General features: G+C 40.4%; 1 protein-coding gene across 1 annotated transcript; it reads left to right on the forward strand.

The window, feature by feature from the left end:
* The first annotated feature begins 866 nt into the window (after positions 1-866).
* TBX19 (T-box transcription factor 19) lies at positions 867-37,756 on the forward strand. The gene is made up of 8 exons (XM_036755486.1): positions 867-1,063; positions 21,293-21,557; positions 24,867-25,001; positions 28,400-28,461; positions 30,611-30,672; positions 32,715-32,903; positions 35,072-35,207; positions 37,531-37,756. The coding sequence occupies exons 1-8, from the start codon at positions 867-869 to the stop codon at positions 37,754-37,756; spliced, it is 1,272 nt and encodes a 423-aa protein (XP_036611381.1).
* The last annotated feature ends 34,333 nt before the right edge of the window (positions 37,757-72,089 follow it).

Raw genomic sequence — 72,089 nt, forward strand, 5'->3', positions numbered from 1 at the left:
ATAAAGAGATAGTTTTAGGAAGGAGAAAGCAGCAATAACTATAGAGATCAGGAAAGACTTGCGGTAGGAGGTGGCAACTGCCCTGAGCCTGGAAAAAAGCTAAGAAATGAACATGCCGAGGGTGGGAGGGTCTGCAGACATACATGGTAGAAATATATGAGGCACGAAGGTAGGAGATGGAATGTGAAGTATGGGGGATTGCAAGGATGCCAGTTTATCTGGCACATGAAAGACTAATGTAAAATAAATCTGGAAAGGCAGGCTGGCATCAGACAGTGAGGAGCTGGTATTTTTATCTTAGGAGCAATAGGGAGTAATTGAAGATTTTTAAGGAGGAGAGTGACACCATCAATTCTATGCTTTAGGAGGATTATTTTGGCATCAATTCCTCCAAAGGCCTGACTTCTTTAAACTTTGTTGCACATAGGTGCCACATGCCAGTAGGCTTACACAAACATAATTTTCCTATATTGTTTCAATCTGGGCCGGGAACAATTTTCATTAATGGAAAAATGGTCCTCAAACATACCGATTAGCCCTCTTCAGGTACAAGAAGATAAAAGCCTGATAATTTGAATGGAGTACTCTTCTTAAATGTCTACTCTATCTGTGGCAGCCAATGGGAACGTCAGGCTCTCTCCCACCTGATCCAATGAGTAATTAAGAGAGTTAAAAAAACCCCGAACCCTTAACATGCTAGTGGTGTATTCTGCGGACTTTGAGGGGCATCAGACAAGGAGATCAAGACAAGAGCAAGGGGCACAACCTGACCAGCTGCTTCAGCTTGGGCTTGATTAGCAGGGGAAGGTGAGCAAGGAGTGGAGGTGTTAGGCAGCCCAAAGAAGTTGGTGAAGAGCAAAGCCACCATGAGCGACCAGGGTTGTAAGGATGCCAGTGACTGCACAGTTTCCCGCCTGCTCAATGTGGTGGAAAGTGAGCTCCAGGCAGGGAGGGAGAAAGGGGACCCCACAGAAAAGCAGCTTCAGATAATCCTGGAGGATGCAGCCCTTTGGCAGAGATTCAAGGAAGTCACTAATGAAATGATCGTGACCAAGAATGGCAGGTGAGTTGATCCTCTGCCTTGTCCCGGCTGAGCTGGGAATTAAAATATACCTTGAATATTGAACAGGATGCATGCAGCCTTTCAAATAGAAACAGCGTGTGAGCTGATTAAACACGGTCATGAGAACTGTATCAAAGTGTCCCCCTTCACCCTTGCGTCCCCCCCTCCAGCCCCAGGCTAACATAATTAATTTCTCAGGAAGCATTATAGAAACCTGGGAGAAGACAGTAGTCTGAGTAGTCACCTGTTTGAGCTGGGTTGGGTAGGTTTGGGGAAATTGGACAGGATCGTTTATGTTTGAAAGAATATTATTCACAGCCCTGGGCAAATTGCTGGGAATCTTAGGAAAAAACCCAACAACTATTCATTTACAATACATTCTCAGCAGCCAGTAATGTTCTCTGGTTGAGAGAGTTGACTTGGCGTAAGTTGGAAGTCAACTTGGTTTTGAATCTGAAATGTTATTGTCTGAGCAAGGAGAGCTTGTTAGAATTTTCTGACTTCCTAAGAATGGAAAGCAAAGAATAAGAGGAGTTACCCCTATATCTACTTCTCCTGTGTGTTTGAGGTAAGTGTTCATTGGAGTTACTTTGGAGGGTGTGTGGTCTTCGAGAGGGCATGGTTCTTGTAACATTTGGCCAAATTCTAAAAAGGTAACAAAATTGGAAATGATCTTTATTGGGGGGGGTCCAAGAAAGACCGGTCCTTATAGGGGATTTCAAGTGAGAATAAGAAGCTTTCACCCCCTGGAGATGAAAACATTATGAAGGGAAATAACTAGCTTGTTCAAATAGCAAAATTGACATCCATTATTTTAGCTGATGACCCATGGGTGTACCTATGGACTGAAGAGCCTCAGACATTAGGAAGCATCTGGATCTGTGGTCAGAACTTGAGAGAGACAGAGAGAGAGAGACAGAGAGAGAGACAGAGAGACAGAGAGAGACAGAGACAAAAAGAGACAGAGGCAGAGAGACAAAGAGAGACAGAGAGACAGAGAGGTAGTGTTGGCTAACAGAGAAAAATTAAAAATAAAATGAAAAATAACTAAATACCCGATAGGCTGCTTTTCCTTGAGTGAGACACCTACATTTTTGGCTTTTGCTTTATATCATATGTATATGTATGTATGTATGTATGTATGTATGTATGTTTATTTATGTAGGTACTTGTGTATATGTACACATGGAAGAAAATGGTTTCTTGTGCCCTAGTGGAATTTTGGAACTCAAATATTATATATGACATGAAGGTATTTCCTAAGGGAAAGGAATGAGCCACCTTTGCCATTGGGGATAATGTAATCAGGGCAGAAGGAACAACAGTCAGGTGTTTCATGTTGTATTTTTGCTCTCTGTACATGGTTAGAAACTTTCCTGACCTTCTTCTCTCACATAACTATGGGATTATTTTAAACATTTGCATTGATTTTAATAGGCTCTTTGCCTCTTTGTTGATCTGTGTTCATACACTGTGTTCGCTGCCTCAGACATTTACTAGCTGTGTGTTTCTGGGTAAATCTCTTGATATTTTTCAAGCCTCAGTTTCCTGATCTGTAAAATACAAGGTTATGAGGATCAAGTAAGATTAATAAATGTAACTTTTTGTTTTCCCTTATTGGAAAGAAATGGAAGTCTCTTTTTTAACCTGGGAGGTTCTTATTCTAATGGTGTAGACCCCTGCCCTTCCCCTCCCCCAGGTATTATATATAGAGTGTGATAAAAATTACGAATATTATCTTTTGACCTTCACACCATCCCTGTGAGGTTGTCATTCAAATAATGATGATTATGACGATGATGGCAACTAGCGTTTATGTAGCGCTTTAAGGTTCGCAAAATGCTTTACAAATATTTTTTATCCTTATTTATCAGTCTAGTTTTACATACGAGGAAACTGAGACTCAGAGACATTTGAATGATGACCAAAGTTCCACAGGCGATCCAAGATTTCAAATCCTAGTCTTTTAATTCTGAATATTTCTGGGGCACCTACACTGCCTGGGTCTCACAGAGAGAAAGAAGTGTTAGTTCATACGTTTCAGTAGAGAATGAATAAAGACATTTCATAAACTACTTAAAATAATTTAGATGTTAAATTCTGTACTGGCATAACCTTTTCTATTGGTCTATATGTCAGCAGGTCTCTGGCCGGTCTGTTTTCTTGTGGCCTCTGATCTTTTTTTCTCCCTCCTATCACTCTCTGTCTCTCTCTCTGTCTCTGTGTCTCTGTCTCTGTATCTCTCTCTCTCTCTCTCTCTCTCTCTCTCTCTCTCTCTCTCTCTCACTCTCTCTCTCTCTCTCTTTCCTTTCAGGTCAGGGTTTTGGTAGCCAGGACCTGGATTAGATGGGTTCCTGTGGCCTTTTCTATCAATGACGATTTATATGGTTCCTTACACATAGCTAGCATTTATATAGCACTTCGAGGTTTGTTGTTGTCGAGTTGTCTCGGTCATGTTTGCCTCTTCGTGACCTCATTTGTGTTTTTCTTGGCAAAGATACTGGAGCGTTTTGCCATTTCCTTCTCTAGCTCATTTTACAGATGAGGAAACTGAGGCAAACAGGGTGAAGTGACTTGCCCGGGGTCACCCAGCTAGGAAGTATCTGAGGCCGGATTTCAACTCAGGAAGACAAATCTTCCTGCTTCCCTGCCCAGCGCTTTATTCATTGTATCACCTAGCCACCCTTCAGGTTTGCAAGTCACTTTTAATCCCCATAATAAGCCTGGGAGGTAGGTGCTATTATTATCCCCAATTTTTGGATGAGGAAACTGAGGCTAAAGGCAGTTAAGTGACTTGCCCAGGATTATACAGTTCATAAGTGTTTGAAGTTGAATTTGAATTTAGAGTCTTCCTGACTCCCGAGGAAAGGGGAAAAGAATCAACTTCAGGCACCTAGGTGGCTCAGTGGATAGAGTGCCGGACCTGTGCTCAGGAAGACCAGAGTTCAGATATGGCCTTAGATACTGGCTGGGTAACTCTGGGCAAGTCACTTAATCTCTGTCTCAGTTTCCTCATGTGTAAAATGGGGGAAATGATAGGACCTCCCATGCAGGGCTGCTGTGAGGATCAAACGAGTCAATATTTATAAAATGCTTCCAAAGCCTTGAAATGCTATGTAAAGGCTACTTATTGTTGTCATTACTATTTTCTTACAGATGACCTTTTTGAGTCATGAATGGGCACAGTTTGATTCCATAGTGAAAAAAAGTAGTTTTGTTATAAGGGTCAATTTGACTCAGAGACTGAAAGAGTCAAACTTTGCTGTTCCTGGGCTATCGGTTTCTAATCCCAGATTTGAATTCCTTGGCAATTTACTTTACTCTTTCATATGTGTTTTCTCACTTGCTAAAATGTGATAATTTCAGTTTTACACTACAAGATGTAAGGAATGGAATAGGGATAGGGACTGGGCCTGTAATTGAATTAGTTTAGGTAATTCCCAAGCGGGCAAACATAACCTTCCCATGCAGACTGGCACCTTCTCTAAATTTGTAGTCTTGGAGAGTTGCTTAGAGTACTGGGAAGTTAAATGACTAGCCCGGCGTGTATTTCAGAAGCAGCACTTGAACCCAAGTCTTCCTGGCTTGGAGGCAGTCTCTTTAACCACAATGATGATTCTTTTTTCTATGAGGAATATAAACTGCTTGGCAAATGAAAGAAAACAGCTCCTTGGTATAGAGGGAAGAGCACTGGTTTCAGAGATGGAGGAGCTGGGCCAGAGTCCTGGTTTTAGTTTGTGGCCCTAAGCAAGTCACTCACCTTACCAAGTGCCATTTTCCTCACCTGTCAAATGGATGAAGTCATATTTGTACTCCCTCCTTCCTTCTAGATGTTGTTGGAATGAAGGGGCTTGTCAACCTTGAAGTATTATGTAAAGATGAATAAAGCTATGTTGCACATATTTTCTTACATGTAGGATTTAGAGTGGTTCTTCTGAATTGCAGATGTAGTCCTTCAAGCAAGTGAGAAAGGGAAACAAATAGAATAGAAATGATTCTGGTTAAAGGGAATGCTATATCCTTTGAAATACCTGATTTCTCGGCATAAAGGTACATAAAAGGGTTCAAATGGCCCAACAAAAGGTTGGGACAAATATTTTAAGATCTAAATTAGCCTCTTTATTTTAATGTTTATTTTTAATCTTTATTTTTGGAAAATTTTGAGTTCCAAATTTCTTTCCACTCCTCCCCCACCCATTGATAAGCAATATATCAGTAACACATATGAAGTCATGCAAAATATATTTCCATTTTAGCCATGTTGCCAATAAAATAAAAAAACAAGAAACATAAAGAAAGTGAAAAAAAAATCGTTTTCAACCTGCACTTGGAGTTTGTCAGTTGGCTCTGGGGGTGAATAACATTATTCATCATGGGTCCTTTGGAATTATCTTGGGTCACTGTCTTGTGTCCAACTCTCTGTGACCCCATCTGCGGTGTTCTTGGTTAAGATACTGGAATGGTTTGCCAGTTCCTTCTCCAGCCCATTTTACAGATGAAGCAAACAGTGACTTGCCCAGGGTCACACAGTTAGTAAGTGTCTGAGGCCAGATTTGAACTCATCTTCCTGACTCCAGGCCCAGTATTCTATCCAGTGTGCCACCTCACTGCTTGATCATAGTAGCTAAGTCTTTCACAATTGATCATTGTCACAATATTGCTTTTACTGAAAATTAGACATTTTATAACAGGGTTCCACCATTCCATGGGCTGCCCAAGGCAAATTGTTAATTGAATTCGATCCAATTCAAAAAACATTTATTAAACTTCTACTCTGTGAGAGGGAGCTGTGACCTGTTGGAGAGAGAGTAAGTCTCCCAGTTCTCATGGACAGTTTGAAAAAAAGAATATTGTGGCTTTTCCTTTAAGTGTGGTGCAGTTTGATTGGCTCCAGAGAAAATTCATAAATGGAACTGCAAGAATAGAAGGTAGGATAACAAGTATTTATATAGCTCTTTAAAGTTTGCAAAGCACTTTACAAATATTATCTCATTTGATTCTCACTATGACCTTGTGAGGTAGTTGCTATTATGATCATCTCTATTTTACAGATGAGGATACAGACAGAGGCCAAGTGATTTTCTCAGGTAATAGACAATAAATGTCTGAGGATGGATTTGAGCTCAGTCTTTCCAGTTCCAGCCCAGCACTTTCTCTACTTTGCCACCTAGTGGTCTTAGGTTGTTACTTAACCTAAGGTTACGTGGAGTAAGAAATAATACTCCAGCCCAAATCTTTTTTGAATTCGAAGTCCAGTGCTCTTCACTATCAATATTCTTTTTTATTTCAATTTTATTTCATTTTCTATTTCAAATTCTTTCCTTCCCCTATCCCCCACTTCCTGAGAAGGCAAGAAAAATGAAATCCATTACCAACATGTATATAGATGTGAAACAAATTTCTACACTAGTCTTTTTTTTTTAAGAAAAGCAAGAAAAAAAGAAATAGAAGAAAATATGCTTCCATCTGTACTCTGAGTCCATTAGTTCTCTTTCTGAAGGTGGATGGCAAGTTTCATCACGAGTTTTTTGGAATTGTGGTTGATCATCATGTTAATCAGAGTTACCAATTCTCCCAAAGTTGTTTATTTTTACAATATTGCCTTTACATTGTTCTCCTGATTCTGCTTATTTCATTTTGCCTCAGCTAATACAAGTCTTCTAGTTTTTTCGAAAACCATCCCCTTCATCATTTTTTAGAGCACAGCTTTTCAGAGTATTCGATCATACTCATATACTATAACTTGTTCAGTCATTCTCCAGTTGATGGACATCTCAGTTTCCAAATCTTTGCTACCATATGCTATATTAGTTGTGTGACCTTGTACAATTCACTTAACTTTTCTCAGCCCTGGTTTCCTCAATAGCAAAGTGAAGATAAGAATAGCACCTACCTTGCAGGGCTGTTGTGAGGATCAAATGAAAATATTTGTAAAAAGCACTTTGCACAGTGCCTGATACATAGTAGGCACTAGAAATGCTTATTGTCTTCTTCCCCCCACCCCCCTTGCCCCCACCATGGGAACTGAGGGTTTAAATGATTTGCCTAGAGCAACACAGCCACTCAGAGACTTGTCTTGAACCTAGATCTTCCTGATACCAAGGCCTCCTTTCTATAGTTTTCTAGTTTCTTCTCACATAGTAGGTACTTTATAAATGCTTCTCATTAAACCCATCTCATAGTAATGAATAAAAACACTCTATAAATATTTTTGTACATATGGGCCCTTTCTGTCTTTAATCTCTTCGGGTTGTAGACTTAGTAGTGATATTGTTGGGTCAAGTGGTATTTAAAGTTTAATAACTTTTGGGGCATAGTTCTAAATTGTTGCCCTTGGTTCCACCGACAATGTATTGGTGTGCCTATTTCTCACATCCTGCTCAGCATTTGTCATTTTAATTTTTTGTAGTCTTAGCCAATCTGATGGGTGTGAGGTGGCACCCCAGAGTTGTTTTAATTTGCATTTCCTCTAATCATTAGTGATTTAGAGCATTTTTTTCATATAGCTATTGATTGTTCTGATTTCCTCCTCTGAAAATTGCCTATTCATATCCTTTGACCAATTTTTGATCAATTGGGGAATGGCTCGTAGTCTTATAAATTTGACTCAGTTCTCTATATGTTTTAGGAATGAGACCTTTATTAGAAAAAAAAACCAAATAACTTATTGCAAGGATATTTTCCTATTTCTTGCTTTTCTTCTAATTGTATCTGTATTAGTTTTGTTTGTGCAAAAACTTTTTAATTTTATGTAATCAAAATTATCCATTTTACCTACTGTGAACCTCTCTATTGTTTGGTCATGAGCTCTTCCCCTATCCATAGATTTGATGTGCAATTTCTCCCAGACTCCACTAGTTACTCTTTATGTCTTTTTTTTTTTTTACTCTTTATGCCTTAATAATGTAACCATTTTAAAGCTTATCTTGGTATATGGTGCGAGATGCTGTATGTCTGGTTTCTACTTTGCATTTTCCCAACAGTTTTTGACAAATAGTGAGTTCTTATACCAATAGCTGGGATCTTTGGGTTTATCAAACACTATGTTACTGTGTTCATTGCTTCTGTACAATGTGTACCTAATCTGTTCCACTGATCAACCTCTCTGTTTCTTACCCAATCCCAAATTGTTTTGGTAATTACAGCTTTGTAGTATATAGTTTGAGGTCTGGTACTACTGAGCCTTCTTCCTTCCCATTTTTTTAATTGATTCTCTTGATATTCTTGACCTTTTGTTCTTCCAGATAAATTTTGTTATTATTTTTTCTAGCTGTATAAAGTAATTCTTTTGTAATTTTGTTTGGTATGGGACTCAATAAATAAATTAATTTAGGTAGTATTGTCATTTTTTATATTGTTTTGGGTCACCCATTAGTAATGAATAGTATCCATTAATAAAGAATATTTCTTCAATTATTTAGATCTGCACTTGTATGAAGAATATTTTGTAATTGTGTCCACATAGTTCCTATGTGTGTCTTGGCAGTTAGACACCCAAATATTTTATATTATCTGTAGTTATTTTAAATAGAATTTCTGCTTCTATCTCTTCTTGCTGGGTTTTGTTAGTAACATGCAGAAATTTTGACTACTTGTATGAGTTTATTTTATATCCTCAAATGTTGCTGAAGTTGTTTCAATTACCTTCTTAGCTGATTCTCTAAGGTTCTCTAAGTAAATCATCATATCATCTGCAAAAGAGTGATAGTTTTGTTTCCTTATTGTCTATGCTTATTTCTTCAGTATCTTTTTCTTATCTTATTGCTATAGCTAGCATTTCTAGCACAATATTGAATAATAATAATAGATGTACATTTCAAACACTTGACTCTGTTAGCATCTGGTAAAATTGCCATCTTCCCTGATCTTCCTTCATTGGACCCTCAGGGAAGCTTTACTGCTCTTCATGTGTCTGCCAGTAAAGAGAGTGTCAAGGGTTTTGGCACCTTCCCAACCAACCTACCACAAGTGTAGGCCAGGCATCATCCTCTTCAAGGTACAAACCTCATTGAGGAAGCAGCGTAGGATTTTAGTACTTGAGTTGGAGGTTAGCCAGCGTATTGAGATGAATTCTCAGAAATGATGCCAGGGAAGGTGAAGTTCAGTAACCTCAAACATTTTGGGAGCTCCGTTTCATACTAAGCCTGAGAGTTGGTCCCTTAAAGGCACCAGGCCAGCACAGAAAAGCCTACAACCTTTGCAAATACTAAACCCCAGTATTCTTTAGAGGTCCTGTGTATAAGTTGGGACTAAAGTAGCTCATTATCCAACATTTGGAGACAGGAAGAATAAAATATGGTATATTAAATGGAAGGTAACCTGATAGTGTTGTAGAAATATGGCACATAGAAGGAAATAGAAGACTATACAGTGTGATCGAAGTACAATTAAAAAAGATGTGTGTATTATATATGTGTATAAATATAATAATGTATATACTTATGACAACTCTGTATAGGCACATACTTGAATATGTACATATGCATGAATATATGTGTATATTTATATGTGTATATTCCTGTCTATCTATCTATCTATCTATCTGTCTGTCTGTCTGTCTGTCTGTCTATCTATCTATCTATCTATCTATCTATCTATCTATCTATCTATCTATCTAGCTATCTAGCTATCTATCTATCTATCTATCTATCTATCTATCTATCTATCTATCTATCTATCTATCTACTTATGTAACCCTTGGCTTAAAGTGACTCTCATGCATGGAACTCTCCTCATTGGTATTCATCTACTGATCACTCAGTGCTCTGTGCCTGAATGAGGGATAGAATTGGTGAAAGTGTGAGAGAAGAAAGATATTAGTCCTCTGGCTTCCAGCTTTGAGAGAGAAGTCATGCTGTTCTAGACTCTCTTCAGGTCCCTTCGGAGAAGGACTCTGGGAAGAAACTGAGATGATCGAGGTGCTGGCTCTTCTGCCATTGTGTACCAGGCATTGTGCTAAATATTGGGGATACAAAGAAAGACAAAAATGGTCCCTGCCCTTGAGAAACTTACAATCTAATGGGGGAGACAACAGATAAACAGCTATGTACTGACAAGATATCTGCAGGAAAACTTAAGATAGATCTAGAAGGGGAAATATAACAAAAGCTTTTTTTTTTTAAAGAAAAACTTGTTTTTTAACTTATTTGGATCTATCTTGTTAAAGGTAAAGGATTTTATATACTGCTTTGCTCCTTATTTTGTATAGTTATTTGATTATTTTGTTAATATTAGTGGCTATTAAGTTTATAATAAAAAGGTAGTTCGTTGTAGACCTGGGCCATGTGAGTTCCTTGGCCATAAAACACACTGGTGCCTGGAGAGAATTTGAATATAGGATTTTATTCCCAATTTGTGTTCTCTTTGTGTGAATTAGAAACAATGAGGTTTGCCCTATTTTTCCCCTGCTGCTGTGAGCCTCTGGATTTCATGAAGAATTTTAGGATAGTGTTGACAATGAGTCCACCAAGGAAGAAAATGCCTTTTGATTTGATTTTGAAAATATTCTCTTTTTCTTCTACCATTGAGGAGGTACACTTGTCCTCCTACCCTTCTGCTACAACTGGGTGGATGAGATTAATGGGAGGAAGGGAGGCTTTTCGATAGCTCTGATCTTGGGACAGATTTTAGATGAAATTTCTATTTCTCACAGGTTGCCTTTCTCAGGCATCAATCTGAGTGCTCTGGGTAAGAAGAAAAAGAATACATGTAGAAGAGTTCAAGTTCTGTTATGTGAAGAGTTACTTAATCTTTCCTTTTCTCATTTAATTAGGGTGGTTTGAAGCTCAGAGATGATGTATCCCTAGCACCTTTCAATTTGCTATATTTCATCTTTGTCCATTCATTCAGTCTTTACTGAGCAGCTAGAACAGTGTTCAGCAGTACCATATTAGGGATTGGGGGAGTTCTAGGAAAAAAATGTAACTAGGATGGAGTGAGGGAGGCTTTGCCCAGGGTGCCAAATTTTGAGGGTTCTGACAGCTCTTGAAATCCTTCAGCAACATAGAAGTAGGAGAGTTTAGGACCTAATTATCATGAAGAATTATCTAAAACAGGAAGATATTAAATGACCTGCTTCTTCTCCCAGTGGCTTCCATGCTGGCCTAATCTGAACATGCTTCCCCAAGGGTCTCCCATATAGAAGCATCATGTTGTCCCAGTTTAAACATATGATTTGTAGCATACTTCATACTACTTGCCTGGGTGTGACTTGTGTTCCCCTGGTCACAAAAATTGCATGTTAAAGTCTCTGGGAGGCAGTGGGGTATAGTGCAAATAATGTTGACTAGGTTCGAAAGACCTGGATTTAAAATCCATCTCTATTACTTATTACCTGTGTGACCTTGGGCAAGTAACTTAAGCTCCCTGGGCCTCAGTCTCTTCAGCTGGGTTGGATTAGATGCAATCTGATTTCCCCTCAGATCTCTCTGAGATCCCTTATAGCTCTCTATATATGCCGTTATCAACTATTTACAAGTCAACAAGCATTTATTAAGTATTTCTTACAAGAGAAGTCATTTCAGAAGTCTTTTCTTTCAAGAAACTTCCTGTCCATTTGGAAAAAGAGTTGTACACACTCCCATCCTCTATTCCTCCGATTTCACACCTATATCATTCTTCTTCTTTTTTTTTTTTTGGTTTGTTGAGGCAATCAGGGTTAAGTGACTTGTCCAGGGTCACACAGCTAGTAAATGTCTGAGGCAGGATTTGAACTCAGGTCCTCCTGACTCTAAAGCTGTTATTCCATCCACTGCACCACCAACCTTCCCCCTATATCATTCTTAATCAATCTACAAGATCTTGTTCAAATGATAGCTTCTCTATGAAGCCTTTTCTGGGTCTCTTAGTCAGAAATGATCTGTCCCTCCTCTGAACTTGTTAAAAGCTAGTACTGATGAAGCCCAGACAAGGGCTGGCTTAGGTCCAAGGGAATGATGTAAAAATACTATTCGATGATATTTGCAATTAGCTCGTTAACTTTATCTTTAGAAATGCATAGCCTTAGTTTAAGAATGCAATATTAGAAGCATGTTATTTCAAGGATACAGCATGGATGGAAGTAATGGGGTCCTAGGTACCTGGCATTCACCAGACATGAGTAGGAGGAAACAAAAAGACCCCAGGAATGCAGAACCAGAGGAGAAGACCAGGCCAAGATATTCAGAGGATGGACTGGATCACTGATGTTCAGGTGTACGAAGACAGTTACGAGGACAACACAGGATAAACCCCTCCCTTACCTCTTCCCTCCCAATGGAGCTTGGACTATTTGTGAAAGGTTATGCAAATCATAGTAAAAAAAAAACAGAGATATAACAGGATGGAGGTGACATTTGGGAGAAGTGAAGGAGGAACGACCCTAGAATGCATCAGGGGAGTTGGCATAGTCAGGAAGTCCTGAATTCAAATCTTGAAGCAGACACTTATTAGGTGTGTAACTCTGGGCAAGTCTCTTAACTTCTTAACCTCAGCCTCAGTTTCTTCATCTGTACAATGGGGAATAATAAATAGTATATATCTCATAGGATTTCTATGAGGAACAAATGAGATAATATTTGTGACTATGAATATTGGCTATTATAATTATTAATGATGATTATGAGGTTCTGTGTCCAAAGGGGAAGTTAGATTTAACTTTTTAATGCTTATAAAGCCTTCAGCCACAGTTATGGAGATTTAATAAAGTATGTGGGCAATTCCAGATTTTTTTCTGAATTATTCTCTGATCCTGCCACCTGCCCATGGAGTAATCAGAATTACTGTAGCACCATGCATCTTTACCACACTTTCACAATCTACTGTAGCTAGGTGATGCAGTGGGTGGAGCTCTAGACATAGAGTCAGGATGATGTGAATTCAAATCCACCCTCACATGCTTACTAGATGTGTGACCCTAAGCAAGTCACTTAACCTCTGTTTCCTCAACTGTGAAATGGGGATAATAAGAGCACCTAACTCCCAGGGTTTATTTAAAGATAAAAAAAGATATTTGTAAAGCACTTTGCAAATCTTAAAGTATTATATCTGCCAGCCAATAAACATTTAAGTGCAGTGTGCTAATCATTGGGGATGCAAAAAGAATCAAAAGACAGTCTCTGACCTCGAGGAGCTCATGATCTATGGGGGAGATAACAAATAAATGAGTATGTACAAAGAAGCTATATGAGGGATTAATAGGAAATAATTAAGAGAGAGAAAGTGCTAGAATTAAAAGAGGTTTGGGAAAGGCCCCTTGTAGAAGATGGGATTTTATTTGGGACTTAAAGGAAGCCAGGGAAGCCAGGAGGCAGAGATGAGGAAGGAGGGCATTCCAGGCATGCGACAACCAGAGAAAATGCCCAGAGCCAAGAGATGGAATGCCTTGTTCATGGAATAATTATACAAATACTGGGTGTTATTATGAATACTATCCATTAGTTATTCATGATTGTGGTTTTAATTTATATAGTACTTCACAATTTAAAGATTTTAAAAAACATGTATGACATGAAACTAAGTATAAGTTGCAAAAATGGTGCTAAACTGTTTTGGTAAGGGAAGTTCCTGACTGGGAGCTCTCTACACCCATGAACTCACAAGTCCAGTAAGTAAAAAAAAATACATATATAAATATATGTGTATACATATGGATATATACACATATATGTATATGTTGGTTATTTCAGTTGTGTCCAACTCTTTGTGACCCCATTTGGGATTTTCTTGGCAAAGATACTGGAGTGGTTTACCATTTCCTTCTCCAGCTCATTTTACAGATGAGGAAACTGAGGCAAACAGGGTTAGGTGACTTGCCCAGGGTCATATAGCTAGTAAGTATCTGAGGCCAGATTTGAACTCAGGAAATTGAGTCTTCCTGATTTCAAGCCCAGTGCTCTATCCACTGTGCCATCTATTTTCTCTCTTTCCTGCCTCCTCCCCTTCCTCTCTCCCTCCCTCCCTCCCTCCTTCTCCCTCTCTCTACACACATACATACACACATGATGTGTATATATGTATATATGATGTATGCATGCATATACATGAATAAAATTCCCATTATCATTATAGGTAATTTTATATATGTTCGTATACATTTTTATATATGTATATTTATTACATATGTATGTTTATATAATTTAATGTGTATTTATACATACATATATATATATATATATATATACACATTTCCTCATTATCATTGTAGATATTTTTCTGATGATTGAATCAAGTTCTATATCCATAGCCTTTCAAAAAGAGATTGGTCTGATATGTCACTCAGGATAAAAGAGGCAAATAAAGTATGGTCATTGTTCTAATTATCACATACAACTGAATGGGCTTCCCATTGAATTATTCCTTGAAGCAGAATTGAGAGCTAACTCAACTGAATTTTGGAAGCTATACAGGACTTTCCCTGATCCTAGCTTCTTCAGTGTTGTTAAAGGTGACCCCTAAAACCTCAGTATTCTCCCAGTGAAGCTATCATGGAACATTAGGATTTTATAGCAGTCCTATTTGCAGGAGGCTAAAAAGGTCACGGAAAGATACGTGGTGAGCATGTGTAGACTGTAGTGTGTTGCCAACTAAGACTTGTGAAGGAGAAGGAGCGTGATTAGGAAAAAGAGGTGGCCTGGTCATGCTGCAAGAGTGGGCCACTGGTAATAGTGAAATAGCCGGAGATTCAGAGCAAAATTTCCAGCATATTGGGCGCATCCTCTTTAGAGGACTAATGAAGGGACAGAGACAAGGATTTCACAGGATGAGAAGGTGTGGATGGGCTGCCATTTGTGCCAGTGGACTCCTTATTGGACTTACCATTTTACAGGTGAGGAAACTGAGGCTCACAGAGATTGGGACTTAAAAAGTTACCCATTTTAATAAATATCAGAGTGTGCTCTACAGTCCCTGGTACAAAGTAGATGCTTAAAAAAAGTTTGCCTTGAATTGACTTCTGACTTCATCTAGAAGTCATCCCCTTACTCCATGCTCTCTCTACACATACACACATGTATATATGTACATGTGTATGTATATAGCATGTCTTTTAAAAATGGATTTTTTTATTGGTATTTTAAATTTTTTACTTTGCCTTTATTTACCCTGTGCCTTTCGCCTTCTTCTGCCTAGAGATCCATCCCTTATAACAAAGACTTTGGGAAAGAAAAAAATGTGAAAAATATTTAGCAAAATAATTTGATATATTGAACAAAATCTGACATTATATATATTGTTCCACACCTGTGGACTTCTCATCTCCACACAGGAGTTGGGGGGAGCATAAGATGCTGCGTATTCTCCCCTACTAGGCTATTGTCTCTGCGAGGGTAGGATCTGTGTTGTCTTCTTCTTTGGCGACAAGGATCCACATTGAGCAATATGGTGATAGAATCTTAGAGTTTGGGAGGGACCTTAGAAATCACATAGTTCAATTGTGCGCAGTAACAGCAATATCGTAAGATGATCAGCTATGAATGACTTAGCCATTCTCAGCAGTACGATGATCTGAGACATTTCTGAAGGACTTGTGATGAAAAATGTTGTCCATCTCCAGAGAAAGAACTGATGGAGTCTGAATGCAGATGGAAGAATCCTTTTTTAAAACTTTCTTTATTTTTCTTGTTTTTTCCTCTGTGTTTTCTTTCACAACATGACTAATATGGAAATATGTTTTGCATGACTGTGCATGTATAAACTATATCAAATTGCTTGCCTTCTCAGTGAGGGGAGAAGGGAGGGAGGGAATAAATTGGAACTCAAAGTTTTTTAAAAAAGAATGTAAAATTATTTCTACATGTAATTGGGGAAAATAAAATATTATCATACTGGAAATAAAACAAAATTTTAAAAGAATATACAAACATGTCTATACATCTCTCTTGCTATATCATATAGTTCAGACTCCTATCCAATGTAAGAATCCCTTCTATAACATTCCTGAAAAAATGATCATTTAGTCTTTACCACACATGGGGTATAGGGCCATCAGCAGTCATCTTGATTTATGTCTCTGGAGGAGAGACAGCTGATAACTTTGCACAGCCTCATTTAAATCCAGTTCACTTGCAAGTCAAGACATCACCTTCCTGATGTCGCTGGTACTCTCCAAGAGCGAAAGGTGAACAACAACAAAACCAACAACCACAACAATGTGGGGCCCACTACCTACAGTGGCAACCCACCTCTCTGTTGGACAACTCCATTTGTTGGAAAATTCCTCTTTATATTGAGCAAAAATCTGTCTTCATTTTCTGTCCAGTCATCCTAATTTCGTCCTCTAGATGAGTAGGGTCAAACTCAAATACAAATGGACCCTCTATGGGCTGCATGTTGACTTAGTATTGACCGCAACCTTACCTATGTTGCATTTTTCTTTATTTTGTTAAACCTTTCCCGATTATATTTTAATCTGGTGTGGGCCACATTCAGGAAGTGGCCTGCTGGCCATGAGTTTGACACTTCTGCTCTAGAGCTAAATAGAGTAAGTCAAAACCATCTTTCACTGGATAGTCATTCAACTACTTAAAGATAGTGATTATGTTCCTCCTTAGTCTTTTCTTTTCTGGAATAATTAGTTGTGAGGACGTTGAAGGACATATCTGAAGGAGGGATAGATTGAAAAGGTGTGGGAAAAGATCTTGGGCCTCATTAGTGTTGAATTAAGGCAATCAAGTCCATTTCATCGACTTATTTGCTTGCTTTCCCATCTATATATATCTCTTGTGAGAATATTCTATAAACTCAGGTAGGGTATCTTTGCTAAGGGAACAGGCATGATTTTGAAAATGGTATTTTCCAGTAGATCACATCTTTACCATTACACAATCGATAGAAAGATTTGGAGCATACAATGTCCTTACTGTCCTTATTATTTGTTGAACATTTAAAAAAAAGTATTTGATTTGGTAAGGCAAAATGCTGCCTAAAAAAGTCTCCTCCAGAAAGGTGTCTCCCTTGTATCCGTGAACGTTATTCAAGATTCTTTGAAGGAAATAGTAACAGTGATAACCCTGCTTAACTCTGGAGGCATCATCTTGAGGTAGATATGTCTTTCCTGGGTCTCCTCCAAGTGCTGCCCGTTCTGCATATGTGTGAGGTCAGTCCTGCTCACCTGAGTGCATCCCTGTTGATTCATTTGTGTCTTCACAGAGAAAAATTTTCTAAACACAAAGTTGTTTTTATAATCATAATGAGAAGTGGGAATAGGAGAGGAAACTTTCAGGTTCTTATGTTAAACCTTCCCTATAGATTACTAATGTTGGATTTCTCTTTCAAGTTCAATATAGATCTCAGGTTTCTAAATGAGATCCTTCTCTGGGACTTCTCCTCTTCCTCCATTGGGTATGTATACAGTGATCCAAATGGCTTAGGCTGTTCCTCTCTATTTCCACAATATCATACACCATAGACCAGCTTTTACTTGTCTCAGTTTGGACCACTATATAATTGTGAGGTGGCATTATAACAATTTAGAAAATTGTGACAAGAACGTGAAGTCATCGGCTCTAATAAGCCTTTAGCTTTAAACAAATATAACCGACCCTTGTGTCAGAGGCTCCTTTCTGACATGAGTACACTTTGGGGATCTCTAATTTCTCTGGCTTATTTCCCTGCCCAGGGGGATGTCAGTGTCTGCCCCTCGTCTATGTGTAGTCAAAAACTCCCCTTACAAGCACTCAGGTTCATAAAACTCAAAGCAAGGAAAAATCTTATTTACTATTAAAAAGGACTCAAGTCTGAACCATAAAGAGTTGATACCTTCCCACTGGAATATTTTTGCATCCAGATATGTGTGTGTGTGTATATATATATATATATATATATTGTAACCTACTGAACTACTCTGGGTGAAACTTTAACAAGGGGAGAAGATGCAGATTGCTCCTTCACATTGGTCCTACCCTCCAAGACTCATTCGTCTATGCCAGGTTGCTTCCTGGAAGGTCACTCCGGGCATTACTGGTGGCATTCCATTCTCTTCCTCTGAAAGCTTCTCTCACAGTCTGGCTCCAATGTCTCTTTCTAGCCTCATTGTACAATACTTCCCTTCACATATTTTATAAAAAGTCCAAAGTGTTTTTCTTGCTGCTTCTCACTCAGGGCACTCCACCGTTCATATTTGTTCCTTTCCTGTTCCTTCATGCCTAGAACATGCCAGTGAGTAATATGCTGGATGGGAATTTGGAATATTCAGCCTCTTAGGTCCTTTCCAATTGAATACCCAATCACTTTGATTCTAAGAGAGAGAACAGAAATTTGACAAAGTCCACCTCAAGGAACTTCGGATAGTGAGTCAAAGATTGAGAGTCATCTCTGTGGATGTTGCCAGTGCTGTTGGGGACTCACTCTTAAGTATGGTCTTATGTACATTTCAGTAGAGTAGGCTTCCACAATTGGCACTGCAATTCAGTTTAATGAACACTGAGTACTAGTCACTGAGGGTGAAGGTGAAGTTGTTTTTCATTCATATCTGACTCTTCTTGACCCCTTTTGGGGGCAAAGATACTAGAGTGGCTTACCATTTCCTTTTCCAGCTCATTTTACAGATGAGGAAACTGAGGCAATTGGAGTTAAGTGACTTGCCCAGGGTCACACAGCTAGTAAATGTCTGAGGCTGGATTTGAACTCAGAAAGTTGAGTTTTCCTGACTTCAGGCCCAGTGACCTATAGTAAGGGACGTAAGACCAATTTAGTTCCTTTCAACAAACATGCCAAGCATCATGCGTGCAATATGGGTGAGAAGTTATCAAAATGAGTAGGATAGTCCTTTTAGGATACAAGTACTAAAATCCATAGCTATGCCAGTAGGCCCCATACCCTAGTATCTCCTCACTGGGTGAAAATCTAGAGGCAGGAGAAGGAATACTGAATTTGGCATGAAAGATCTGGGTCTGAATTCCAACTCCATCAATTACTTCCTTGGACAAGTTACTTTACCTGTCTAGGACTCAAATTTCCTCATCTGTAAAAAACTGAGAGGTTTAGTCAGAGGACATCTAAGGGTTTTCCCAACCTACGATCCAAAGTATATGCTCCCTACCCCTCTTTTCCATCTTGGTAAGCTTTTTTGTGATCAAGACTCACTTCATGGCATTTTTTCAATGACACTTGGCAACATTTTTGGCACCTCCTCAGGACTGATTTAGACCATGTAATATCTGAGGACTTAGATATTTATCTCTTGGGCACTCTGCTATTGCAAAGGATTCAAAAGACAACAAGAGAAACTTCTCTAGCATTTAAAAAGCTCCATTTTTTTCCCCACGTAAATTTCAAACTACTGCATATAGCTAAGTATCAGATCTAAATGATTTCATCCTTAAGGGGCAGCTAGGTGGTGCCATAGTGCATAGAACACTGGGTCTGGTGTCAGAAAGGCTTGATATCAAATCTGGTCTCAGATGCTTCCTAGATATGTGACCTGGCCAAGTCACTTAACCCCTGTCTGCCTCAGTCTCCTCTTCTGTAAAGTGGGGATAATAATAGCACCTTCCCTGCAGGGTTGTTGTGAAGATCAAATGAAATGATGATTGTAAAACACTAAGCATAGTGCCTGGCACCTAGTGAATGCTATGCATAATTACTATTATGGCCAGTAAATGTAGCCAAGAGTGGTAGCTAGGCAGAAGGTTTGGCCTTAAAGTCATGAAGACTGGGGCCATTTGCATTTGGCTGTGTGACACCAGGCAAGTGACAACTTCTCCTTGCCCTAGGCAGCTGTCCAAGTTTCAGACAAATTGCCATTCTGCATTAGTGGAAGGAATTTGCACACTGGAAGTTTTCTGCAATGAGAAAAATCACAAGTTGAGTCTAAAAAAAAAAAGAGAAAATTGGTCAAGTGCATCGTGACTTTATGTATACTATTTGTTAGAGCTGCATAAGAAGTTACTTTACATGCTATATTTCTCTTTTCTTTCTTACTTTCCTCCTCTTTGTTTATGTTGTTATAGTTATTCTGTGAGCCCATCATTCTCATGTTATTTAGGGAAATTACTTTTTTTGCAAGATTTTTTATTTGACCTGATATTGTTCATTTTTTGGGTCAAATTCACTTTCTTTGCTGCTGTATTTGCTTTCTCAGCTTATAGCCAATATGCCTTTTATATTTCCTGAATTCAGTTCTTAGTTTGTAATGTTACATCTTCTTGTTATTTTCTAAATGCAAAATAAGTTGTTGGTGTTGGTGGTTGTTGAGTTGTGTCCGACTCTCTTGGAGTGGTTTGCCATTTCCTTTTCTAGCTCATTTTACAGATGAGGAAACTGAGACAAAGAGGGTTATGTGATTTTCCCAGAGTGAGTTACAAAGCTACAAAGTGTCTGAGGTCAGATTTGAGCTCTGGTCTTTCTGATTCCAGGCTCTCATTCTATCTGCTATACCACCTAGTTACCTTAAAAACAAATAGTATAAATGACTTATTTTTATATCTTAAAATATTATTAAAATTTTAATAGACCAGCAAGTAAAATAACAGAACAAGAAGCTCATTTTTTCATTGAAAAAACACCATTAGCAGTTTAAAAGAAATATATTTTTTAGCTTGATTCCACGGTTTTAAAAACAAAAAAAAATGTGTAGACCCTCCCCAAAGACATGATACCAGAGTATATCATGTTGCTAGAACTTCTGACTTAAGGCAGTATGATGTGGGAATGAGCATGGTTTAAGAAATCACAGCTCTGGGTTCTAGTCCCAGCTTTGCCCTTGGTTAGTGGTGTGACTATGAGCAAGTTCCCAACCTTTCCATTTCCCCATCTTTAAAATGAGTGGGTTGAGTTAGGTCAGAGATCTGATCAGGACAATCGATAGCTATATGAAAAAATGCTCTAAATCACTGATGATTAGAGGAAGTACAGATTAAAACAACTCTGAGGTACCACCTCACACCCATCAGCTTGGCTAAGATTACAAAAAATGAAAATGACAACTGCTGAGCAGGATGTGGGGAATAGGTACACGAATGCATTTAGCATAGTTTTCCCAACTGTGGCCAGAGCCAGATTAAAACGTAATTGGGAAAAAGTTAACGAAAAACGTAAAAATGCAACAAAACAAAGATAATATTATTTTAAAACTAAGTAAACATGGGGTTGCAGGGATCCTTACGTAGGGTTTCGTGGTCCCTATTTCTATTTGAGTTTGATACCACTGGACTAGATTTCCTCCAACGTTCCTTCCAGCTCTAAATCTATGATCTATGAATCTATTAAGTTCCTTCTTTCTCTAACATCTTATGCTTCTCTGTTCTCTTGAAGACGCATGTTTCCTGTCTTGAAGATCAGTGTAACTGGGCTGGATCCCAATGCCATGTACTCCTTCCTGTTAGACTTCACCCCGACTGACAGTCACCGGTGGAAATACGTCAATGGCGAATGGGTGCCAGCCGGCAAACCAGAGGCCTCCAACCACAGCTGCGTCTATATCCACCCAGATTCTCCCAACTTTGGTGCCCACTGGATGAAAGCCCCCATCTCCTTCAGCAAAGTGAAGCTTACCAACAAACTCAACGGAGGTGGGCAGGTAGGACTGAAAGAGTCACCAATCAAGAAATATCAAGGGTGCATTTAGGCAATTAGAGGGACCCTCACCGGGCTCTTATTCCGCAGAAGCCAATTATTCCCTGGAGTCCAAATGTAAACAGGAATAAACAGCTCTTAATTGGTGCTTTCAGATTTTAATGGACTTTCAGATGTTAAGAGAGTGAGAGAGAGGGGTGTAGTGCAGTAGTTTACTTAATCATGGCTGCCTTTTCATAGTTTTGTCTTGTGTACCAAGGCTTTTATACAGGACTTCAGATGAGGGGGAAAACATTGTTTGTGAGTATTAGAGTTTTGTTATGCCTCTTGTTTTTTGTATAAGTGGCATGTTGGCAATACGTAAGTACCTTAATAAAAAGCCACCCTTGAATGAAATAATTACAGCCTCCACTTTGGATAATTATCAATAGAATATTCAATCAGCTTTGGTTTTTAGAAGAAGAAAAGGAAAAAAAAACCCTAAACAAAACATCCCTAAATCAGGAATGTTCTCTTTGAGGCTATCAAAGTGCTAGAAGCAGATTTGTGTGTGTCTGTGTTTGAAAAGTGACTGAACAACGTCAGGGACATGAGGACTATGTCATCTATTAGCGATAAAGAGTCCTGACCCGAGATTATAGTATCTGGGGCGAAGATACAATAAAACATAATGGGGACAAGTTGGTGGCAGTAGAAAGACCTTAGACCACTGTGCATAAAGCAGTGGGCAGGTATGCGTGCACTCACACATACACGTACTAGGGTGTATGTGCGTACGGGGGAGACATAGAGAGTCTCAGGGAGTAGGCTACCTATCCGGTGGGCAGAAACCCTGAAGTACTGCTTCGAGGCCACCATGGGAGGTTGACTGGGAGCAGGGGAGGAAGCAGAGTATAGTTATTGTGTTGGGAAGAAAAGAAGGGTACCGTCTGGTAGCCGCCTAATTTAATGGATTATTCTTATTCTCCAGGTGTTAAACTCAGTTGTTTCTACAGGCTAAAAGGAGAACAAGTTCTATCAGCACCTTCTGAATTTTGGTACCGTGGGACAGAGTCCCAGTTGTCCTATCTGAGTTATGGCTCCTTCTTTTCAGGAGGAAAGCCATCCTAGTTGTTAGCATCCTTTCTCTTTCTCTCCTCTAATTACATTTAATTGTGTCTTTTATTTTCTCACTCTCGATAGAAAGTAAGCTCTCTCCTACAGGTTAGAGACTACGATTTTTTGTCTTCATTTCCTCATCATTTTGATAGAGATCAATAACCAAGAGATTAATAATCTTTCTTTTTTTTAGTTTTCTAGCACAAAATGATTAATATGGAAATGTTTTATCTGATTGCACATATATAACCTATATCAGATTGCTTACCATCTCCAGGAGGGAGGGAGGGAGGGAAAGAATTTGGAACTCAAAACTTAAAACAACAATAAAAGAATGTCAAAAATTGTTTTTACATGTAATTTAGAAAATAATATATTATTTAAAAATTAATTAAAATTTAAAATGTTTTAAAATTTAAAAAAAATTAATAAATGTTGAATCTAGTTTGATTCAATTCACTCTAGTTGAACTCTTCCCCTCCTTTCCAAACACTTTACAAACGTGGGAAAATGAGGTTCAGGAGGGCTAATTGCTTTGCTAAAGGTTTTGAGCCAATAAGTGGCAGAGGTCAGACTTATATCTAGGTCTCCTGACTCCCATTCTAGTATACTGTTTTCCTCCAGCTCCATTATTTTCCTGACCACCAAAAATAGGTGTGTAAGTGTAAGAGTGTGTGTGTGTGTGTGTGTGTGTGGTTCTTGTGGTTCAGTAGAAAAATGATGAATTTTGAGTTTAGGGTCCAAATTCCAGATCTTTTATTTATGAGCTTTGCGACTTTAGGCAAGTCACCTCTGTTTCCTTAGCTGTAACATAAAGGGGGTTAGACTAGATGACTTTTAAGGTCCTTTCCAGCCCTGAATCTTTTTTTTTAATTAATTTATTTGGTTTTAGTTTTCAACCTTCATTTCCATTAGATTTTAAGTTCTAAATTTTCTCTCCTTCCCTTCCCTCCCCCTCCTCCCTAAGATGGAGTGCAATCTGATATAGGCTGTACATATACATTCATTTTAAACATATTTTCACATTAGCCAGCCCTGAATCTCTGCTTCTATTTTCTTAAACACTGATTTCCCAGAATGTAACAGGTAAGTATAAGGAATAGGTGTAGTGGACCAAGATTTAATAATAATGTTCAATATTAATAAAGTATGCTTCAATTCAACTCAACAAGCATCAATTAGGCAGCCACTGCATACAAGGCATTGTGCCAACAAAAGATAAAAAATGAAATTATTGCTGACCCCAAAGGGAGGGAACGAGCATTTATATAGCACCCACTGCATGCCAGGTGCTTTATAAATGTCAGTTCATTTGATCCTCACAACCACCCTGGGAGGCTGGTGCTATTATGATCTTCATTTTACCATGGAGGAAACTGAAGCAAAGAGAAGTAAATGACTTATGTAGGGTCACACAGCTAGTAGCTGAGGCCAGATGTGAAGCTAGCTCTTCCTGAACTGAGGCCATTGTACCACCTAGCTGTCTTCAGCCTCAAGGTGGTAAAAGTCTGACTCTTAGCCCCAGTGATTTTCTTCCAATCGTGCTACAAAATAAACGTGAACCTTTAACCAAGGAAACACATTTATTAATCACTTATTATGTAATGATAATAACTAGTATTTATATAGTATTACCTACTGTGTGCCAGGTACTATGCTAAGTGCTTTACAAATATGATCTATTTTGATCCTCACAACAACCCTGTGAGGTAGGTGCTCTTATGATCCCTAGTTTATGCTTGAGGAAACTGAGGCAGACAGAAGTTAATTGCTCGAGGCCAGATTTGAAATCAGGTCTTCCTCACTTTAACCCCAATGCTCTGGCCACCGTATCACTTAGCTGCCATCCAAAAACTGAAAAAATAAGAGAAATGAAGAGCCTGACTTTCTCCTTGTATGAGGAAAGCAGGCATAGTAAAAAAACAAGTGAAATCAACCTTCCTTGTACCTCTCCTTAAAATTGCCTGAAAAGACCAGTTATTTGCAAGGCTATTTTAATTATTAATTGCTGTGAGGGAAATGCAGCTGAGCACAAGTGAGACCTTCACCACTAGTGGCTTTGAATGAAAACTCCCTTCTCAACCTACTGCAATGGCCAATTGCTATTGGTGAAGGGTATGAATGATCCAAGGGAAGTTCCTTGCTTGTTTATAGCTCTTACTTTCCTGTTTATCTTTTTTGGCCCTCTTTTTCTCTCTTTCTTTTTCTCTAACAGATAATGCTGAACTCTCTGCATAAATACGAACCCCAGGTTCACGTTGTTCGAGTTGGCAGTACCCACCGGATGGTGATGAATTGCTCCTTTCCTGAAACTCAGTTCATAGCTGTGACTGCCTATCAGAATGAGGAGGTAGGTGGATTCAGTCTGGATCCCTTTTCTTTACTTGGTGGCCCCTAGTGGTGATGCTACATCATGGGGCAAAGGCACCTCTATGTTCACAAAGGCTATGGAAGCTAAAGATAAGCTGGGAAGCATTTGAGTACAGGCTGAGGACTAGCCTAGTCAAATGAGGAAAAGCTCATCATCAGAAGATTGGCCACAGATGATGACTTTTTCACCATGACTGTCTACATAAGGCTTGAGATTTGTGTCTGTGGAGGAAGTGCCCACACCTAGGAGATCACAAGTCCTTGAATCAACAGAGTAAGCAGGCTTCTAAAATGACAGTATTTCTCGATCATGCTCCAAAGCTTTTCCTTTCCTTTTGATCTGTTGATCAAAGTCAACCTCCATTAGTGATCATATTTGTAAGTCATATTGCATAGTAATTTTTTGGCCCCTGAAGCTTAGGAACTAAGTACAGAGATGAGGAATGGGGAATCTAGATGTGAGTGCTTCTCATTCCAGTTCAGTGACTATTTGATTTCAAGATAGGCCCTTGATTTCTGGGCTTCTCAAGGAACACACATGCTCTAGGTCCCTTCCAAGTCTTTAGCTTCCTAGAGGACATGGGTCTTAACTAAACCCATCCCCAGCCTGGGCATCAGCCTGGTCTCAATTAAATTCATAATACATTTGTTAGATACAGTGTAGAGGAGGGGTCTGTAATCTTTTCTTGTGTCCCAGATCCCTTTAGCAAGCAGACTGGAGAGACCTATTCATCTCTCTTCAGAATAGTGTCTTTAAGTACAAAAATAAAATATTTAGGATTACAAAGGACACCAATTGTATTGAAATGCAGATATCAAAATATTTTAATAAAACGAGTTCAGAGATTTGAGATTAAGAAACCGTGGTGTAAAGGCCCGGCCTGTGTCTGTCATCTTGCAAGATTTAAAGGCAACATGGTCCCTGTTTTCATTGTTCAATGTCCCGCTAGTGCTGATCTTTTATCCGCACAACAGTTACTGTCCTCTGGGTGTTTTTCAGTCTATTATGTAATCACTTCTCTACTCAGTCAAACCCAAGCAATTGCTGAGCTCCAAGCAGGGACAAATTAGCAGGAGGTAAAAGGAAAATGAAGAGCTACCAAAACATCTGCCCAGTGTTCACACCTCTCTGACTCTGGAGGTATTTTAAGTAGTGGTTATTATGATTGAAAATAATTTGAATAATCATATGCCTCAGTGAGTGAATAATAGAAAGAAAGTAATGATCTAGTTCCCAGAGCAGGGTTTATTAGCTCTATCTATACCATCTACCTGCCTTCTGTCACTGTCCATCCCAAACTCATATGGGAAGCAAGGCTTCCTTCCTTCCTTCCTGTCTTCCTTCCTCTTTCTTTGTTTCTTTGTTTCTTTCTTTCTCTCCTTCCTTCCTTCCCTCTCTCCCTCCCTCCTTTCCTCCTTCCTTCCTTCCTTCCTTCCTTCCTTCCTTCCTTCCTTCCTTCCTTCCTTCCTTCCTTCCTTTCTTTTTCCTGGAATTCATATGCATTCAGTAAATTAGGAAGTCAAGCATTCTCTATTCTCTGTTGTGTTTGCCAATCATATCTGCCAATACTTCCCCTCCTTGTACCATTAAGGTAACAGTTATGAGTCACTTCACAACAAAAAATCACGAGGTCAGCAGCATCACAAGTGCCTTTAGTTTACACATCATGACAAATTCTTTGTTCTGGGATGGTGAGCCAGGAGTTGCATAATGTGGTACTGCCCCCTCTCTTCTCATGCACACTCTGCAGAAGGACTTTGAAAGTAGATGTATGTATATTTCTATCTGCCTGTCCTTGGGGTTTCCTGATTTTGTGAGTCCTACTTCCTAAAAGCAGTGGCCTGGTAGTCAGGAGATGAGGTTTCCGATCTTGACTCTGTCATTAGCCATCTGTGTGAACTCCCATGGCATCACAGATTTAGAGGTAGAAGGTCTTTAGAAATTATCTAGTCTAGCAGTTCTTAAAGTGTAGTGTGGAGATGCCCTGGGGTCCCCAACACCTTTTCAGTGGGTCTATGAGGTCAAAACTCTTTTCAAAATAATATATTTTCATTTCTAATGTGGTAAACATCAACAGATATAAACTTCTTGGGGGAGGATCCTCAATAAATTTTAAGGGTGGAACGGGGTCCAGAGACCAAAAAAATATAGAGCTGCTGGTCTGGTCTGACCTTCTGCTTTTACAGATGAGGAAATGGAAGCCCGGAAAAGGGAATTGAATTGCCCAAGGTCATACAGATATTAAGGGGCAGAGGCAGGATAAGAAGCCCGGTTCTCTGACTCTTAAATCCTGAGCTTTTTGCCCCACACTATGCTGCTTTTGGGTGCGTCGCTTTACTAACAGATGGCTTCACCATCTGTAAAATGAGGAAGTTAGACTGGTCTGTCTCTAAAGGTCCACCCAGAACTAAAATCTCTGGTTCTGAGTGTAAGTTGTGAACATCTGAACACAAGACCATGATAGGGCTTCCCATGAAGATGAGTCCCTTCCCTTTCTCTTCTTTACTCTGGCAATCAGAGCTCCAGACCAGGTAGTACCTGGAGTAGTGAACACCTGCCAGTTGGATCCTTGGAAAGGCACAGGCAGGGCACTAGCCTGGCCACAGACCTTCAGTTGGTGAGACGAGTTAATGGAGGAGCTATATCTTTTGCCCAGTTGTTTAGCATAGACCTAGAAATCAGTACTAAAAGCTTTATTTCTCCAAGTTTTCAAAACAAGCCTGTTGCCCTCCAGTATAAAATGAAGGAAGTTGGCATTATCTTGGCTTTGTTGGGTATCAGTTGCCTAAATAAGTGGGTAAGTGGCTTTTTACAGGACAGTCTTCATCTATTTGTGTTTCTAAGCTTTAGGAGCCCAGGCTTTCTTCCCTCCTTGTACCTCATCCTTTAATATTTAACCCTCAGGTAAAGTTGTAATTGTCAGCTTGTCATCCTTTAAGATGTCCTTACCAAACATCGTGGATATGGTGGGGATCCTATGCAGGCTAGAGAGAAGGTATTGGGTAAGGGGGGAAGTTGAAAGTTAGTTTCGAAGTAGTTCAGAAGAGTGAATACAGTCCCTAGTTTGTGCCTTAGCCTGGCATAGGCAGCTGGTGAATACAGTGAGGGTTGTGGAGTTAGGAAGACCTGAGTTGAAATTTAACTTCAGACACTTACTAGCTGTGTGACCTTGGGCAAGTCACTTAATTTCTAAAACCTTCTCAACTGTTAAATGGGGAAAATAGTAGCTCCTACCTTCCAGAGTTGTTGTGAGGATCAAATAAGATAATTATAAAGCATATAAAGCCATATAACTTGTGCTATATAATACATTATTATTATTATTAATTATAATCATTATTGTTTCCACTAATGCTGGTTGTTTTTGCAAACCCAAGATAACGGCGCTCAAAATCAAGTATAATCCATTTGCCAAAGCCTTCTTGGATGCCAAGGAACGGTGAGTAGATGTCTGTGATTACAAGGAAATCTCATGTTTAAATTCTGCAAATATAGAATCTGTGGCTATTTTGACAGGGGGCATCTTGAAGCTTACTTTTGTACCATCTATGAAGAAAGGGCTTGCTAAACTAGTTAGATGTCAGTGTGGTTTGAGAAGTACTTTAAAGCCCTCATTTGCATATAAATTACTGATGTGGCAATTACATATTTTTTATTTTTTCTCTAATAAGAGACCATCAAGACTTCTACTTGGAAATACTTTGTTAGTCCCATTTGAGTATCCAAGTAGGTATTTGACAGTGGTAAAAATACATGAAAAATATTATATAATTCAGATTTTTGAATTTAGTTTTTACTCAATTAGTCCTAATTTGCATCAATTGCCTAGAAAACTTGGGTAATGGGAGCTAGCATAATGTAGTAGAATAAGTGAAACTCCAAATTAACTCTGAGACCCTCTTTTGCTGTATGACATTGGCCAAATGACATAACCTCTCTGGGCCTCAGTTTCTTTGTCTGTAAAATAAGGGAGTTTGTTAATTGGATTTTTCTGTTCTAAAAATGGTGTGATTCTCTGAAACCTATGTTAATTAGACAGAAGGCCCACATAAACCTCTGGGTTTGAATGCTAATTTTATCACTGTGAATATATCATTCTACCTTTGTCTTTCTTTAACATTCTGCACAAAACAATACAGGAAAATTATACTTTCCCTGAGGCTACACACACACACACACACACACACACACACACACGTGTGTGTGTGTGTGTGTGTGTGTGTGATGGAGTTGGGATTTCATGAATCAACAAATGTCCATTAAGTTCCTATTATGTGCCAGTCCCCATGTTTGGCGCTGGAGCTACAATGTCAAAAGTGAAGCAATTTCTGCCTTCAAGGACCCTACAATAGCCGAACTATGGGGGGGGGGGGAGGAGGGCAGCAAATTCCTCCATATAACCCTACTCAGTAAGTAGCTGTCCAGCCTCTGCCTGAAGACCTCCAATAAGGGGAACCCACTGCTACTCAAGATATCCCTGTTCCGCTTTTGGACAGCTCCAGCCCCCCCCTCCCCACCGCAACACCAAATCTCAGTCTATCTTTTTGCAACTTCTACTCTTCATTCCTAGTCTTACCCAGGGCACTGTGCTAGGCGCTTTGGGAAAAAAAAGGAAAATGCCATGGTGCCATGGTAGTGACATATGCTACAAGACAGCATTGATAAGGACAAAGGAGAAATAAGACAAAGAACCCTAGTAAAAATGAAAAAGAGACCATTTCTAGCTTGAAGGGATGAAGATTGCATTTACAGAGGGGATGGCACTTGAACAGCACATTGGTGAAAAGTAATGGATTTCTCTAGGAGGTGCATGGGGAATGCCTTTAGAAATGGATGGGGATAGGAGAGTATATGATGAGCTTAGGGTGCAGTAGTTAATTTTGGTTGGCTTGGGGAGTTTGGCAATGGGGAATAATGTGAAAACAGGTTGGAAAAAATTGTATTTTATCTTATAGTCAATAGGGAGCCCTTGAAAGTTTTTAAACAAGAAAGTGTGGTACTCCTCATTTTGTGGCTATCTATAGGCACTAGACAAATGCAGTGAGATCTCGAACCTTTGGGCTGGTATTTCTTACCTGTTCCCCTTCCACCTTTTAGAAACATGGTTGCAGTTTGGATAGGTCTAGGAGAGCATGGCAGTCAAGCTTCAGGGAGGTCACATGCTATTGAGTGATTTTTTTCTTGCATGTTTTTGCACTGGACTGGGCTGAAAACTGCCTAAGGTCTTGGGCACAGAAACACCAAATCATTTGATGAATTATTTTGTTACAAGGTCAGCAACAGATACATACCTGACAAAAGCTTCTGAGATCCTACCTATTCTCCTGAGAATTCTTGCAACAGAGGACTATGGAACCTTGGGATTGTAACAGTTTATATGAAAGTGTCAGTGAATAACTGAGAGTTATATGTGCTCTATTTTGGTCATAAAATCTTAAGCAAGTGATCTAGTTGGGGTAAGTGACAGAGTAGCATCTGGGAGAAGGAATGTTTGGCTTATGGGTAAAGAGTGGAGGGCAAGGACATGAGTTCTTTTAGGAAGTGTCCTGAAGAATGAGGAAATCAGACATCACTCTTTCTTCTTTCAGAAACCATCCAAAAGATGCTCCAGAAGTTATCTCAGAGGGTCAGCATGTTACATACTCTCACTGTAAGTTTCATAGAATATTTACAAATCATAGGTAAGGGCATTCTAGAGGAATTGTCTAATAAGTTGGTTTGATTGATTGGTTGGTTGGTTGTTGTCCTTCGTTCTTTAAGAGGACCAAAATGATGTCACTATGTTAGTCAAGTTTCAATGTTTCCAACTGTGGCTGATCAGACCAGTAAGAGCTTGGAATGCTCTACCACAGGTCAGGCACAAATAGTCCATGTGAACATTTGGGGTGGATACTCTAAATTTGTACATCCTGAATTTCCTTTGAGCTGTTTCAATCCTGCTTTGCCTGTAGAGCACAACACCTTCTCTGATGTGGGAATGCCATGCTGAAAGGTCCTGTGCCAGTGTCTCCCATGTCACACAATCAATTCCAAAGTTCTTTTTAAAAATTTATTTCTTATTTTTAGTTTATAACACTCAGTTCCACAAGTTTTTGAGTTCCAAATTTTCTCCCCCTCCCTCTCCTCCCCCCCCCCCCAAGATGGCATGTAATCCGATATAGGTTCAACATATACCTTCACATTAAACTTATTTACACAATAGTTAAGTTATAAAGAAGAATTCTAATAGAATGAACCACGAGAATGGTTCTGGAATGGAATGAATCATGAGAAAGAAGAAACAAAACCAGAAAAGAAGAAAAAAAGAGTAAATAGTTTACCTCAATCTGCATTCAGACTCCATAATTCTTTCTCTGGATGTGGATAGCTTTTGCCATCATGAGTCTTTTGGAGCTGTCTTAGAATTTTGTATTGCTGAGAAGAGCCAAGTCTATCAAAGTCATCACAGATACTGTGTGTCTGTAATCATGTATAATGTTACCCTGGTTCTGCTCCCTCCACTCATCATCAAATCACATAAGTCTTTCCAGGTTATTATGAAGTCTATCTGTTCCTCATTTCTTATAGCACAATAGTATTCCATTACATTCCTATACCACAACTTGTTTAGCCATTCCCCAATTGGTGGGCATCCCCTTGATTTCCAATTCTTTGCCACCACAAAAAGAGCTGCTATAAATATTTTTGAACATTTCCCACTTGTATGATCTCTTTGGGATACAGCCCTGGAAGTGGTATTGCTGGGTCCAAGGGTATGCACATTTTTCTAGCCCTTTGAGCATAATTCCAAATTGCTCTCCAGAATGGCCGGATCAATTCACAAGTCTACCAACAATGTAACAGTGTTCCTATTTTCCCATATCTTCTCCAGCATTTAGGAAGGCAGTTCGTTCTAGGAGATCACCTGGGTGAACACAGTTGTGGTTTTCCTCATTTCCTGTCCTAAAACACAGTGGCTATTTAATTATAATCATCATTATTATTATCATCAATAATCATCATTAATTATCATCCCAGAAGTGACAGCACAGTGTAAAAGGCATCTTCAGAGATGGATATATTCTAAAAAGACAATATATTAACATTTCACTCACACATACAACCTTACATATGTTGTGGCCCATGTGAAAATCCTATCCACTGTGCAGAAACATCAAAAGGTCCCCTATTATCTAACTGTGTTTCATTGATCTCAGCAAAGCATTTAACATGAGTATCTCCCAAGTTTCTTTTAGAGAGTTGAGTGTTTTATCTGGTTTTTTTTTTGGCTCAAGTCAGAGGTGGCTCAACATTTTTATTACAATGAGCTCGCTTGCACAGTGACATTGATACTTTGATTGCTGGTCCTAGGGAATCCAGATTTGGTGGGGAGAGCGGATGAAAAGCATTGGGCCATTCCCACACTGGCTGACTTTATCAGCAAATAAAGGAGGTGGTAGAACTGGGTAACTGACACAGAGAAACATATAATCGTAAATGTAACTTGTGAGCTACGTGAAGACAAGGGATCTTGTTCACCTAACCATACAATGAGAGAAATATAGCTCTCTGAATGCAGAACATACCCCACCCTCCCAGCTCTGCCATCTCTCTCTCCGCCCAATAAATATGTGCTGAACTGAATTATTACATAACTTGCAATCTACTTTGGGGGTTGAAATCTTTTTTGTCTTCTCTCTTTGTTTCTTCCAGTAGGAGGTTGGCTCATTTCTAATCCAGATGCTGTGTGCACATCAGGGAACTCCAGCTACCAGTACCCTGCTCCCCTGCCTTTGACCGCTCCCCACTCCCACCATGGCTGTGAGCACTACTCTGGTCTGCATGGACACAGGGCAGCTCCCTACCCTCCTCCCTACATGCATAGAAACCATTCTTCCACAGGTGTGTGACTCTGCTAATGATGCCCACGGGTAATGGGGGTGAAACAAGCATGTAGTATGAAGGAAGACTGAAGTTAGCAGCTTTCTCCCTCACCCCGACCCGGTACTTTTTTTCAGAAAAAAAAAATAATACGCGTATATATTTAGTCGGATATGATTATGCTGAAAAAACCCCACCTATAGTTTTGCTCACATTATTTGGAGAAATGTCTATTGTTTATTTTTTTTTTGGTTGTGAACAGCCTTGCTCCAGGCTGACTGATGTTAATGATAATAGAAGTAATAATAACAGATAATTATTTAAAACTTCTTTGAGATTTGCAAAGTACTTTATGTAAACTATTTCATTCAAACCTCACAGCAACTGTGAGGTAGGTACTACAGGCATTATTCATGTTTTGTATTTGGGGAGACTGCAGTTCAGAGAGCTTAAGTGCTTTGCTCATGGTCCCATGATGAGATTCAAACCCATCGTTTCCTAAGTCCAAGTACAGGACTATGCTTTGGATACTTTTCAGGAGGCACATGTTTCAGTCATGGAGCAATCCCGTTTAATTCATCATGTGTCTCCTCTATGGCTTCATTGAGTAGCGGGAAGCTAAAAGTTTGGGCTTCAGCATTGGTGGGCTCTTAAGATGGTCTCTGGGGGGAACTGGACCCATTGAAGTCTCAGTCTTGGTTTGATTCATGCACACCCATCCTTTGCATTTCATCCTGGACCTTACACTTTCTTGAAAGTCAGAATCTCCTTGAGTATTCTTTCCATCTGTAAGATGATGGTGTCGATATTAGTAACTCATATTTATACAGTGTTTTAGGGTTAATAAAGGGTGATTTATTTTTGTAAGCAGTGGAAATGTTATATGGTCCCCATTTCAGAGTTAAGGAAAGTGAGGTTCGGAGAGGTTATATCCTAATGTAAAATGGCCAATCATTGTTAAAACTGGGATTCACACCCAGACGTGCTGACTTCAAAAGCAGAGTTTCCATCCAACCTGAGACCATAGACTTAGAAGCTGAAGATGACTTGGAGGTCACCCAGTCCAACACTTTCATTTCACAGCTGAGCCCTGGGGAAGTGAAGTGATTTGCCCAAGGTAGCAAAATAATTGACAGAGCTAATGTTCTAACCCAAGACCTCAGGATCGAAATCCAATATTTCCCCCTACTCTACTCCATAATGCTGGAGAGTACAAGCAAGAACACCAAGATTAAGTACTTTTGTCTTGCTTTCCTTGATGTATACTGTTATACAGGATTTCCAATAGCTCTCTTCTGCTTAAAAAAAAAATCCCCATCTCTTTGGCATTGGTCCATTGCTCACTGCTTTGCTGGTTACTCCTATAGAGTGACTAGTTAAAACTAAGAAAGTGTAGCAATAGTAGCACCACAACCTAATCCAAATTGTTACATGGCTTTTCTGTTACACTGACCCTAAATTCTTCACTTCCCTCCTCCCTCTCTCCTTCCCTCCCTCCCTCCCTTGCTCCCTCTCTCCCTTTCTTCCTTCTTTCCTCTCTCCCTTCCTCTCTCCCTCCCTCCCTCTCTTTCTCCCTTTCTTCCTCCCTCCCTTCCCTCCTCCCTTCCTTCCCTCCTTCCTTCCTTCCCTTTCTCCTTCCTTCCTTCCCTCTCTCCCTCCCTTCCCTCCTTCCCTCCCTCCCTCTTTTTTTTTCTTTCTTTCTTTCTTTCTTTCTTTCTTTCTTTCTTTCTTTATTAATTTATTACTTTCTTACCTTTCTTCCTTTCTTCCTTTCTTCCTTTCTTCCTTTCTTCCTTCCTCTTTCTCCCTTTCTTTCCTTGCTCCCTCCGTTCCTCTCCTCTTCTTTTCCTTCTTTCCTCACTCTCTCCTGAGATTATTTATTGAACCCCAGTGATATGCTTAGCCCTGGAATAAGGGCAGTGGGGAGCGTATGATAATGCAATGTAGGAGAAGAACCGATGGGAAGAGAAAGAGTTTGTACACTGGAAGTTTTAGCTGAGCTCTTTATGGCACATGGGCACAGTTTAGGGGAATTCCAATGTATTTTCTTCCTAGGTGAGTCCTGAAGGGTAAAGAATCTGATGTATCTATAAAATAAGGCATGATAATATTTCATCTAGTGCTTATGTCATTGGTCTTATAAGCCCTCTGTCTGCATCCTGAGCCCGATTATTGTAATTTCCCCCAAGTGAACTTGATAGAGAGCTCAAGCAATAGCCTGCAAGTTTTTTCTGGAAACAACAGCTGGACTTCTTTATCCTCCACTCCCCATGCCAGTGTGCTCTCAGTCCCTCATACCAACGGAGCGGCCTCTCCCCGGCCCAGGTAAGGCCAAATCAAGAAGAGCATGTGCACTTGCCATTATGGGGATTTCCACAGGCACTATGGATGTGCAGCCAGATTCATTGCTTAGAAATCCAATCCCAGACCCCTGCCTGCTACCATGCTGTCTTTGCTTCCTGTCTCTGGTACCAGAAGTTGGCTTGATGTAGGCCCTTATTTTGACCATGGTGGGGGAAGGGACAAAATTGGGAGTCACTGAGGGGAAGGTGGATAGTTCCTTCTTTTTCTTCCTGGGAAGCTGAGAATTGGGAAGATGTGGACTCACTACTGCATTCTGCTTTATTCTGAGTCAGGGCTTTAAGCAGGAGGATGGGGAGAAAGTCAAGTCTGAGATCTTTCTCTTCTAGTCAATCCACTCCTCCGAGATGTCAGATCGGGACTGACTATGAAAGATTGGGAGTTAAAAGTAGAAGGGGAATTACAAATTAGGCAACCTGCCTGCTGGTTCAGACTCTGTCCTTTTCTACATTTTCAATAAGCCAACTTCTTTACCCTTGCCTCCTCCATGGACGTGCACAAAGAAAGCAGTGAGAGACCCTCACAACACAGGCAATATGTTTAAGGGGAGGACCCATGACGAAACACTAACCAGGCAAAACCACATTTCATCCCAGTCACCACGGATGTTCACTCACTCACTCATTCATTCCCTCACTCATTCACTCCAAAGTCTTTTATTAAATGACTGCTAAGTGAAGGACATTATATTAGGCATAGCTACAGCTAGGAGGTTTGGGATTCAAGGAAAGAACAAGAAATTACACCAAGAGCAAGGGCATGAAGTGTTCATATAACTCAGAGAAGATGGAAGGAAGGCCAATGAAAATGAAGTAAGAGTGGCCGATAATTTCTCCCCTATAGGGAGCAATTATGTGAATTGAGATTAGTAGATTTACTAAAAGAAGGTTAGGAGCATATGGTGGGATTTGATTTGGGAGATAAAGACTAAAGGAGAGGAAACTGGATTAGGTTATGGGAGGAAATGAGATAAAGAACAAAGATGAATTTTTTCTGGAGGGAAGGATTATGAGATGCTAGGACAGGCAATGAAAGGAAGTTAAATTGTTTTTTTTTTCCCCTAGAGATTAAGGGAAATTTCAACTTGCCTGACATGATATACAAGCCAGGAGAGCAAAAGGATGAGTTAGATCACCTCTGGAGTTTCTTTCCAGTCATGGGACTTAATAAAAAACTTTTCTGTTTTGGGATCATATAGAGTGTGTTAACGTTCCCAATATAATACCTATAATCCAATCAACCAATTAAAAATATTTATTAAGCACCTTCTATGCACCAGGTACTGTTAGATGCTGAGGATACAAAGGAAAAATGAAGTAGTCTGTACCCTCCAGGAGCTTACATTCCATTAGAGGAGACAACATGTTGATGTAAACATATGTACAAAATAAAGACAAGGTAATTTTTGCAGGGAGGACACTCCCTGCAAAGGGATCAGGAAACTGGGGATTGGAAGAAAATCCTGGTGAAGTCCTGAAGGAAACCCAATACTGAAAGAGCTGGCAGTCTATAGGCAAAGAAAAGCAAAGCCAAAGAAAACAAGTATACAACATAATGCCCATAAATTCTAGGAAAAAACTATGGGGTCCATCAATGCCATAACTCTGAAAGGTGCGGCTACAGTGAATATTTAATGGAGCCATTGGTTGGAGGTTATCTTTAGTTCTATCTTCATTATAGCTCTAAAAATAAGAAGACAAAGCAAGAAGTCTAGCTCCCTGACAGTGGTCATGGCAGGAGAGGCCGAGTTTATCATGGGAAGCAATCAAGGCAACTCGGTATATGTTCTATGGGATATCCTTCAACATAAATCCAGCTACGTAGGTAAAGCGAGTCAGTCTTCTTTTTCATTCAGGAGAGGGATGCTTATCACAAGGTACTGGCAGGCTTCTTAGAACCATAGGATATTTAGAGCTGGATTTAAGGCTCATGTAGTTCAACCCCCTCATTTTGCAGATGAGGGAATTAAAATTGGGAGAAGTTAAGAGACTTGACCAAGTTTCACATGATCGGTCAATAGCAGAACTGGTTCTATGACCCAAGTCTCCTGACTCCCAGTCCAGTGCTCTTTCCACTGGACCATACTACCCCTTTTGACTTTTCTAAAGACATAGCAAATCGATGACGAAGTTAAAGCTAGGAATAGAAGCCATTCTCTCTATTCCTAGGCCGGTGCCTTCCATTGTGCTGCTTGTGTTTCTCTTATGCTTTTGGCAGGCTTGTTGCCCTCATCTGTCTTTAGTGTGCCATTGAGACTTACTCTTCATGGTGCTGTTTTCCTCTGCAGTCACTATCCTTGCCTATGGACCATCAGTAACAGCGCTGGGAGCTCCGCTGACCCAGGCCCACCTGTGCATACCAGCTCTTCAGGCGCATTTCTCCTAGGCAACGCACCCTCTTCCTTGACCCCCATCCAAGTGCCCACTTGTGCCAGCATGGATACCATGGGAGAGTCCTCTCTCTCCAGCATTGCTGTGTCCACATGGACAGCAGTATCGTCCCATTCCTTCTGATGGGGGGAGGGGGAAGCATTTTCTCTTTCTCTCATTCGATAACCCAATAAGATCTGAAAATTAAGACCATCCATGGAGGGACCATAAATTGAAACCGTATCTGTTGGATCCAGATGGATCAGACTGCGAATGATTCCTTCTCTCTTTTCTTAAAGGAGACAAATTATCTCACTGAGCAGAGAAGGAAGAGGAGATTAGTCCTACTAATGTTGGGATGAGTTGGGGGAACTAGAATTAGTATAACATGGTTTTTGAGTCAGGTTAATATGTTCAAATGTTAGAATGAGTTTAGACTTACTTTCTCTATGCTCAAAACAGATAGGGGAGACTAAACTTCAAATATCTTTTGAAGATAAAGCAGATCTTTGTCTATGGAGGGTTGTGGGGGGTGCCACTAGATATTATTGTCAGTAAATAATGCATTTTTTGGCCAAGCTCTTCAAGAGTTGAGAGGAGTAATTATAAAGAATTGTAGTTCTGAAATGGTGGGGAAAGATGCATTTTAGGTGTAGCCTATCTTGTTGTATGCATTTCAAATGTTTTTTTTTTCTCATATCTAATCCAATAGTTAAGATAATACTGATTGTACATCACTGCCCTGCCTTTTCCTTTCACTCTTTGCTAGGTGATGGAGTGATTGGCCTGGAGTCAGGAGTTCAAACTTAGCTTAAATTCATCTTCCTGAGTTCAAATCTAGCCTCAGACACTTAATAGCTATGTGTCCTCGAGCAAGTCACTTAACCTTGTTAGCCTCATCTGGAGAAGGAAATGACAAACCACTCCAGTATCTTTGCCAAGAAAACCCCAAATGGGTCCACAGAGACTTGGACATAACTGGATTAAAATTTTTCTCTGTGACTTTTTTATTCATTCGTTTTACAAAAGTTCTTTGAGTGAGTGCTTTGCGCACCTTGAATAAGTGAACAAACAATAGACAAAGTATGCTGGGGCCAGTGGCGCTTACCTGAATTTGGCTTTGAAGATGAAGTTCCCAAGAGCAGTTATAATGAACTTACTGGGAAAAAAAAAATCCTTTATGATTGATAGCAAGTGTGCCAGGACAAGGAGGGAGAAAATGAAGTCACAACTGGCTAGCAGTGTTAGGGAGGGGAGCTCTGTCAAATGTATCCCTGAGAGAGTGTAAATTTTGGAACCTGAAAAAAATGTTGAATGATGGTCCTAGATCTCTCATTTGAGGTACAACAAATGCTTGTTATTCTTAGTATTTTAAGACAAAGTGTCCCACTCTATTGTAGCAGCTTTGGGCACTTAAGATATAAAAAAAATATTGATTCTTTTTCTTATAAACTTGCTATTCCTTCTCAATCACTTCCCCACCTTTCTTGCCACCAATAGAACCTTCCCTTGTAACAAAGAACTATATTTAAGCAAAACCAATCTACCCATTGGCCATATTGGAAAATACTTCCTTGTGACTACCACCCCCTTCCTTGGAGTTAGGAGTAGTCAGCAGTGCTAAAAGTAAGAAGTCTTTATGGGCATCTTTCAATGCACACAAAAGGGAGGTTACTGTTCTAACCTATGACACCTCAGATTGTGATATAGAAGGCAATGGAGGATGAGTATAGGTCAAAAGAGATATAGATATTTGAGTCACTGGAGAAACAAAGATATACCTGGGTGGGTTTGAGTTCCTGGAACTTGGGTACAATGATCTTTAGCCCACAACATGTGGAGGAATGGGGCCTGTGGTCTGCAAGAGGCAGGGTCATCTAGACCTGGCATAGCCATGTTTCTCTAGGCTCTTATCATGCTTCCTACTTTGGTACAAGTCCATCTGGGTTCTGTCCTTATTCTAGAATCACCTGAAGCACTCAAAATCGACCCGGAGAAGTGAGACTGAGCTATGTCATTTCAGATGATGGTTTCAACCTCCTCTCCCTCTGTATTCCTCACTAGCTCTTTGACTAAGACCAGACTGGTGAATTGGAAATTCATTTTTCTTCTTCACCTTCACCCCAACTGCTGGACATATGAATAAGAGTAAGATCCCCACATGCTCAAGGATCATAGATGCAGAGGAGGAAGGGATCTTAGAAGTCATCTTGTCCAGCTCCCTCATTTTATAGGTGAAGAAATGGAAGCCTAGAGAAGTTCATAACTTGGCCCAGCTCACACAGTTAGAGTAAGAGATTGGATTTGAACTTGTGTCTCCTGATATCAAATCCAATGTTTTTTCCATTGTTTGTACCACTTGGCTCATCCATTGCACAAGGAGGCTGATTGCTTTTCCTTTTTACCCTCAGCATTTGGCATGGTACCTGGCCCACAGGAAGCACTTCATAAATGCTTGTTGACTGACTGACTGGTTTTTGATCTGGAGAATCAGTTTTCAAACCGTCTTTATCTAATACCATTCATTGATAATTCATTTTATTTAGGATGATAAAAATTTATCATAGAATCTTGGTACTGCTAGGTTTCCAAGAGCTTCTCGAGGGTGATAAGGTCCCGTGGATCAAGATCACATGTATGCCACAGCAAACACAGATTTATTGAAGCATGTTCTATCTTCCTGCATGGTGTCCAAAATATGGCATGTCCCCTGAATAAATCTGTCCATAGTCCCTAGTCTTATATACACCTTCCTTATATAAACACATGCTAAAGAACGTCAACCTATGCCTTCATTGGTCACATGCTCAGATGCCTCAATGACAGTGGGGGTTGCTGTGTTCTTCCCCTCCACCTGAAATGGGAATCAGTGGCCCTACAATATCTTCTCTAAGCATAGACACAAGCCCTCTCCCTCACAAGCACTGGAAAATAAAACTTGAAAAGAAAGCCCATAAGCCCTTATGTCTGATGAAGTAGAGCTATGCCTGAGACAGGACAACTGGGGCTTTTGCCAGGTACTGCTGCTGCTGGTAATGTCTACATGTCTCATGTTTCACAGCTCTTTCCCTCATAAAGGGTGTGTGTGTGTGTGTGTGTGTGTGTGTGTGTGTGTATTGGGGGGAGGTGCTGAGGGGAGATGGGCCTCCTGGAAAGGGAAAGGAGTTGGGGTCACTGGTTAATGAAGGATGGGGGAAAGAATAAGTGACACTTTATTCCCACAGATGTACCTGTGGTTGGTCTATCCCAAGGCCCATTGATGTGCTCCCCCAGTCCCTGCTGTGCTGTAGACTAGCCTCTATGAGGGATGGTCTCCCTCTCTCTCAGCTGAATTTGCCCCCCAGGTGCTAGGATTCCTAGTGATGGTTCTGGGATGAATTACTAGTGCTGCATACACATCCAAGGTATACCAATAGCAGCTAACCCTGTTCCCTTTATGTTCATGAGTAGGGCCAAAATGCTCCATCCTTAAGATGGATGGGATCCATTTTGAGGGGACTAAAAAGAAACCACTTCTCAATTCAGACTTTAGTCTGTGGAGCCTTGGACCCTCTGATAGGGGTAGTGGTACCTGAGAGTCCTGCTTGGATGCCTGGAAATTTCTATCTTTTCTTATTCTTGAATTGTTTGTTGAGAACTTAACTGGTCTTGAACTAATACCATTCTTGCAAGTTTTTGCTGTTTTCATTAAGCCACATCACCCAGCCCTGAGTCCCTTGTGGAAATGTGTCCTGTTTTTCATTTCAATTCAGTTCCATTTAACTAACATTTATTAAATGCCTACTCTTTTTACAGCTTTGTTTTTGAATGCTAATGCATATCTGAATAGCTGAATACAGTGTACCCAGGCAACTTTTCTTTGGGATACAGTGTGATATGGTGGGCAGGACCGTTGGATTTTGAGGTCAGGCACCTGGGTTGGATTCCTAGTTCTGCCAATTGCTAGCTGTGTGGTTTTGGGCAAGTCACTTGACTTGTAAAATAAACGGAGTTGACCTCTCAGTCCCTTCTGGCTCTAACTCTGCAATTTAATGATTTTCTTGAGTGCCTGAAGGTAGGAGGAGTGTTCTTACCAATGTTCCTCAGTGTAACCATTAGAGACCATTAAGATATTATTAGTGCAGAGTTCATACAAGGTGGGCTTTTTATGAGAGTTATTCTGTTTGTGTATTGGCTACTTGGACTTCAGTAGCTTGTTTCCTTACGTTGGAATGGTGGGCCCATCAAGTCATTATCATCATCAAACATTTATTGGAGCTCCAACTACCATGCATTTAAGGAAGACATTGTGCTTAGCAAATACAGTTAGGTGCCTGCCAGAGTCTTTTTAGAGTCCCTCCGGCCTGGGAGGGACTGACTTCTTGGGCCCATGACACTTCACAGAAAGAAATTCACAGGGCAGCATTTTCTTAGTTTTATTGATCAAATCAGTTTGGTTTCATGCAAAACTTCAAAGTCAGTATTAGCCAAGGACAAAGCAACTTTCGTTGGTAAGATTAAAAAAAATTCCTTGTCTTATGACATTGATCTAGATGTCCTCCCTTTGCAACAGGCATCAGCCCCTCGTGGCTTTTTGGTTCTTTGTCTGGCTTGTGTTCCTGGATCCAGCCCTGCCTGGTGGGAGGATATGATGATTGAACGACTGGCCCTCTTGTTCTTTTAGCTCCTCACTCAGCTCCCCATACTCCCTGATCTTTTCTGCAGTGATTCCAAGCTTAACTTTCACCAGTTTAATACAAATTCACCACCCAATGACTTTCTAGCCACCTGGGCAGACTTTATCGATCTTCTTTCATGACTCTGGGTTAGTACGTCTTGTCTCAGATATTATCACAACTTCATCCTGTTAATAAAAGAAAAAAGATCCACTCAAGTTATTCAGGCCTAGTTTGGTTTGTTAAAAGGAAAATAATCAAAACCAGACCTGAATAGTGGTAGAAGAGGGAAGGAAACACTATGTACCAGGCCTTAACTAAGTGCTTTCTAAATATCATCTCATTTGATCTTCACTACAACCAGTGGTGGGATTCAAATGAATTAACAACAGATTCTCCACTGAACTGAGTGGAGGCGCTGCCTCCTGCCTCTGATGTGGTGGGTGCAGGCCCCATCACTGCTAACAACCGGTTTGGAACTCAACCTAAAATTAAGTACTAGTTCTAGCGAACTGGTGTGAACCAGCTCAATCCCACCATTGACTACAACCCTGAGAGATAAGTGCTATTATTATCCCATTTACTATTGAGGAGACTGAGGCAAATATAAATTAAGTGACTTGCCCAGGGTCACACACTAATGTCTGAGGTCAGTTTTGAACTCAGGTGTTCCTGACTCTGTGGGATCCTGTCCTATCCTGTACCACCTGGCTGCCTCTGGAGTAGAGAGAGTGGGATAATCTTTTTGCATGGAAGCCATACAGGAAGGGGTTGGAATTTTAGTTTCACGCCGTTCTTGGTTATGTGTGTATAAGTCTCTTCACGTTTCTTCTATACTTGGAATTTGACACTGGCCTATACTAGTTCAGTGGCCTAGTAATTAGACTCTTATGGGCTCCTCTGGGAGGTCATAAGAAGTATTGGGGACACCTGCCTGGAGTCAAGTAGGGAGGGTTGGAGAACAAGAGACAGCATGGGATGTTAGGCCAATAAATGCTAGGCGGATTGGAACAGACTTGAGGCCTGGCAAATCTAATTCCCTTATTTTTTTTTTAAGATTGGTATGAAGTAGAGCAGAGTCCAACCAGTTAAAATCAGGCAGAAATGAAGATAACACACCCTTATTTTGGGGGAAGAGTCTTCATGTGGCCATCAGCCAGTCTCATCTCCTGCCATATAATGGTCCCGTAGGAATTCACCTCCCACATCCCACCCCATCCTGGAGCTTGTTCACTTCTAGCATCTACTTTTTGCTAGGCTGTCGTTTTTCCAAAAATTGCCAATAAAGTATCAAACTTTATTGTAAATCATGATACAATGTCAATAAATCATCTTCCATCTCTCCTTAAAAAAAAATTAACTCTACTAATTGAAGAGTATCACAGAGAGCAGTAGGATTCCATCATGGTTTTTGCTTGCACAGAAATTGGGGCTAATACCCAATTTATTCATCAAAAAGAAAAGACTAAAGAAACAATCCTCTGGGGCTTAAGGTTTGAAGAGAGGTATTCTCAAACCCAATGGGATAAAGCCAATTTTTCCTGAAGCAAGAACTATTCCCAAACTAAAGATAACCTATTCTTTTGGAAGATTGAGTCCTTTGGACTGGAGGAGGTAGTTCATCTGGTTCAGGTGACTTGGAGTCATTAAGGGCAGCTAAGTGTTCTCTGGTGATTTCTTTCTTTATTCTGGGCATATCCTCGAAGACATTTCTGTTCTGTCTTCTCCAGTGCAAAGATCACTCTTCTTGGCAAAGAAGACAGAAGCAGGAACTGAGCAGCCACCCTTTCTCTATGTAGTTAGTTATCCTTGAGGTATCCTCCCCAAGCAATGGTTCTTTTCTTTCCCCAAATATCACTCAAAAAACAAAACAAAACAAACCAAACCCCAATCAACCACCACCCTTATTTTTGTCCTTTTTTTCCTTGCCAGCCTCAGCTTATTCTGAGCTTTAGTACCTCTAATATTATTGGCCATGTCTCCACCAGGTGCTGTGCCATCACACACCTACAGTAATCAAAAAGGCTGTTATGGGCTAAAGGAGGAAGAGAAAAACTAAAATAGAAACATAACCAAACCCAACCCAAACAAATGCTATAAGTTCCCTGAAGAAGTGACAATCTGGCAGAGCTCCAGGAAGGACCAAATCCCGGGTCTAGATGATCAGGTCCATGTGAAGTCAACTCTTGGTGGTTCACAGTGGGTGTATCAATGTAAAAATGTGACCGTAAGCAGGAGTTCCAGCAGGGTTATAGCCAAGATGATAACACTTTCTGTGTAGTCAACAATCCTCATTACAAATCAGGGAGAATTGCATTATACCACTATCCACTTAATGCCCATGACTCTCCGTCCCTGGGTGACTAGAGTGGGGTGGTGGTGGAAATCTTTGTCCCATGAGAGACCTCTGAGGGACTACCCCCTTCTTCTCTGGGGGCTGGTTAGATACCTTCACCTCCCCCTTATCGCCACAAAACAAGACCCCTCCTAACAATACCCTACCCTGGTCCAATGATCACTATGTGCTCTACTGGCTGCAATGTGGAGAGATCCAGTAGTTTTACATTACAGTAATCAATAGGCTGTAATGGACCTTTTCAACACTGGGCTTCCATTGCTGCTAGGAGGTTGGGTTTCTGCTTATTCATCCGTTGTCTGCTGCCTCTGAAGCCCATGTCTGTCTGCTACCCACTGTTTCTGGGGATGATGTGTTTGCCCACGATCTACTGCCTATTGCTGTTGTGCTGTCCCTGGGACCTATGTCACTGCCTGATACCCACTGCTGTCTGCTGCCCTGGGGCCTTAAATTCCAGAGTCTACATTTTGTAAATGAAGAAACTAGAGGTTAACACTTCCCCAGGGTTGTATATAGTGTGTTCGAGCTGGGATGTAAACCCAAGATGTATGGCACCAGTCAGTTAGTCAATGAACATTTATTAATCACTACTATGTGCCAGGTACTTGCTAAAGTCTTAGAATACAAAAAGAGGCAAAAGACATGCCAGATCAAACATCCTTTCTATTACACCGTGATGCTTAAATGGCATCATCTCCAGCAAATCAACCTTTCTACTTCAGTGTCTCTCAAGCAATCATACACAACCAGATTATTTCCCTAATTATTCAAGAAAAGAAGTTTGTGTTGTTATGGGGGAACCAGCCACCTGGCTCTCTGTACATAAGGTCATTCTTATAGAATTTAGATCACCCAGAAAGTATTTTCTATAGAATTCCACTGAGAAGTTCCATTCGTCCCATTCCATCCCATCTCATGTCATCCCATCCTATACTATCCCATTCTATATAATCTCATCCCATCTCATCCCTTCCCTTCCCATCCCATCTCATCCCATCTCATCCCACCCCATCCCACCCCATCCCATCCCATCCTATCCTATACTATCCCATCCCATCCCATCCCATCCTATCCCATCCTTCACCATCCCAGTTCTCTAATCATACCAAGCCTATGGATTATTTGGAGATACAGCTTTTCATTCAGTACACTAACAATTGTTATGTTCAGACAAGATAACAAACAGGATAAATTGGAGATAATTATAGAGGGAAGGCACCAGTACTAAGAGGGATGGGGAGGGACTCCTTGAAGAAGGTGGGATTTTAGCTGAGATTTGAAAGAAGCCAGTGGTGCCAAGAAGCAGAGGTGAGGAAAGAGAATTCTAGGCATGGAGAACAACCAATGAGCCTGCAGGGAGTTGGGAGAGTCTTTTGTGAGGAACAGCAAGGAGACGGTGTCACTGGATTATAGGGTATGTGGAAGGGAGCAAGGTTTGAGAATATTAAAAAGGCAGGAAGGTACCAGATTGTGAAGGGCTAGAGGTAAGGGGCTTGTCCAGGGTTACACAGCCTGTATATGTTAGTATGTGAACTCGGGTCCTCTGGACTTTGAGGACTGCTCTCAAGCCTCTTCACCATACTGCCCCTCATCCAACTTAAAGAAAATGTACAGAATAAGGAAGTAAGGAGAAATGATGGAGGATGAATACCAAAGTGTGGCACAGTCTCAAAAGAGTAGGAACTAATGCACAAAAGGAGCTGAGGTTGGCAAGGAAAGCTAAGGGTTAATCAAAGGATGATTTTCTCTGGAGAGTGGGATTTTATTATTGTAATTGAGAAAAACAGGGGTCTCAAAGAAGAGATGGATCAAGGCTCAGGGTGGGTGGGATTTGCAGCTGACTCACTTGCTGTAGGCTGCCACTACTCTGGAAATAGACCTGACACCTCCTTTTTCTTTACATCCCTACTTGCGCCCTTTCTGGAAACCTCTGTGCCCCTATTTGTAAACCTTGACTTGCCCCAGCCAGCACCTGAGTCTCCCTTCCTGTGACAGGAGAGGAAGGAAACCCACCAGATACTCCTGAATATGAACCTCTTCCCCACCCCCCCCATCATAAAATACATAACACCTGGCTATGAATTTTGTCTCTGATCTTTGTAGTTTTGTTAGCATAAAGTAGTCAACTAACTTCTCATTGCCCCAGGCAACACTCTGAACCCTGAAAGCTGCAGAACACTGGCCAATCTGCATTGGTAGAGGGGCTTTCACTATTAGGAAGCTACTTACAGCCGTGAAATTACAGGTCCCTACCCCCCAAAACCCTCTCGTGTCTACTTTACAAGTTTTTAAACATCAAGTGAGATAACGTCCCATCATAAATAAATTAGGGAAAGATAAAAAAAATTACCTATCAAATCTATAGATAGGAGGAAGGTTCATGACCAAATAGAAACACAGAAGACCACAGAAGATAAAATCGATAATTTTGACTACATAAATCATAGAGGTTTTTGCACAAACAAATCTCATAAAATTAAGATTAGAAGAGAAACAACAGGGAAAAAATAAAATTTTGCAATGTTTCTCTGATAAAGGTCTTATTTCCAAGATATGTAAAAAACTGATTAAAATTTATAAGAAAAAGAGACATTCCCAAATTGTTAAATGGTTTAAGTATAGGAATATACAGTTATCAAGGGAAGAAACTCAGGGTTCCAAGTAATTACTAATAGAGAAATGCAAATTAAGACAATTTTGAGATTTTACCTCATACCCATCAGAGTATCAAAGATGACAAAAAAGAAAATATATACATGTTGGAAAGATTATGGGAAAACAGGCATGTTGATGCATTATAGGTGGACCTGTGGATGAGTTCCATCAGGCATGTGCTGGTAATGTTTAACCAAAAAAAGTTTAAAAAAACATAGGCACAACATACTTTTGTGTTTAATCTGCATCATTAACATATTCTCCATCACTTTCTTAAGTCTAGATGATCGACAAAAGAATAAGTCAGGTCGATTTGTGGTATTTGCCAATTTCCAATATGCCAATGCTCACACTGAAAATTAAACACTTGACTCTAGAGAGATGGTTTGAGCTGGCTCCAGCACATCCCTGGTGCAGCCATCCTGGAAAACAATTTGCAATTATGCGCAAAAAGTTACTAAATAGTGCCTACTTTTTTTTTTCTCCAGCTATACCACAGCTAGTTCTATGCTCAAATGAGATTATAAAAAGAGTAAAATATCCTTTATGTACAAAATTTTTAATAGCAGCTTTTTATAGTGGCAACCTCCTCTTCCCCCTCTTGCAAAATATGGGGATGCCCCAAATTGGGATATAATGAATGTGATAGAGAGCTACTGTGCTGTAAGAAATAAGGAAATAGATGATTTCAAGAGACATGGGAAGACTTAAACGAGTGGAGGTAGAGGGAAGTGAGCAGGACCAGAAGAACAATTTATACTATACCATCAATACTATAAAAAAAATTTTAAAAACTTTTATGAATGGATGAAAAAGGAAATAAAACAAAGAAAATTATTTATACAATGACAACAGCCCTGTAAAAACAGGTGACTTTGAGAGTTTTGGGGATAAAAACGGTGATTAGTAAGATGACCATTCATGATGATTCCAGAGGACCTTTAATGAAATGTCATGCTATTCATGACAGAGAGGTGATGGATTTAGGGTGCAAAATGAAACAGATGTTTCTGTATGCAGCCATTGGGAGAATTTGTTTTGTTTGGCTATCTATATTTGTTACAAAGGGATTTGGTTTACTTTTTTCTTTTCCCCTATAGAGCTTGGGGTGGGGGGAGGGGAGGAAGAGAAAATAGATTTCTCTTAATTAAAAAAATAAAGAATTGTGTGTATATGTGTGTGTATTACAAATGTGAAATATTGCATGCACTTTAAGATCATTGTATTATTAATCCTGTTTTACAGTTGTTTTACTTTGTTACAAGAGACCTCCCACGAAGTGGTATGAATCTCTAAATGCTTGTAATGGAAAAATAAAACTCAGCAATGAAATTTAAAATAAAACTAAATAAAAAAAGGTGGGGTTGTCCTGCTATGTAGGTGATTATTCCCCATCCTCTTTACACATCAATTAGGAGGATGTCCAAGAGCTTAGTGAAGCTGGGTAAGCTAAGACCAAGAGCAAGGGCCAACCATTGCTAACTCACTTCCCCTTCCTGCAATGTTCTGAAGACCACTGCTCCTGATGTTCTCAGGGCAATCTCTGTGGCTGTATCCTTGTCTCTGTTCCCCTTATTCTTTCCCCCAGGGAGCTTCATTTTAGGCCTTCCCTTGTATGAATGAAAACATGCCATGACAAAGGCTTTATACACCGATGGAATTCCTTATTATTGTGTAAAAGCCCTAAGCCCCATAGCTGCTAGTATGGTTTAGGAGAGAGGCGTCAAACCCACTGCCTATGGCCCATCGCCCTCCTGACTGCAGCCCGAACCAGATTAAAATGTAATTGGTAGGGGCAGCTAGGTGGCGCAGTGAGTAGAGCACCGGCCCTGGAGTCAGGAGGATCTGAGTTCAAATGTGACCTCAGACACTTGACACATTTACTAGCTATGTGACCTTGGGCAAGTTACTTAACCCCAATTGCTCTGCCTTCCTATCTCCAAAAAAAAAAAAAAAAAAAAAGGATTGGTAAATGTTTAACAAAATAAATAAAAATACAATAAAGGATAGATGAGATTACATTTTAAAACTAAATCAATATGCAGCCTGCAGGGATCCTTATAGATGGATTAGTGCCCCACCCCTTCCCCGCATTGCATTTTGAATTTGACACCACCTGCCTAGGACACTCCTACAGGAAATCTTCCAGGGAAAGCTGCTGTCTTGAAAAGAGTATTCTGGTTCAAGGGTGGGTTGGGCTAGATGACATCTGAGATCTTTTCAATTCTGATTAAAATGTGGAAATTTTAAATGAAGCAAAAAAAAAAAAAAAAAAAAAGCCTTGTGTCAAAAGGCAGAGAGTGGGGCCACAAGGCTGGAGAGCCGGCTTCAAAGCCAGGAGGACCTGAGGTAAGTTACCTGGCCCAGGGCACCCAGTCACATGAGCTTGAGTCAGATTCTTCGGTCTCCTAAATCACTCTTTTTTCCTCTGTGCTCAGCTTGTTTTCTTTTGTTTGCCAAGCATTTGGTAACTGTTTTCATTAGTTATTCCTTACAGAAAGAAAGCAGCATGGTGAATACAGAGCCTGCCTCTAAGTCAGGAAGAGCTGGGTTCAAGTCTTGTCTCTCTCACATGCTGACTCTGTCACCTTAGGCAAGTCACTCTGCCTCCTAGTGATGTGGCAACTCTCTTAGACTCTAAGTTGCAGAGAAGGCACCAAGCTGCATTAGGAGAGGGAGTTCCCTACACTGAGAAAATCACAGGTCCAGTTCCTGGCCTCATCTCTATCAAAGAAAAGCTAGGTTTATTAGTTGTGTGACCCTGGGCAAGTCACTTAACCCTAACTGCCTAGCAAAAAAAGAAAAAAAGAAAAACTAGAGAAGCAAAGGGGATGGCCTGCTTGGTAGCTGGCCTTTGTATCACATATAGGTTGTTACATTTGCCATAGATTTTGGAGACAGGAATCCACTATAATGCAAGCAGGGGACATTTGGAGTTAATGTTCCTGAGGGGCAAGCAAAATCTCAAAGTTAAAGAAGAGCTTGAAAAATGCATCCAGTGTTGGAGAACAGAAAGTGAGTGACCTTATTGGGTGGTAAAGGTCAGTATGTCAGGCAATCAGTAAACATTTGTTAAATGCCTCCTCTGTGCCAGCAAAGGGGATAAGTGCTGGGCATGTAAAGAAAGTCAGAAGGTCACCCCTGATCTCAAGGAGCTTATAATCTAATGCAAGAGATGAGATGCAAACAATGTTATAGGAAAACGTTATATGGAAGATAAATGGGAAATAATCAGCAGAGGGAAGAGACCATAGGATTGTAGATGGCGAACTGGAAGGATCTCAGAAGACAAGTTTATTGTATGTTTCCTTTTTTTTCTTAAAACAATCTCCTCCTTCCTGTCCCCCATTCAGACACATGTGGACTCAGATGGAAACCTGGACCAAGTGCAGGATATTTCTGGGCTTTTCTTTGCCAAAAGCTGTTGCAAATGCTTTGATCTTGAAGGCAGAGCCCAGAGATGGTATAAATACATACATTGTATGAATATTACAAATAGTGAGTCAGTCATGCAGTAAAACATGAGAATAAAAAATACCCTTCTGTGCTGATCTCAGCCCTCCTAATGGGTGTATTGGTTTCATAGAAATAACAGCCTATTTCATCAGCTTCAGGGGCTGATCATTAGACTGTGGTAAACTGTGGAAGGAAGAACTTCGTGGGTTTATTCATGGGGCGAGAGTGGAACAAGAGGAAGATGATAACATGACACCCTTTGTACCCCTGCACGTGGGAATGGATTAAGGGTCCCCTTCTGCAATCTAAGGGTGGTAGAGAGAGTCTTATAAGTCATAGAACATCATCCTGGGGGCGAATCCATGTCAAATAAGGGCATGAGTTCTATTTTGTTTACTGAGTCTCATAGAAACAAAGTCTGGTCCTAGCAGCTATGAGGCTATGTTAGGCTACGCCAATTTTTTCTTATCCAGTACTGAAGCCATCTTTGAGATTTAATTGACTTAGGAGACAAAAGCCATTCCATGAGGAGTCACTCTTCTTCCTCAGATTTCTGAGCAGTGGACCAGCATGGCATGGTTAACATAGGCAAGAAAGCTGGTCCCAAATGAATCAATGCTGTATTCTTTCTAAGTAGTCTTTCCATGATATGGTTAAATCATTTTTGTTAACTCTTAGATAGTCTATGAATGTCATATTTTATTCCAGTCTGTAGTTTAAACACCATACTGGCCTGAATCAGGCTCAGCCTGAAAGGGGATGGTATGCTTCTCTGTTTAAACCACACATGAACTTTTGGTTTAGAAGGATCTATTCAGTTCAACAAAGTACAGTTCAGCCTCACCCTCAGTCATTGATTCTTCTCCAGGTATACCCTGTTGCTAGACCCCTCATGCTACACAGGGAGTTAATCTATTTAACTTTGGAACTCCCATCCTGGGGTCTGTGCTGGGAGCAATTGAGCAGAAACTTATATGGCAAATATATATATCTAGCCAACCCCAGTTGCCAACCTTGTCCATCTGCTTGCCATCCACCCTGTCAATGTACCCTCTGTACCTTTTGGTGGGGCAAGTGGGTGTTAATCTATTCAGTTTTGTAGTTCTTACCCTGGGACTCAAGCTGTCTTGATGGGGGAGTGCACAAGCAAAAACTCACATAGCCTACCATCTCTAGCTGGGCCCAGTCATGTTTCCCATTCCACCCAGCCTTGAAGATGGCCATCTTCTTGCAGTGTTCGTGTCCCTCTTCCATCCTTTCCACCTCTGGCTCTGGGAATTATCATCGAATCAATACTCTCATTACTTCTAGAAAGATTATATCAATCCACTCCCCTTTGACTCTACTCACCAAATCAAAACACCCTTCCTTTTATTGGAATAATAAGTTACTTGAGGGTAGAAATTGTCTCACTTTGTGTATGTGTATCTTCAATCCTTGGCACATAGTAAGCACTTAATAAACACCTTTTAATTCATTCATTCATCCACTCGTAGCCATAGATCACAGGCCTTCATTGATGTTTGCTTTTAATAGATACACCAGAGCACACTTTTTCCCTCCAATGCAAAAGGTATCTAGTTAAACAAAATAGCAAATAAATGACAAGGAAAGTCTCTCTCCCACTACACACAGGGGTACACTCAGGGCTGTGCTGGAAGATTATTAAATTTTCAGTATGGTCTTTTTTATCTGGGCTGGTCTGTTGATGGGATTTAGTTGTGGGCTGCCATCCATGAATAGGCTATGCTCTTAGCCACAAGCAACTGGGATGCTCTCTGCTTCCATCTGCTGGTCTGACAGATATGAACAACTCTCTGCAATCATCTGCTGTTTTCTGCTGTCACCTACTGGTTTTGCTCTGAATTGCTTCTGCTATGTGACTTTCTCCCCTATTTCTTGAAGGATGAATATTTTGCTATTTTGGCTTGCCATTTCCTTCTCCAGCTCATTTTACAGATGATGAAACTGAGGCAAACAGGGTTAAGTGACTTGTCCAGGATCACATAAATAAAAAAGCACCTGAGGCCAGATTTGAACTTAGGAAGATGAGTCTTCCAGACTCCAGGCTCAGCACTATGCCACCTAGCTGCCTTGTTTAGCCCTTTAGCTTTCATCTTTCGAAGGCTCCCTTTGAGGTATGGGTTTGAGGAGAATGACCAATGTCACCAACACTATTGTCCTGGTCTTACTGAGGCTCAATGTGTCCGGAGGGAAAGCCCTGCTACCTCCCTCCTTTCTCTATGTTTCTCTTTTTCTAGTGAGCTTACAAAACAAAACAAAACTAACATTGTAGCAGAAAACTCTGTTCTCTATTCCTGATCTCATTAGCTTTTCTTCCTGTGCTGGGGAGAAAGAAATTCCCAGGGTCTTTCGAAAGGCAGCCAAGTCTAAGCCTGGCCAGAAGGACTTCTACAAGCCAGGCTGCACTCCCGTCTTTCCAAACTGTCTCTATCATGCCACAGAAACCTTTTAGCTCCTTATACCTTACAATGGAAGTACCCGATGCCCCTTTAGCCTCTTCTTCTGATTGACCGAGTCCTCCTAGAAGCTCCATTTTAAGTAGGATTCCCAAGCCCGCCATATCTCCATTCAGCTCCAGGCTGTACCCCAGACTCTTAGGACTTTCTCTATCATGTCCCTTCCTACCCTACTCCCACTTCCCTCCTCCCCTCTGTTCTGCTTCCTCCCAGATTGTCTTCTCTCATTAGAATGTAAGATACTTGAGGGCAGGGGGTTGTCTTTTTTTTTTTTTGGCTTGTATTTGTATTACCAGCACTTAACATATAATGCCTCGTGCATAGTAACCACTTAATAAATGCATGTTACCTGGACTTGGAAAAGCCCAGGACCAGCAATCAAAAGGGCTTAGCCACCTACTAGCTATGGGACCTTACATAAATCACATAACTTATGTGTGCCTTAGTTTCCATATCTATAAAATGGGATTAATAACAATAATAATAATACCTGCTCTGCAGACCTCATAGGATTGTTTGTTTGTTTTGTTTTTGGAGGGGGGAAGGCAGGGCTATTGGGGTTAAGTGACTTGCCCAAGGTCACACAGCTAGTTAGTGTGTCAAGTGTCTGAGGTTGGATTTGAACTCAGGTCCTCCTGACTCCAGGGCCGGTGCTGTACTCACTGAGCCACCTAGCTGCCCCAACCTCATAGGACTGTTATGAGAATAAGATTAAAGCATGTAAAAAATGACACACAAAGATGAGCTCTTATTGTTGTCAGGCATTTCTACGGGATTTTTCTTTCTCCTATTTCTGTTCTCCACTGCTTACGCCTCCCTCTCCCCCAGCCCATGAGAACTGTTAACTGCTTAAGGGTTTCCTGTACAAAATCTTGGACTCCTTAGAGATGTGGATCCTCTTGAGTCCACTAGATAAATAAATAATATTTGCAATTTAGCATTTATGTTGTGGCTTATATGCCCATGGAAGCAACTATCAATGTTTTATTGGAATGTACTTAAAAGGTACCAGAATAGAAAAGCCCCACCCTGTCCTCCCAGAAGCTGATATTCAATGTTGATTTCTGTCGAAATTCCCAAGGAAGCATCTCTCCTCCCCAATCTGCACCTCCCCCTTTTTGTCCTTATTAATGTTTTGTTCTGTTTATTTTCCCCACTTAATAACATTTTATTTTTTCCAATTACATGTAAAGATAGTTTTCAACATTCATGTTCTTAAGATTTTGAGTTCCAAATGGCTTTCTCCCTCTCCAAGACAGCAAGCAATCTGACATAGGCTATACGTGTACAATCATATTAAGCATATTTCCACATTAGTCATATTGCAATCTGCACCCCCTTTCCCATGCGTGAGGGCACATACATAGGACTCTCTAGAGATTTGGGTCTATATAATTCTAGTAGATGAATAAACAATGAACCTATAGCTCAGCTGAAAGGAAAGAGACTGGCGCCTTTCCCAGGTGGTCAGACTCAGAGTTTTGGAAGCTCTTGTTCATAGAATGTCTCCTGATTCCAGTTGAGCTGCTTTGGGATGAATTTTCAAAACTACAGCTTTTCTGGGAATGCTTCCAGCTGGGTCCTTTAAGATGAATCTTATGGAGCTACAAAATAAATATCAGAAAGAAGCAATGTTTTTAAAAAAATAAGGGAGAGAGTATGTTTTTAAATAAAATGTTTGTCATTTAGACAGAGATTCTACAAGGCTGTTCTATAGGGGTGCAGAGTTCACTCATTAATGATGGCCAATAAATATTTCATACTCAGGAAATGGTTCTGGTAGATTTTACTCTGGATTTTTCCTGCTAATGGGGGAAAACTGTAGCCAACAACAGGATAATAGCTGGATAATTAAAATGAACAGACAATCTCCAGACTTCACTTGGGCCATTAGTTTGATTGACCCAAACCTTTTATCCTTCTCCCTTAGGTAACAGGGAGCAAAGTTCACTGCTTAGAGTTTTATCTTTGCTCTTCCACTATCTGGCTCAGGGGTAGACAAGGTAGGCAGCCACCCAGGGCAGAGCATGCAGGGAGGCATTGGGCACAACGAATGATACTTTTTATTATGACTTTTTTATAAATACACATGAGAGCAAGCTGGAATAGTAGACAGAAGGCTACTCTTGAAGTCAGGATTTGTCTCGTCTTTGTCACGTTAGCTGTGTGACCATGGATAAGTCATCTAACATCTCAAGGCCTATACCAACCCTATAAGAGGATAAGTTGAAGACAAATTACAAAATTGGATCACTGAAGGAAATATGTGTGTGTGTGTGTGTGTGTGTGTGTGTGTGTGCGTGCGTGTGCGTGTAAATGCATATATTTTGAATGCCAGAAAATTTTTCTCTTCAAGATTATAGTAATTTTTTGTGATGATAATGGCTAGCATTTATATTGTGCTTCAAGGATTGCAAGTACTTTATAGATATCTCATTTTATCCTCAGAACATGTCTTTTATGTAGGTGCCATTCCTCCTTTTCTATAGACAAGGAAACTGAGACAGACAGAGGTTTAAGTTCCTTGCACTGGGTCACACAGCTAATGTCTGAGGGTAGATTTGAACTCAGGTCTTCCTGACTCCATGACCCAGTGAGCCACCTAGATGCTTCACTATGGTTGACTTACTAATTAATTTATGGAACTATGAAATAGATTAGGCACACCCAGTTCTTTGGGTACTGGCCAGGAAAGACTACAATGGCAGTGGTCAATGATGCTGCAATCACATTTTAATAAGACACAGAAGGTGTAGAGGTGCAGAAATACAGAGACAAATGGCAAAAAGGTATACAGAGGCAGATGATGTGAGGACTAGGAGAGGTTGATGAAGGAAGAGAGGCAGCGTGAGGAAGAGGATGAGGAAGGGGAGAGGCACAGAGGTGAGAGCAACGGATAGGAAAGAAGCCTTGAGGGGCAAGAGTTTGAGGTCTCATTTTTATAGGATAATTAAATCAGACTAATATTATCTGTGCCAGCTTGGGGTTAGTTCATTAACATATCTAAATCATCTTCAAGTTGTTGGTAAAACCTATCTGTGTCATCTCAGAGTTACGGGCACCATTTGGTGTTCTGAGGGTCTTATTGTCTAGATGTCTAGAACTTACGTATCATGGGCCCAAAAGACCCTGACAGCAAAGTCTAGATGGCTTGTTGTTGTGCAGCCACTTTCTGGTAGTGTCTGACTCTTTATCAGACATTTGGGGTTTTCTTGGCAGAGGTACTAGAGTGGTTTGCCATCTTCTCCAGCTCATTTTACAGATGAGGAAACTGAGGCAAACAGGATTAAGGGACTTGCTCAGGGTCACACAGCTAAGTGTCTAAGGCCATATTTGAATTCAGGTAGATGAGTCTTCTGACTCTAGTCCCAGCACTTTGTGCATCCTGGCTCCACCTAGTCACACTTTTAGTACATATTACTGGGTGTGATTTTGGTTACTATATGATACAGTTTGCAAATTATGCTCCTTTGATCTTTGGAACAGTTTGTCTGTGACGTCTAGATTCCTTTTTGCAATCTTATTTCCTGATATTGCTATTTCATACTTACTACTTATGAACTTACTATGCTGACTAGAAGGAGAGGGTGTGGTAGTTGGGGGACCAGAACAAGATACAATTTGAACATAGTGGTAAATTGTGGTAAATGAAGGTGCATGTGCTACAGTGAAGGCTTAAAGTCCCTGGGGTCCAATAACAAACCACAACCACCACCACCATCACCACCACCACCACCACCACCACCACCACCACCACAACTGACACTTATGTAGTACTTTGCATAGATATTTTTATGAACTTATTCAACACAAACATTTCCACTTGCAAAGATTAGAAAAGAGAATTGCATATGAAATTGTGAATCTCTATTATGTACAGCTTAAAGAAACTATATATTAACTTTAATTTATAGTACTAATACTCAAAGATTTTCTTACTTAAGCCTTATAGCCACTCTGTGGGGTTGATAGTACAGGCAGTATTATTTCCATTTTACAGATGGGGAGACTGGGGCTCAGAGATATTAACACACAAAATTTGCCTATTCTTACATCTTCCACCACTCTCCCTGACCCCTGGAGGTGTAAATAAACAAGGAAAGAGGAGGGAAGGGAGAGACAAATTAAGTCAGTTAAAAATTAGAAGAGCAAAATTTGGATTTTGCAGGATTCTTTTTAGAATTGGAAGAGCTCTTAGAGATTATAGGTGGATAGGGTTTAGAGCAGTAAGTGGGGGAGATAATCTAATCCAATCCCCTTCGTTTGACAGATGAGAAACTGAGGCCCAGAGAAGTGGAATGATTCCCCCAAGGTCACACAGGTAATAAATGGAAGAGCTGGAATTTGAGTCTAGGCTTTTGATTCTGTATCTAGTGATCTTTCCAGTACTCCCATGCTACATAATCCATAGTGGCCTGCAGAGAGCTCAGAGAACTCTTCTCTCCTCACTGAGTGTCCCTGTTCTCAGGAGCTGTCCTCAGTACTTGAAATGTCTCTGGCTTTGTCCATACTCAACAATGGGGCTGGAACAGGAGTGTCAGAAAGTGTGGGTGAAAACCAGAGCTGACCTGGAGCCCCACGGAACAAGGAAGCCTCTCATGTCCCTAAATCCTGGCTAGCCCGGTTTCCTCGCTCCTGACACCACCCTTGGCGTCTGACCTTAGTGTCTTAACTTCTGGACTGGTTTATTGACCTGAAATCTGCACACCCACTGCAAAGTTTGTGTTTATGATCCCTGAATTGGTCTGGCTTTGGTTTATGATCATAGTCTGATGATATTTTACTCCTCCCCTCTCTTTTCATCCTTGTTAAATATTGGGCTGTTTGACAGGGTCAGAGGATCAAAGGCCTTAGACTTGGGGTAGAAAGAATAGGAGGAGGATTCGTGAGCAACCTAAGGGATCATCTAGTACCCTCACACCCATTTTTAAGAAGGAGATTGAGGCGTGGTGCTAACTTGCAAAGTACTTGGGGTTCTGTCAAACTCCATTATTTTCCTTCAGGAACTCCATCTTCTTTGGTGGAATTATACTTGTACTCCTTGGCCCAAGAGGACCAGAAGTTACAAAGAAGACAGTTTGGGCATGTTCTCAAGCAAGTCAATTTCCTCATTGAAATGATATAATTTTATAATTATAAAACTATAGAATTCAATTGCAATTATAATTATTGTACAATTGTAAATATAATTATATAATAATAATATATAACATATATAACATATTGATTTTTTCCTTCTATTGAGCCCAAATCTGTCCCCCAACAAATTCGGTCCATTAGTTCTAGCTTTGCTTTCTGTGGTTATACAGAGTAAGTAATTTCCTCTTCCATATATCCTTCCTCCAAATATTTGAAGACAGCTGTCATAACCCCACAAAGTCTTTTCATTTCTTGGATAAACATTCTTGGTTCCTCCAACTGTTATTCAAATGATATCATTTTCAGACACTTAATTGTTCTGGTCAATCTCCTCTGAATATGCTAAAAGCTCATTAGTGTCCTTTCCAAAATGTGATGGCTGGACACAAAGTGTGGTTGGCTGAAGAAAGAGTGATTGTTCAGATGTTTCACACTCTCTTGGTAAAGATACTAGAGTGGTTTGCCATTTCCTTCTCATTTTACAGATGAAGAACAGAGGCAAACAGAGTTAAGTGACTTGCCCAGGGTCACATAGCTAGTGTCTGAAGCTGGATTTGAACTCACGAAGATGAATCTTCCTGACTCCAAGCCCAATGCTCTACCCACTGCACCATCTAGTTGAAGGAAGAGTACATTAGGACTATTGCCTCTCAGTCCCAGGACTTCATTATTGGATTGATGATAGCTCTTCTGAAGATATATTCAATGAGATAAGATATTCTGTTAGTTATTACTTTCCATGATGGCCAGTGATTCATTCATACACATGCTTTGGGTAGAGTTATTCAAGAAGCTGATTTTACCATCAACCAGTCCATGTTTCTCCAACTTTGCCATAAGGGCATGATCAGATTTTTGTCAAGTGTCCTGTAGAAACCAAAGTGCAGTATATTTGAAGCATTACTCTGATGTACAATCTAATAGCCACACCAAAAGAGGGAAATAATTTATTCTTAGTGAATCCATTCTGGTTCCTAGTGAGAGCTCCTTCCCTTTCAAATGTACCTTTAATTAACTGGAACTCCTCCACAACTCCTTCTAGGCTCCCCCATTCCAGTCTGCCTTTAGAAGAAATTGGCAAATAGCAAGAAAAGAAGTTATTAAAATTATTATGGTTAAAGTTTAATTCAGAAAAAAATCAAAATGCTTCAGAGGCAGGACATACTGAACACAATCAATGAATCACTTGACAAGTATTTATTATGCACCTACTACATGCCAGGTACTGTGCTAAGTGCTGGGTAAAGAAGTACAAAGAATGAAACAATCTCTACTCACATAGAGCTTATATTCTGAACTCCTACACCACCCATATTGCCATGTATACTAATTTGTGTTGAGAATTAATTTTCACAACGATAATTTTGAAGTATTGAAAAGTTCTGAACAGAAAAATTTAGGTATATTTGGCATACTATGCTTATGAAGGCAGAAAGGAAATTTATGCCCTTAAGAAAGAGTCTTTAATCCTCAGTTGACTAGAAAATTAAATTAACCCACACCTTTCCTGACTGGCCTGGTTAATTGAGTTTTTGCTGTACTACTTTAACCACCATAATATGGATTAAGTACTACTAAGCACAACCTCACCCTATGGGTTATGTATTCTAGCTAACATCAGAGAGTGTGCTGGGGGAAAGGAGAGAGGTAACACCAAGCTCTCTATGGCTCTCAGAGAGCTGGTTATCTCTATCCCCTTTGGTGGGTTGCAGCATTCATTTGGTTAGACTCTAAAGGGTTAGTATGTGTGAATTTATCCAATTAATCTCTTTGCTCATTCCCTGAAAAACTCTTTCCTCTTCTCTTACCTACTGCATTTCAATATTGTCAGTCAAGCAAGAATAGTATAACTGTATACAGCATGTATGTACAGTATATATACAATATTCATATACTATGACTAAAACCCAAATACATGAAGTCCTTAGTATGATCTGGCTGCCTACAGCTACTTCCCAGATTCTGCTAGCCTAAAACCTTTTTGGTCTTTAGGCAAAGAGAGACCTGGGAGCTCAAGGAATAGAATTTAAGTCCTCATATTCAAATATCCCTGTCTCCCACACCAACTCCTTTCAGGGAATGGGAGAGGTTGGCTGTTCATGGGATCCAATTGGCTCAGTCATACAGTTCTTTGCCAGTTCCTATCCCAGGTCACTTACCAATTATTCTAATGTACTATTTGCTCTAAATTGGTCAAGTCCAGGAACTCAGAGTAGTCTCTCTTCTACACCAAAGAATTGGGGAGGACAATAGATCATATATGTTCTTTTTCACACTAGGGAGTGTGTGGGGAAAAGTTCTTTGTGGGGCATGGCCAGCCCAGATCTCTGTCCAAGTGGCTGGAAAGGTAAATACATAGGTACCTTAGCCCAGCATGGTACATCTAATTAGCCCCCACACATTTCCTTTTCTCTGTATTGAAAAACAAGTATGCAGGTGTAGCCTTCATCCTATGCCAGTGGGGAAGTTGAAGGAGGGAGTTTGACTATTATTAAAGACTTGAACAGGTTTTTTGCTACATTGCTAATGATTCCGAATATTGTATTTTGTTCACCACAATGGGATTTTGTTCACCATACCAGGTGTGAGAAATGCCAAGTGGGCACAAAATTCTCATCAAATCTATTGGTTCAGGTCCTCATTCTTCCTGACCTGCTTTTATAATACTTCTTTATTTGAGACTCTCCAGACCGTCTCCTCCTTCCTTGAAGATCATTTAGCTGCTAAATACATTGCAAAAGTCTCCAAAAAAGGGTCTTGAAGCATTACTCTGGGCTCTCTGGGTTTGAGCAAATTTAGATTGTGTCATGGGGGCAATCCTGAGGGGGAGTATGAATTTTTGGGGGAAATTAGTATAACAAAAGTTGCTGATACTAATTTAGGCCTTCCTATTCGGAAAACACTATACACGTTGGATCTCATTTGATCCCCAATCATACTGTGTGGCTACTTTCCCCTTTCCATATTTTTAACCCATATGAAATCATACTAAAATGAACAATGATCAATTTTGAGGGGGAAAAGAAATTATTGCAGGGCAACCCACAGCCTTAGCAGGGATGTATACAAGGGCACAATTTTCTTTGCATTGGGGGTGATTTTGGTCGTTGGGATGGTGAAGGGGGAGCTCAGGCCTATTGCAGGAATGTCTTTGGGCCTTAAGTCTTTTTCTGATGCCAGCTGGTAGAGCCACCTCCTTTAATCAACCAATCATCAAGCACCTCTTAAGCACCTATTGCATGCCAGGGCCTGTGCTCGGTTCTAGAATACAAAGATAATGAACCAGTTCTTGCCTTCAAGGGGCTTATAGTCTAGCCAGGGAAATGATGTCCATGGTAACTGTTTCTCTCTGGAACAGCAACCCTGAAGGTCTTCCCCTCCCACCTTGATTTTTTTCTTTTTTCCAATTAAAGGGGCCATCCCTTGACTTGACTCACTTCTTAAAGAGGCCTATTTACTGAATGGGTGTTACCTCACTCTAAGAAAATGCCTGAGCCTAAAAGGGCCAGGGTCTTCCATTGCATCCTGGGCCATCTCCAGTCATCCTGATGAATATCAGGCCACTGGACTCAGATGGCTCTGGAGGAGAAAGTGAGGTTGGTGACCTTGCACAGCCCTCCCTCATTCAAATCAAAGTCAACTGCAAGTCATGTCATCATTTCCCTGATGTCATGGTCTTCTTTGAAAACAAAGGACAAACACAACCTATGAGTCTAGCCAGGGAGACAACATATAGGTATCTATGAAACATACAAAATAGATACAAGGTGATTTTTTTTTTCAGGGAGTAGGTTTAGGGGGGAAAGCATTAGAATTAGAAAAGGATTCATGTAAAAGTTTCTGTTTGAGCTGAGCCTTGTAGGAAATGGAATTCTAAGAGACAGAGAGGAGGAGGCAGTGTGTTCTAGGAATGAAGGCCAGCTGGTGAAGAGGCAGGAAGATGGAAGATGGAGTGCCATGACCAAAGGGTATCACGAAGGCCAATTTGGCTTGATCATCATGTGCCTAAAGGGCAGTAGTATGTAATAAGGCTGGAGAGGTAGAATAAGGCCAAGGGGTTAAGGGTTTTAAATACCTAACAGGAGTTGACCTTTGATATAATAGGGAGCCACTCCCATTGGTTACCTCCCTGAGTCATTGCTAAGCTGCTATCAGTGAAAAGGGAACAACACACAGGGTCAGTGTAATATAATGGAAAGAACATAAGACTTAGAGTCAGAGACTTGGGTTTAATTTAACTTTTACAGAGTCATTTAACTTCAAAGTCTCAGTTTTCTCAATTATAACATAGGGATAATAATTGTTATATTAAACATTTGTTTGAAGTCATAGTCTAGTGCCTCACCCTGGGTTCTTGATCATTATACCAGTGGAATACAACCTTTGGGATGTCCTAAAACCTAGGAAGGTTTCCAGTATGGAGCCAATGATGGAGGACACATTTATTGTTAGAGAACCAAATTAGTCCAGCCAAAGTTAGTGAGTCTCATCACCAGAAAGTTGACCATCAGGTGATGAATAATAATAACTAGAAATTATACAGCACTTTACAGATATCATCTCATTTTGTCCTTACCACAGCCCTGAAAGGTAGGCACTATTATTGTTCTCACTTTTCCAGATAAGGAAACTAAGGCAGGCAGACTTGCCCAAGGTTATACGGCTTATAAGTTTTGGAAACTACCTTTGAACTCAGGTCTTCCTGACTCCAAGTTCAGTGCTCTATCCAATGTGCCATTTGGGACACATCATTTCATGGCCACAGCAACTCATTACGACCACCAATTAAGGCATGGAGGAATTGTTGCTATTGCCAGAGTACAGATGACATCTTTTGTACTTCGCCACGAGCGCTGGATCTGGAGACAGAAAACTCGGTTTCCAAACCCATATCTGCAACTTACACCCTATGTGACCTTGGGCAATTCACTTAAAACTGTCAGGTTTGGAATAGAGTTTTAGAGCTCAGCTAGTTCGGCCTCTCTTGAGCCTCAGCTTCCTTACTTATAAAATAAAGGATTTGGATATTGACAAGAATTTCTAATTTGGAGTCTGGGAACTTGTTTTTTTTTTTTTATTTTTTTTTAAAATTTTTTTTTTCTTTATTTATTTTTAGTTTACCACACACGGTTCTACATAGTTTTGAGTTCCAGTTTTTCTCCCCTCCCTCCCCCCTCCCTCCCCAAGACGGCATGAAGTCTCATATAACTGTCATGTATACCTTCGCATTGAATTAATTTATGCTCTAGTCAAATCGTGGAGAAGAATTTTGACCAATGGAATGAATCATGAGAAAAAAGAAACAGAACCAAAAAAAAAAAAGCAAAACAAAAAAAACAAAACAAAAAAAAAACCCCAAAAACAAAAACAAAAGAGAAGCAGAAAAGGCGAGCATGTAGTGTGCCTCAGTCTGTATTCAAACTTCGCAGTTCTTTCTCTGAATGAAGATAGCATTCTCCATCGTGAGTCCCCTGGAGTTGTCCTTGCCCCTTTAGGTTGCTGAGAGAAGTGCAGTATGTCAGGGTTGGTCCTCACGGAATCCACATATCTGTGGCTGTGCACAACATTCTCCTGGCTCTGCTCCGCTCACTCAGCATTATGTCGTGTAGGTTTTTCCAGGTTGTTATGAAGTCTGCATCATCCCCATTTCTTATGGCACAATAATATTCCATCACCTTCATATACCACAGCTTGTTCAGCCATTCCCCAATTGAAGGGCATCCCTTTGCTTTCCAATTCTTGGCTACCACAAAGAGAGCTGCTATAAATATTCTTGTACATATGGGTCCTTTTCCCACTTGCGTGATTTCTTTGGGATACAACCCTAGAAGTGGTATTACTGGGTCAAAGGGTATGAACATTTCTATAGCCCTTTGGGCATAGTTCCACACCGCCCTCCAAAATGGCTGGATCAGCTCGCAACTCCACCAGCAATGCAACAATGTACCAATTTCCCCACATCCTTTCCAGCATTTATCATTCTCCTGATTTGTTATTTTAGCCAATCTGACAGGAGAGATGTGGTATCTAAGAGTTGTTTTGATTTGCATTTCTCTAATCAGCAGCGATCCAGAGCATTTTTCCATATGCCTGTAGATAGCTTTAATTTCTTCCTCTGAAAACTGCCTGTTCATATCCTTTGACCATTTCTCAATTGGGGAATGGCTTGTATTCCTATATATTTGGCTTAGCTCCCTGTATATTTTAGAGATGAGGCCTTTATCAGAGATACTAGTTGCAAAGATTTTCTCCCAATTTTCTGCTTCCCTCCTAATTCTTGTTGCATTGGCTTTTTTTGTACAAAAACATTTCAATTTGACATAATCAAAATTATCCATTTTGCATTTTGTAATGCTCTCTATCTCTTGTTGGGTCATGAATTCTTTACTTTTCCACAAATCTGATAAGTAAACTATTCCTTTCTTTTCCAAATTACTTAGAGTATCAACTTTTACTCCTAAATCATGAACCCATTTTGACTTTATTTTGGTATATGGTGTAAGATATTGGTCTATGCCCAGTTTTTGCCCTACCATTTTCCAATTTTCCCAACAGTTTTTGTGAAATAGTGAATTATTAGCCCAGAAACTGGCTTCTTTGGGTTTATCAAAGAGTAGATTGCTAAACTTGTTGATTTCACCTACTTGTGTACCTATCCTATTCCACTGATCCACACCCCTGTTTCTTAACCAGTACCAGGCAGTTTTGATGACTGCTGCTGTGTAGTACAGTTTAATATCTGGTGTGGCTAAACCACCATCTCTAGCATGTCTTTTCATTAATATCCTAGATACTCTAGACCTCTTGTTTTTCCAAATGAATTTTGTTATTATTTTGTCCAGCTCAGTAAAAAAATTTTTTGGTAGTTCGATTGGTACGGCACTGAATAGATAGATTAATTTAGGTAGAATTGTCATTTTTATTATATTAGCTCGGCCTAACCATGAGCAACTGATATTTCTCCATTTATTTAGATCTGATTTTATTCGCGTGAAAAGTGTTTCATAGTTATGTTCATATAGGCCCTGGGTTTGTCTTGGCAAATAGACTCCCAAATATTTTATAGTGCCTTCAGTAGCTTTGAATGGAATTTCTCTTTCTATCTCTTGCTGTTGGACTTTGTCAGTAATGTATAGGAATGCTGAGGATTTATGTGGGTTTATTTTATATCCTGCAACTTTGCTAACTTGTTTTAAAAAATATTTTGGTAACTTTATTTTAGTAATAACTTCTTATTTCATGCATTTAAAAACATGATTCTGAGAAGTGGTCCAAAGGCTCTACTAAACCGTCCATGGGTTCCACGACACATAAAAGGTGGAGAAACACTGGATTAGATGGTCTCTAAGGTCCCCTTCCAGCACAAATCCTTCGAATTATTATAATTCACTATATGCTAGAGATGACCCTGTTAATGACCTTCCGTTCCAGGCCTCCTGCAGCATTTGGTGCTACACCTCTTGAATGTACTATCCATGTAATATGTTTTATTATGTTACATTATGTTATGATATATTATATTAATATCATATCATATTATATCATATCATATATCATATTGTATTGCATTGTATCATATTATATTATATTGCATTGTATTATATTACATTATATTGCATTGTATCATATTATATTAATTATATTATATATACCATACTATGTTGTGTTGTGGTGTTATATTATATTGCATCATATCCTATCCTAGCCTATCCTATCACATCTTATCATATTGCATCGTACGGTATCATGTCATTCCCCTGCCAGATTTCACCAGAGCAGGGACCACATCTTTTGCAGATTTTGGATCTCTTCTCCCCTATACCTAGTTACCAGGGCCTTGAAAGCATAAGGTACTTAATAAATGTTTGTTTTTTCCTGACCTACCCAAACAGGAGATTGGGGATGGCGGTGCCCATTTTACTGCATTAAGGTTGATTTAACTTGAAGTTCAGCCCTCAGACTCCAGGTGGCAGCAAAGCTCCAGTCAATCATGAGTTCTTTAGTGGGATTTAACCAACAGTTCGAATGACATAACTTTTTTTTTTTTTTTTTTACCCAAATCTGAAGAACTGCAGAATCTTCTTTTAGAAGCAGTCCTCTCTGGGCAAAGTAGGCTATTTAATGAGGGAAGTTGCAGTTATTGAACTGTCCCTTCCAAATTGGCAACGCCAAAAAGAGAGAAGCATTGTTGAAGGCAAGGTCAGTCTTGAGTAGGAGCAAGCCTGATTCTGGTTGAATAAATATGAGAGCTTTCTTTTCAGTATTCCAGTCATCTATAGAGGAAAAGCTGCCTGCTCCTAAACCTAAGCCTTCCTCTCTTCATTGCCAGCAAGCAGAAAATGAAGGTTACATAATGGATCAATGGCTTCTGGAGAGGGAATTTTGCCTACATTAGTAATGCTCCATTTTTTTGATTGATGACTGCAGTGGTTAGCAATATTAATGAACCTTGGGTAGGTCGCATATGAGCCTTAGGCAGGTTTCTTCTTCTTCTTTTTCTACAGGTTGGAGTACACCATGGAAAGGAATTTAAAACAACTATTACTACTGTTACTCATAATATTGTTGTTCAGTCATTTTAAGTCATGTCTGACTCTTTGTGACCCCATTTGGGGTTTTCTTGGCAAAGACAGTGTGGTGGTTTGCCATTCCTTCTCCAACTCATTTTACAGATGAGGTAACTGAGTCAAACAGGGTGAAGTGATTTGCCAGGGTCACACAACTAGTAAACATCTGAGGCTGGATTTGAACTAATATCTTACTACTCCAGGCCTGGCACTCTATCCCCATGCCATCTAGCTACCCCCTACTGATAATACTAAGTCACATTTTTGTACAATATCAAGGTTTACAAAATACTTTCCTCCTAACAACCTATGGAGGTAGTATTCTTATCTTCATTTTACAGATGTGGAAATGGAGACAGGGAGGTTAAGTAATTTGCCTAAGGTCAGAAAACTGGAACACGAGGGAGCCAGAATTCATATCCAGACCATCTGAGGTCAGGTCCTAGGCCTCCCTCTCATCCAGAAGATTAATTCAGTGAGTAGGAGTGACCTATTTTAGTCGCATAGCCTTCATTCTGTGGATGACTAATCGAACCTAATAAAAAGATTGTCATCACGCTGATAGCCCTGGCTCATTTTGTTGGATTTTGGAGAAAAAGATAGGATGGACGAGATGGAAGGTCTCCAGGTCTATAGAGTCTGGCTGGGTGTCAAAGTACCTGGACCTAATTTCTAGGTCATACCTACTTCCAAGGAGCTTGGAGGCTCTAGAGGACAAAGGCATCTCAAGAGACCAGCCCAGAAATCACAGCACCTCCCTGCAAACTTCTAGGCAATAGAAGTCCCCATATTTAAACTGCAGATTTTGGATTAGGTTTTTTCCAAGTCTAACATTCTATAATAGACTATAATGAAAACAACTAGAATGACATTTTTAGAGGGTAATCAGAGTCCTCCAAGACAACAACTGGAAGCTGTATTTGTACTCAATACTCCAGTTACCACCACCCACCCAAACCCCAAACTTAACAGAAATTAGGCGTTTAATGAAGCTCTGTTTCTCAGTTTGTTTCCATGGAGAAAACACAAAAAAACAACATGGAGCAAGCCAGTATCATCTGAGGATTGGTAGGACCTAGGGATGTTTAGCTTGGAGAAGAGAAAACTCAGTAGTGGGGGGGTGGATAGGTGGAGTTGTCTTCAAGTACTTGAAGGACTGTCACAAGGAGAAGGGATTGAATTTCTTTTGTAGGGCCCCAGAGTGCAGAATCTGCACTGAGGGGAAAAGTGACAAAGAGGCTAAATTGAGTTTTGATGGCAGGAAAATCTTCCTCACCACAAGAGCTGTACAATATGGAACAGGCTGCCTTGAGGGCTTTGAGAGCTTTCTTTGGAGGTTTCAAGCAGAAGCACAATGACCACTAATTTCTTATGTTATAATGTTATATTGGGGCTTGTTTTGTGTATGGATTGGGCTTTGGGGCTCTTGAGTACCTTTTCAACTTGAATATTCTGTTATGTGAGTCAGAGCAAGGATGACAGTTTCTACCAGCTCTCTCTCTCTCTCTCTCTCTCTCTCTTCCCCTACCCCTATCTCTCTCTCTCCCTCCCCCTCTCATCTCTGTCTCTTTGTTCTCCTCTCCCTCTCTCTCTTTCTCCCTCTCTCCTTCTCTCTCTTTCCCTCTTTCTCTCCCCTCTGTCTCCCCCCTTTCCTTTCTCTCTCTCCCTACCCTTCATCTCTCTCTCTCTCAATTTCTCCTCCTCTCCCTCTCTCCTTTCCTTTTTCTCTCCCCTCTGCCTCCCCCTCTCCTTTCTCTCTCTCTCTCTCCCCCTCATCTCTCCCCCCTTCTTCCCCCTCTCCTCCCTCTCTTCTTCACCCCTCTCTCTCCCTACCCCCTCTCCCTCTCTCTCTACTCTCCCTCCTTTCCTTTCTCTCCCCCAAAATGTCAATGTTACCAAGTAGCTGTGAATTTCCAGTGAGGGTCTGAAGTAAACAATCGATAGGCATCTGGGAGTCAACGTTCTTCCTATCTCCATCAGCTCCTTGAATCTCTTCCTACCAAGGCCAGGTAGGAGGGAGAAGCTGGAGAATCTTGTCTTCTGATACCTCTTTGGGCCAGCAGTCCAATCCTAGATCCACACAAAACCTACCATAGAAAGAGATTAGACTGGACCATCATTGAAATTTTTGCTTGAAGAGAGGAAAATTTCACTACTTATGAGACTGAACAAGGTCTCTCAAGGTCTTACTTTCCTATCTGCAGAATGGGAATACTAGTAGTGCTTCTCTTCATTGCCACGGTGACATTTCACTTTTCTCATTTTCTCTTACTTCAAGGCCTGTCCCCTTCATTCTTCCCACAGCAAATTTGCTCAATGTTCTTTTCATCCCTAATCCCCCACGCCACAGTTATTACCAATACCTACAATTATTTCCTTGTTCTATCTCATCATTCTCTTATCTACCTAGCACTTAAAAAGCTTCTGAAATCCTGCTTCCTCTGGGGAATCTTTCCTGAATAAAGGAAAGGAGAAGGCTATTCTATACAATATCCCATAACTCCCTGCTCACTTTTCCTTTCTTGCTTGCTTGTGTGATAAGTATGTGTTTATTAAATACATGGATTTATTTAAAGGTTGTTCAGTGGTCTCCATGCCTGCAGCATCAATGTGGCCTAGCTTGTCTGATTCAATTTAAAAATCATTAAGTACTCTCAAAGAGCTTACCACCCAACATAGGGAATCTACGTCTACACAAACAAGTACACTAGTCTGCTAAGGTGGAATGTAATGAGTGCATGACAGAGGCCTAGATAAAGTGTCAGGAGAAATGTGAGGAGGAAGAGGTGATTTTCAGTGTGAGCATTAGGAAAACCTTTGTGGGGGAGTGGCCCCTGAGCTTAGCCTTGGAGGAAGAGAAAGATTCCAGCAGGCAGAAACATTTAGGGAGTTTATTCTGGTCATGGGGAATTGCTCATGTAAATCCATAGAGACTGGAGAGGGCAGTGCAGAAGCTCGGCTGGAAGACAATGCTTGAGGAGCATCAATGAACAATAATCTGGGAAAGATGGATTGGAGCCGTGGAGGGCCCTGAAGATAATGGGGAAAGGCCTAGATATTTCTGATTTGGGAATTGATGTGGTCAGACCTGTGCACTAGGAAGATTATTTAGGCATCTGTATGGGGTATTGTAGGGGAGAGAGACTGGAGGCAGGGAGATCAGTTATGAGGTTATTTAAATAGTCTAACTGAAAGGTAATGGGAGCTGGAACTAGCCTGGTGGTGACATGAATGGAGAGGAGACAGAGATAAAAGACATATTGCCAAAGCAGAATTGGCAGGACTAGGTAGTGGATTGGATAAATGGTTAGGGAGAGGGAAAAGTCAAAGATGACCAGGGTTAAATCAGAGTAGAGATGTCCAGCAGGAGATTGGAAATATAGGGATGCATTTAAGGGTCAAATAACAATCGCTTGCATGTATGTGGCACTTTAAGGCTGACAAAGTACTTGCCTCATGACATACCTGTAAGATAGGTAGTGCGTGAATTATTGTCTCCATTTTATAGAGGAGGAGACTGATGCTCATAGGGGTTAAGTGACTTATACAGTATAACATAGCTAAGTATGAGTAATAAACCAAGATTTGATTCTAGGTTTCCTAACTCCAAGTCTATTGTACCTTCCAGTATAACATACTATCGCTCATGCATATTAGATGTATAGAGCTCTGAGTCAATCAACAGCATTTATTAAGCTCCTACTATGTGTCAGACTACATGATAGACCCTGGGGATACAAAAACAAAAGTAATGGAGTCCCTGATCTCAAGGAGCTTATTGCACGTACACACACACACACACACACACACAGATGTCCATAAAAGATAAGAAATACGTACAAGATAATTTTTTGGGCAAGGAACTAGCAGCTGAGGAAATCAGGGAAGGTATCATGTTGAAAGTGGCCCTTGATAACCAAGCCCTCAAGCTCTGAAGGAGCTTTGAAGGAAGCTAAAGATTCTAAGAGACAAAGGTGAGGAAGGAGTGTATTCTTGTTTTTTTAACTAGTTTTTCAGTCTTGTCCAGCTCTTGGTGATCCCATTTAGGGTTTTCTTGGCAAAGATATTGAAGTGGCTTGCTGTTTCCTTCTCTAGCTCATTTTTTACATATGAGGAAACTGAGGCCTGTCCCCTTCATTCTTCCCACAGCAAATTTGGCAAACAGGGTTAAGTGACTTGCCCAGGGTCACACAGCTAATAAGTGTCTAAGGCCAGATTTCAGCTCAAGAAGATGAGTCTTCCTGACTCCAGGCCCACTTTATGCACTAAGCCATCTAGTTGCCAGTGCATTCTAGGAATGGATAAAGTATGCAAAGACATAGGGGCATATGTAAGGAAAGGCAAGAAGGACTAGTTTGACTGGGCAGTAGTATGTGGGAAAGGGAGGAATATGTAAAAAATCTGGAAAGATAGGATGGGGTTAGGTTGTAAAGGGCTTTAAATGCCAAATGGGTATTGTGTTTGCTCATATTCCTCATAGATACCTATCTTGTAACTATCTACCTCCCTCTCTCTCTCTCTCTCTCTCTCTCCCCATCCATCCACCCATCTATCTACCTGTCTATCTATCTAATCTATCTTTTTCTGTCTCTCTCTCCATCCATCCATCCTTCCATCCTTCCATCCATTCATCCATCCATCCATCCATCTACCCATCTATCCATCCATTTATCTATCTAATTTATCCATTACCATCTATCTCCATCTTCTCTCATCTGTCTATATATCTCTATCTATCTGTCTGTTTTTTTCCTGTCTGTCTCTACATCAACAATTGGAGTTTATTGACTGGCATGGACAGTCCTTGATTTTAGGAAAGTTGCTATTAGAGCTCTGAAGAGGTCAGGTAGAGACAGATCTGCAGCAGGAAGACCAAACAGGAGGTTATTGCAATAGCCCAGCTGAGAGCTGATGGGAGCCTGTGCTAGGGTGGTGGCCGTGTGAGTGGAGATAAGAGTATGTATGTGAACCACAGTGTAGAGTAAGATCTGCAGGATCTGGCAACTGATTGGACATTTGCAGTGAGTTAGTGGCTCTAAAGAGTGGAGGTTGGCACTGAGGTCCCCCCGCCACCCTGACCAGGGTAACTAGAAGAATGGAAACTCAGGAAGAGGAATGGTTTAAGTTTTCAGAGAGGTAAAAACTGAAGCCATGGCAGTTCACTTGCTA

This window comes from Trichosurus vulpecula, chromosome 4 (assembly GCF_011100635.1).
Source record: "Trichosurus vulpecula isolate mTriVul1 chromosome 4, mTriVul1.pri, whole genome shotgun sequence".
NCBI classification, from domain to species: domain Eukaryota; kingdom Metazoa; phylum Chordata; class Mammalia; order Diprotodontia; family Phalangeridae; genus Trichosurus; species Trichosurus vulpecula.

Excerpts from the sequence above, each read along its gene's own strand:
- TBX19 (XM_036755486.1), top strand. The coding sequence starts at position 867 with ATGAGCGACCAGGGTTGTAAGGATGCCAGTGACTGCACAGTTTCCCGC. Across the intron at positions 21,558-24,866 it reads AACTCAACGGAGGTGGGCAG|ATAATGCTGAACTCTCTGCA; the intron begins GTAGGACTGAAA and ends TTTCTCTAACAG. Across the intron at positions 28,462-30,610 it reads TTCTTGGATGCCAAGGAACG|AAACCATCCAAAAGATGCTC; the intron begins GTGAGTAGATGT and ends TTCTTCTTTCAG.